The 72,089-nt window shown below is 34.4% G+C and overlaps 2 protein-coding genes, 1 long non-coding RNA gene and 1 pseudogene across 3 annotated transcripts; 1 reads left to right on the top strand and 3 right to left on the bottom strand.

The window, feature by feature from the left end:
• Positions 1-27,389: 27,389 nt before the first annotated feature.
• Positions 27,390-29,719, bottom strand: LOC142615149 (uncharacterized). Its single transcript, XM_075787855.1, has 2 exons — positions 29,412-29,719; positions 27,390-27,609 (listed from the first exon to the last, which is right to left on the bottom strand). The coding sequence occupies exons 1-2, from the start codon at positions 29,649-29,651 to the stop codon at positions 27,535-27,537; spliced, it is 315 nt and encodes a 104-aa protein (XP_075643970.1). The 5' UTR covers positions 29,652-29,719; the 3' UTR covers positions 27,390-27,534.
• Positions 29,720-39,694: 9,975 nt separating this feature from the next.
• Positions 39,695-41,215, bottom strand: LOC142616672 (UPF0481 protein At3g47200-like; annotated as a pseudogene).
• Positions 41,216-46,312: 5,097 nt separating this feature from the next.
• On the bottom strand, positions 46,313-48,683 carry LOC142614614 (uncharacterized). The gene is made up of 3 exons (XR_012840482.1): positions 48,570-48,683; positions 47,762-47,830; positions 46,313-46,416 (listed from the first exon to the last, which is right to left on the bottom strand). It is a non-coding gene; the product is annotated as an uncharacterized LOC142614614 (long non-coding RNA).
• Positions 48,684-57,984: 9,301 nt separating this feature from the next.
• LOC142616671 (pectinesterase/pectinesterase inhibitor PPE8B-like) lies at positions 57,985-59,404 on the top strand. The gene is made up of 2 exons (XM_075789470.1): positions 57,985-58,393; positions 58,704-59,404. The coding sequence occupies exons 1-2, from the start codon at positions 58,003-58,005 to the stop codon at positions 59,402-59,404; spliced, it is 1,092 nt and encodes a 363-aa protein (XP_075645585.1). The 5' UTR covers positions 57,985-58,002.
• The last annotated feature ends 12,685 nt before the right edge of the window (positions 59,405-72,089 follow it).

The following is a 72,089-nucleotide window of genomic DNA, read 5'->3' as shown; positions in this document are numbered from 1 at the left end:
GAAAACCTTCTACATTGTCTAGAGACTCATACCTAACCCCTAGCATGCTACATAAATTCCCCTCTTTATCAACAGTTCAAAGCACACTAGATCCTAAATTTAGAATCTAGAATATTAGAGAAAATTGAAAATTCTTCTCTCTCTCCCTTTGTCCCTATTTTCTAGAGTTAGTAGTAGGAAGGTGCTTTTGTTGTCTTTGACCTCCTAGTCTCAATGCACTAGAAGTGATAGTTTGGAATTCCTAGTCTCAAACTACCAACTTCTTATTCCTGATCTCAACTTAGAAGTGTTGGTGCATGTAGGTAAGGTTTTTAAACCTCTCTTTTCATTATGCTCTATTTCTTTTCAATTCAAGTATGTTTTATTTTTATTTCATCACATGTTCTTGTTTGTTTAGCATTTTAGATCTAGGTTGTTCTAAACTTAGATCAATGGTTAGTAAATTATGCCTTTTCTTACTTTTCAATATATAAATTGTAACTAAGAAACAAAACTGTGTAATTTTGTTTTAAATTGTATCTAGGACGAAAGACATATAATTTCATGGTTAGTATCAAGAGATGTACCGTTTCAATTTATCAACAAGATGTACTTTTCAATTTTTAGTTTTTTTTTTTTTGATTAAATAAGTGGGGACACCATTGTAAAACTCTTGATCTAGGAGGGATGATAACATCAATAGATCCTCCAATGTCTCTTAAGAGGCACCAACACTACTTCACCAATTCGCATGGGTTATGCCAAACCTTGATCTGAAAGGTTAGGCCGAGGGCGCAGTCTCTCACACATGGTCCTAGATGTCTCATCCATATTTATTCACACAGGAAATCATCCAATAAATCAATCAAACTCTGATACTTGTTAGGATTCAATCTACTCTTACATGAATTTAGAAAATCAATTAACAATTTTAATCAATCACTAAAAAATATTATCACTAATATTACCAAGTTAAGATATCAATCACATACATAAACACTAAATATTATGTGGAAATCCCTTCCTCCTTGAAAGGAAAAACTAAATGACAAATTCCAAACAAATCCATTGTTATAAAACAAATTACATTACCTTCTCAAGTTTAATTTTGAGTTGAGATCCACACCAAACACATTATCTACTCTCTAGGAAATAATACAAACTCCTAAGATATTCACTTATCTTGGGATACAACATATTTCCGTTGTTCTAGCACCCCAAAAAAACCTATCTCGAGAGAAAACCTTAAAATTTATTTTCGTTGTGTATGTTTGGCTAAAAAAAACTCCTTACTTTTCTTTGCTCTCACGCTAACCCAAGCCTCTTTCTTTTTTCTTGGTTCGCAACATTAATCCAAGCCTCACAAATTCCCCTTGATTTACACATTACACAAAACCTTTGTAGAAAAAACCCAAACCTTGTTGTTTCTCTTCATGTGCTACATTCCAAGTGAAATTAACTTTTTTCTCTCTTAGTTTCATGCTCATTTTTGAGATCCTCTCCTCTCTCCACACAGTGGAGGGCCCTTGAGCAAAGACATCAAATCCTTTAAAATGTCTTCAATTCCAATTCCACGGTAGACAAAAATACATTAAATCTTTGACAAGGAATATACTACATTCCATTCTATGGAATAGCTTCTTTTTACCACTACCAAAAAAAGAAAAAGAAAAAGTGAAATAATCCTTCTTCAACTAGAAAACTCAATTAGCTTTCCAAGTCACAATAGGAATTTGAGGCAATTTCACAACAAGTGCAATTCATAGAAGTTTAGGGAGTGTAATTGAATTTTAGCCTTGAATTTAATAGTTCTTGAAAGCGATAACACTATTTGTATTTCATTAGTTGAACTAGATGTTTGAATTTATTTGAGAAATTTAGTGTAATGGATTTAAGGAATTTTCCTTCGAAATACATGGGTTGAAGTTGAACATGGTTTTAATGGATTGTGATTTTGTGTGTCAAAAAATTGTGACACTAATTAATGGGAGGGTGAAAACAGGAGCCTTTATACCAAGCTCATATTTGTTAGAGACAGAGATCTCTAGCATAAATTTAATATTCGGTTTTTCCACGTCCCTCTCTCTAAAGATTGAACCAGTGGTCTCATAGGAGCTTCTAGGTTGTTTTATGTTGTCCAAAGTTAGCCTCCACATAGACTAGCCAATCAAACTTGTTTTTTGTTCCAACTTGAAAAACATATAATCAAATTAGTTTATCGATGGTGTTGCATATATACTTTTAGAGTAATACAAATTATACCTACAACTTAAGAGTCTCACCAACACTCTGTAAGCACACTGAGAGAATTTTGAATTCGTTCTATATATGTTGGGTATCACTAGCGGGATGTACATAATCACAAACCCATTAATTTCTAAGTTTAAGTGGGGAGGGGTAACAACCCAAGGCATTAGAACAACCGCATCAATTCGTGCAAATTTTCTGTCTATTTTGCAAGAAAAAACCTACTTTTTTTATTTTATACATCCACTTTTACAAAATACTCACATCAGTTTATCTATTCTACATATTTATGTTGGAAAATCATGGTTTGTATCTCATACAAAACATACACAATGGAAAATTAAACAAATCTACTTCATTCGTAATTGATAACATGCACCATGTAAGTTTCTGAAATTAAGAACAAGAGAGCGTACCTTGAAGCAGTAAATTTCAAAACAAAGATCAGAAGCACTTGGGAATACTTTCAATCTTCACTCCAATTCCACTAACGTCCAAGAAGTGTGGTCTTTCAATCAGTTTCCAAGAGAGAAGAATGGAGTGACTAACACTCTCACATACACGCACAATTATGTCTCTTAAAAAAATTCTGTATGTTTCTCCCTTTGTATCTAATTGATTATCTAATTGGGCTGGCATTTTGGGCCTTTCTAGTTGGGCTTAAGTGTGTGGCTTGGAGTGGGACCAAAAAAGGACCAATAAGATACTAGTTCCAATGGGCCTTGGGCTTTTCTGTTAACTTTTGACAAGTCCAAAATTATCATTAACTATATTTAATACCACTATATAAATATAGTTGCACTCTAGGCCTTATTTATAAATTATATCACAAGACTTTATTATACATGCAATCCTTTCATAAAATATTCGTAGTAATACAAAGTCATAAATATAGACTGCCACTTTGTAATTACTACATCTTAATTCTTTGAGCACTCGGTTTAATCCTTCAATGTTATTCATCATATATTTATAAAATCCAATTCTATAAGTATATACTTTAGTAATTCCTTATTAAAGTGGTTAAGCCTAACTCTCTGAATAACCAATCCCATTAAACTTATCTCAATGGAATATTTTGTATCTCCTTTAAGAGACTATAAATTCCATCTTGAGAATATATGTTTCATCAACACTAAAAGTGGCTGCCCAACATACTGAGCCTTTGATCGTGATATTAGATTTCACTCTTGATATATCAAAACAACCTACACTACATGATCAGGTTTATTATCCTCTCAGGATTAAAGGTTCATGCAAATAGAAGTCGTGAGATTTATTACTCATTTGATAGTCATTAAAAGAATAATAAATCTCACAGCGGTCCAGTTCAATATGTCTTAACTCTTAAAACATATCAACATACCGACTAGAAATCTCTATTTCCATGATCAAGACAAATCATCTTAGTTGATATATTATAGTCTTCGTAGATGAAATGTCCAATTTCATTACCGACTATGAACGAAAATTTTGAGTTTATAAAGAACTTGTGATTTATATCTTCTGTGACTTATCACATAAATCACACATTATTCATCTCATGGACTATATGATAATGTCTCAATATTCATGTTACAATTATTTTAGATAATAATAAAACAACTTTATTAATCACAACATAATGTTATACATAGCAGCATACAATAGGATTTAAAAGCACACATCCTAACAATTTATTAAATAAAATATTCATTCTTTTTACATTTTTTAGTATTTCCTTCTATCTCCTCTCTGGAACCCTCTCACAGACCCAACACAAACCCAAAATCACCCACACCCAACCACTGTCGTCTCCGTCGAGCTACAGACCCAACACAAACCAAAATCACCCACACCCAGCCACCAGCCACCATCAACAATCAAATAGAACAAAATCACCCACACCTAGCCAGCCACCGTCTTCTTCGTCGAGCTACAAACCCAACACAAACCCAAAATCACCCATACCTAGCCACTAGTCACCATCAATGATCAAATAGAACAAACCTGTTGGAATCACCGACGTTCACTGAGTCAAGGCGTTGGGTCGTCGGATCATGGTCTGTTGAGTAAGCTGATCGTTTTCATGTGCATGCTATGCCTCTGACGAGTTCAACAGCAAATTGAGATAATCGGAGAGGCTGATCAGATTGTTGGATCAAAGAGGCTAATCGGCTTTGCAGTGCAGAGTTGAGATGAGAGAAAGAGAGAGTTGTGATGAAATGAGAAAGAGAGAGTTGAGATGAGAGTCAGGGGTAGGAGAGAGGAAATAATAATAAAATATCAAATATACGAGCTACAGTAACCGTACATATATGCACGGTTACTGTAACAATTGTGTATAAATACACAATTTTACACCCATTGATATGGGTGTTTTTTTGGCCAAAATGTATAAAATGAAGAGATTTTTGTATTTTAGAAGATTATACACCCACTAATGTGGATGCTCTTACTCCATTAAGTTACACTTGGGAGTTACACCGAGGGTCATGCATGCCCACTTTGTGGCGCTCCTTTTCAGTTTCGAACTATATTAAATTTAATCTTATTGTAAGGAAATTTTCTACACCCATTACCAACACAAGAAAGAATGCAATTTTGTAATACAATCTGCCCTTAAATTGAAATAGAAGGGATGCAACTCTTTTATTACGGAACAAATTAAAACATTCAACTTTATTTCACATTTTATTTAGAAAAGAAAGGAAAGAATATTACAAACCGAGCATATTGACGATTTCAAAAACAACTACTACAATACAAAAATTCCAACAAATATGAAAATATCACAATGAAGAAATTCAAGTATTCTTGAAGACAAAAGACCTAAGGAAATTAAAGATAGTTATAACTAGGACCAAGACCCCAACAACGATTGTAGTGCCTCTCCAAACATCCCAGAAATACATTTCTCAAGGATGCCATATTTTGGTTCCAATGGCTGTCGTAGAGCTTATTCAGATCATCAGCGATATGACGGTAACATGATTTTGTTTCAATAATTTCAAGGCAAAGGTTGTTAACCATACGAGCAACCGCTTCACTGCTGCCCAACAAATTGACAATAATACTTTTGTCAACGAGCAACCCCATGTCTTCTTCACTGTTGATAATGACATTGCTCTAGGGCCATGAGATTTCAAAAAAGTTCTTCGGTTCCGTCCTCTACCACAAACTGTTGGACCACCAAACGAGTTTGCAAACATTTTATTTGAAGGACAAAAAGCTTTTGAAGCAATGCTTGAGACATGAGCTATTGATGGTTGGACAAATTTCCCTGGGTTTCTTGAGTTGTATGTCTAGTAAATGTCTTTTTTCCTCAAATGGATATGGTCCAAATTGCTTTTCATCGGGCTTTTGGAATATCAATCTTGCCAATCCCCAGGTAAGGCGCTTAGGTTAAGACCTGCAGACCAACTTTGATGGGTGTCCACCGACGAAAGACTACTGAATTATATATGAAAGCTCGGATTTGTGTGATAATACAAGAGCTTGTTTAGACTCCCAATTAAAAATTACGGCTACATTACTTTTACACTAACTTAAACTAACTGCGGAATAAGAGCAAATGAGCACAAACAACCAATAACACTACCCTAAGCCATATTCATTCATTTTCAACAATAAAATAAAAGCTTAAAGTGTAGGGAAGAGAGATGCAAACACAAGATAATACTGAGACATGTTATCAAAGAGGAAACCCAAGAACTTGACGAAAAACCTCTCCGCAACCCTCCAAGTCAAAATCGATCCACTAGAGAATAAAATTGGAGTACATGAATAATAAAAGACCCTCCAGGCCTAGTCTACCCCATGTATTTGAGCCCTCCAAACTCTTGCTACCAACTGGCTTCTCGAAACCTTGTCTTCTATCACTTTCTGGACCCGCAATTTAGCCTGATTGCATCCGCCAATGACTGGCTCCTTCCAATGCTTTCCAACAGTACCAAAATCTCACTTTACACTCAGAATGGGTGTGGTAGTGTTTGGGCTATCAATCTCTCAAGGATATGGAGATGGAGAGGTAGGAGTTGAGGAAAATCACAAGAAAATGTGTAGATGATTGTGGGTATAACAATCTCTAACTCTCAAGTGTATTTTCTAGGGTTTTTTCTCTCAAAAAAGTACTCCTTACAATTTGTGAGTAATAAGGGTATATATAGAGTGGGTAAAGAATTGGTAAAACCAAACACAACTTTTTGTCAAACAGAAAATTTCGCGAATACTTCGTGGGATGGCCTTACCTGCAAAACACTCGTGAAAACCTCCAAGTTGGTATGACTCTTCATCCTCTTCATTTTCCAATCATGTGTTCCATACATGGCTCTTTCGCGGGTAAGCTTCTTGCAAGGCACTCACGAAATCCACTTATTCATCCTTTTAAACTTGAGTCTTCACACTCTCTCATACTCATCCCTTACAATTAAAAACTCACATACATACAAGGAAATGTGATTAAAGAAATTATAATCAAATTTGGCACAGAATTAAAACCAACATAAAATAGTTGTAAATTACAACTTTACAATATATATTCACCTATTAAAACTATTTATTAGATATTAAATCAACGACATAGTCTACATGTGTGAATCATATTCATATAAAACAAAGCTCGGATTTCTATCATGTCTTTTTGGGAACCTTTTTTCCCTCTAAATTCTAATCTTTTTTTTTTTTTTTTTGGTGCATGTCCTCTAAATTCTAATCAATCTGCTCTTTTGGCTTTCTTAATTTCTCTCTTTGGCCTATTTATGCACCTCCTCTAATTCCCTTTTCTAATGTCTTAAATTTTTTTCTTAGATTTAAATTTACAATTATTTAAATCCCAAAAAGAGTAAACAACTTAATTTTTCCTAATACAAGGCTTATGAAAATAGAAAATAAATAAATAAATAAACAAACAAACAAACAAATGATAACTATCTATCACCAAATGACGTGAATTGTAGGAAAGTTTAGAAAGCATATGACGTGATATGTACATCTATAATAGTTATTATTTGGTATTCTTTGTGTGTTTGTTTGTTTATATATATATATATATTGTAAGGACACAATTCGAACCTCCGATCCACAATCAAAAGGGAATGGGCTTGAAAGGCCTTTTACAATAAATTTGTAGAGAGTGGGCTTGAAATCTAAATTTCAAGGGTGGTTTAAACAATAAAGAAAGAACGGGCCTCGGGCCCAATGGCACAAAAAAAGAGTTATAGATCGTCAGATTATCATATGAATGAAAGCTCCTCCTTGGACACAATTCGAGGATAGTTTGTAATATTGCTTCTCAAGGTTGATTACAATTATGGATCATCAGATTATCATATACTATTCTTTCTCCTTTCAAAGAAAAAACCTCCCCTTCTTCCGAAGGTCTTTTCTCTTATTTATACTTCCTCTTCCTTCCTTTCTCATCTTCCACCTCATGGTTATAATGCTGGTTTTAGATACTTGTCCCATCAAATTTTCCTAAAGTCCTCTAAGGTCAGGGACCAAGTTCCAAACCTCATGCTCAAGTCCCATTTCCCCATTAATGCAGTCAGTATATCAATTGAAGAGTCTTTAATGTGTGGGCAATGGTAGCAGCTTTACCTTAGATATTTCACCGCCCTTTCTATTGTCCTCCACATGTATCGTGTCTTCCCGTAGCCATAGGATTTTCTATAACATAGCCTGGGGATACTAAACCTCTCTTCCTATGACCTCGGCATTAATATCTAAGGACAAAGATTTCCTCGGACATAATTGTTCACACGTTGTCACATCTTTACCTAGCATCTTCTTTACAAGGTACATTTATGTACTCCTAGATCATTTGATGTCCTTGGATTGGGTTTTTAGCCCAAGAGACTTTTTGGGCCATCCTTTGTAAATTACTGGGCCCAATGTCCCTACAATAGCCCTTCGAGATTCTTTATTTCTTCAACTCGGGATGAAAAGAGGATCTCGACTTAAATCTCCTTTTATCCTGCGAATTTCTGGCAATATTGTTGACAGGGACAATGACTTTTGAACTACCCATCGCATGTTCCCAACGCTTCGTCATGTGAAGCGTCCCTGAATTAAATTCTAGCGTCTCTATATTCCCCACGTTCAGCGATGTGACACATATACAACGGTTGAGAATTGCTCTTGTGCTGAGGCAGGAATTCTCCCGCTTCATAATTCCTATTGATATATAAATACTAATTTCTTTCAAATCTTCTCACACACCACAACACTCCTATAACATACCTACCACATTTGCCATCTCCACGTGCTTTCTCTTTTTACTAAATACCCTGTCCGAGGTGATCGTGCCTTCTTCCCTTTTTTTAAAGTAAGTTCTCCCATACTCTCTCCATTTCTTATCAGCTCTTGTTTCTTTTGTTTTTCTTCCATTCCTTTTCTTTTTCTCTGTACTCCATTGTCCTCAGCTTAGTCTATTTAGTTTCTTTACACCCCCTTTTTTTCAAAAATGGGTAGATTTGCATCCTTGGTGGATTCAAACGAAAAAATAGAGCAGTTTAAGGCAAAATACTGAATTTCCTCGAGCGTATCTATTAGATACTGTAACGAAGAGGAATATTTTGTAAAAAGGAAAACGGGGGAGGTAGTAATCTCGATGATTGCATTCATCTAAGGAGGAATGAGAATCTCAATAGGGACTGTGACTAGGAATTATCTTAGGGCCTTTAGATTATCTCCCACCCAGTGCGCCCAAAATGTCTTTAGGATTCTAGGTTCCATAGATGCCTTAAATGAGAAGATGAACCTAGGGCTCACTCATCACAATTTGAACTGGGTTTATAACATCCACTACCTAACAAAAAAAAGATGAATATTACCTAAAATCTAGACATCCAGCAGTTAGGCTAATTCAGTGTCTGCCCGAATCTAATAAGGGTCTAAAAAATGACTTCCAGATCGTATCAAGAGATTGGCACGACGGCTTACCCTGTATGACAAGGGAGGGGACCCCAGGTGAAGTTTTGGATTTTATCTAAAACCCCTAAAAACTACCCCTTTTTATCTTTCTATTTATTCTTACCTAGTTTTTTTTTTCTTTTTCTTTTTTTTTCTTTTGGACAATTCTACAGATCCACACGCAGCAGATCGTCACCCTCTCCTTGTCGATTTTGGGCGATTGGACAGAATCTTACAAGCCGAAGTTTTTGTGCACACAGACGGCCAACTCCGAGTGGCTCATCTAATCCTCGGCTACGATCCCATTTCCAAAGCTTTTCAGGCATCGAAGTGTATGATCAAAGCCAAGGACCCCCACCTTCCCCGGATCAGTGTTGTCATTGAAGGTTTCCTGCTACCCGAGGGGGCTCCTATTCCTCAGGGTACTCTGGTTGCCCAACCCATACAACCCCCACAACCCGTTCCAGTTGGGATTCCCTTAGTCCCTATTTCAACACAAAACATACTTGGTGAAGCAACCTCTTCCCAACCTAGCATAAAGGAAGAAGAAGAGATTGTCAAAGTATCTGATTCCGAGGACGAGTTCGAGGTTTTTAATCAACCCCACTCTCCCAAAGACCAAATTTCTATCATCGACACATCCTCTCAAGTCTCACAAGATATTAGTCAACAGTCCAATCATATGGGTATTCAGCGTAAGGCCAAGCCGAGTTTAAAAGATGTACTCGAGGCTCAAGCGAGGTCTCAAAAGCCTCTTGAGGAACTTTGCCCTAAGGTCCAAGATAAAGGTGCTGAAAAAGGCCCTGAGTCTAGGCTCCCTCCTCCTCCTCCTCCTCCTTCCCAACCCCAGCATACCAATCCGGCTAACCTTAAAAGAAAAAGGGATCAGCAAAAAGGAAAGGAAGTGATGGAGGTAGGAAAGAGCTCTCTTCCTGAAGAGCCTGAGATTGAAAAGGTGGAAAGCAGGCTCGCATTGTGCAGACAAGGTCAGATAGATGGACCGAATCTCACGTGGTCGTACACGCTCCACTATGGCTCCCTGACATGACTATGGATGACCATGCCATTACTGTTGACGCATCCATTAGAAATTCTGATGAGGGGACTGCTACATGCGTAGCAAACACATTGGAGCAAGCTTTGCTGCTCTCCGAGGACATGGGTGAGCTCAGAAAGAAGAGAGACCACAATGTCTTTATGATTCTAAAGAAGGAACTTGCCATGGTAAGTATCTCTTCCAAATCTTGTCCATTTTTTATTCTTATTATTTCATAAAACTTATAACTTTGTCTTCTTTTTTTTTTGTATTGTTTTTTTTTCGTTCATAGGCTGTTCAATCTACCCATAGGGCTGAGGAGATCGCCATTAGCTCATACAAATCTTTAAGGGCCGAGGAATCAAGACGTGAAACAGCCCAAAGGATCTCGGACCTACAGAAGAAAAAGTTGCAGGAGGTCTCAGACAAACTGATTAAGGTAGAAAGTGAGAAGTCAGGTTTGGAGGCTACTTTCAAAACAACTGCCAAACAAATCGAGGACCAACGACTGCTGCTCTGGCAAACTGACGAGAATCTTGCTGCAGCACAAAAGCTCATTAAGGATCTTAAAAAAGATCTGAAGGAGTCTGAGAAGGTCAAAGAGGAGGCCATCAAGGGCAAAAAGAAAGCCCTTCAAGAAAAAGAAGAGGCTAAAAAGGCAAAAGAAGAGGCCGAGAATGCAAAAGACCGAGCTGAACAGGAAGGTTATGAGATCGGTGTGAAGGAGATCACGGAAACCTTCAAGGCTCAGGTTCCTGAGGTATGTAGACATTACTGCCTCCAAGTGTGGAACGAGGCACTTTCCCAATCTGTGGTTGATACTTCTTCTACTCTTTGAAAAGCAGAGAGTGTTTACTATCCTCTAGCCATTTGAGCCTCTAACATTCCTCAAGCTGATGGTGATGCTGCCCAACTACCATCTGAGGATAAGGAAGGTGAGCTGGCTGAAGACTTTAATCTTGCTGAAGATCAACTCTCTAAGCAAGCTGATCCAATAGAAGAAAATACACTAGAGGACATACAGCCTTCAAGTGACCTTAATGAGTCTTCTAAGGACGTGTTGGGTGATCAAGCAAATCTAATAACCTTGAAGGATGATCCAAAAGGCAAAGGAATTGCTGATGAGTCTTCGGTGTAGCCTCAGCTTCCTCAAGACCCTAAAGGCCCTTTGAAGATAAAGTTGAAGCAATGACTGTTCTCCTCTCATTTTTAGCTTTTCCTTTATTTCTACTTAGTGTAATTCTGATAATGTGCAAGTACTTTTGTAATTAAAAAGATGTTTGAATGAAAGCACAAGTTCTACTTTATTTGTTTTGATGCTTTTTGCCTTTGTTTTGCCTTGATTATGCCACTTTATCCTTGTTAAGTTACTAAAGTCAAAGCAACAACCTGAATTGAACTTTATATAATAGACATGTTCAATATGTCTGTAGATGCATTAAGTGATGCTCATGAATTTTTATCCATTTATCACTATCTCAGGGAGACCTTTACGATATAAGTGGTTGAATTTCATTTAAATGGGGCACGTTTAAGGGTAAAAAACCTTTAGTAAGCTTTGTTAAATGTTTAAATAAGGCATATGGTCCAATGATCTAGGCATATCAAGCTTCTGTTTGATACTTAATGAAAAGAAAACAGAATATTAATTTTTCCAAAGTTGATGATCCGAGGATCAAACATAACTAAGAATCTGTTTAACACGTAGTAAAAAGATTTGAAATGTTAATTTTCCCAAAGCAGATGATCCGAGGACCAGATATAACTAAGAATCTGTTTAACACTTAATAAAAAGAATTGAAATGTTAATTTTCCCAAAGTAGATGATCCGAGGACCAGACATAACTAAGAATCTGTTTAACACTTAATAAAAAGAACTGAAATGTTAATTTTCTTAAAGTAGATGATCCGAGGACCAAACATAACTAAGAATCTATTTAACACTTAGTAAAAAGATTTGAAATGTTAATTTCTCTTAAGCAAATGATCCGAGGACCAGACATAACTAAGAATCTGTTTAACACTTAATAAAAAGAATTGAAGTGTTAATTTTCCCAAAGGAGATGATCCGAGGACCAGACATAACTAAGAATCTGTTTAACACTTAATAAAAAGAATTGAAATGTTAATTTTCTCAAAGTAAAGGATCCGAGGACCAGACATAACTAAGGTTCTGTTTAACACTTGGTAAAAAGAATTGAAATGTTAATTTTCCCAAAGTAGATGATTTGAGGACCAGACATAACTAAGGTTCTATTTAACACTTGGTAAAAAATATCAATTTAGACGAGGTATGTGGTCCGAGGATCCAGGCATACCAAGTTTCAGTTTGATACTTAGTGAAAGAATTGAAATATTAATTTTTTCAAAGTAGATGATCCGAGGACCAGACATAACTAAGGTTCTGTTTAGCACTTGATAAAAAATATCAATTTAGACGAGGTATGTGGTTCGAGGATCCAGCCATACCAAGCTTCAGTTTGATACTTAGTGAAAGAAGATAATAAACGTAATATAGTGTTAACAAAAATGGTCGAAGTGCCTTACATTTAATAATAGTACCTTCGTAGGTTATTTACATTCCACGGACGTTGTACAACATGTTTGTCTAGATCTTCAAGATTATAAGCCCCTATGCTTGCGACCGAAGTAATACGATAAGGTCCTTCCCAGTTGGGCCATAGTTTTCCCCATGTTGGGTTCTTTGTTGTACCCAAAACTTTCCTTAGTACCAAGTCCCCAAGTACAAGAGGTCGTAGTTTTACATGGTAATTATACCCCTGCTTGATTTTGTGTTGATAACAAGCTAGTTGAACCATGGCATTCTCTCGTCGTTCTTCAACTAAGTCTAAACTTCTCCTCAATAGATTATCGTTGCTATCTGGAATGAAGGAGTTCTTCCTTAGTGTTGGGAACCCAGTTTCTAGAGGTATTACTACCTCGGCTCCATAAGTCATAAAAGGCTGTTTCTCCTGTGGACCTTCGGGTGTAGTGCGATATGTCTACAATACATATGGTAGTTCTTCTACCTATCTTCCCTAAGCATCACCCAACCTTTTCTTGAGTCCATTAACTATCACTTTATTGACAGCCTCGGCTTGCCCATTCCCCTAAGGGTAAGCTGGAGTGAAATATCTGTTCGTGATGCCTAGATCACAACAGTATTTCCTAAAGGCCTTACTATCAAATTGTAGACCATTATCTGAAATGAGAGTATGAGGGATGCCAAACCTGGTAACAATGTTCTTCCATACAAACTTTTTTGCTTTCATGTCTCTGATATTTGATAATGGCTCAACTTCAACCCATTTGGTGAAATAATCCGTTCCAACGAAGAGCCACCGCCTGTTTCCTGCTACTTTTGGGAAAGGTCCAACAATGTCCAAGTCCCATTGAGCAAAAGGCCAAGGGCTAGACAAAGGATTAAGAACACCTCCTGGTTGATGTATGTTCGAAGCGAATCTTTGACATTGGTCACACTTCTTCACATAATCCTGTGCTTCTCTCTGCATATTGGGCCACCAATAGCCCTGAGTAAGGACTCTATGAGCTAAAGACCTTCCTCCAGTGTGACTTCTGCAAATTCCTTCATGCAACTCTTCCAAAAATAACTCTGTTGCCCCTGGGTGCATACATAACAAATATGGTCCCGAAAAAGAGCGCTTGTATAATTTCTGATCCTCGGACAACTAGAACCGAGGTGCTTTCCTGCGAACCTAATATGCTTCGGATTTTTCTCTAGGCAAGATATCATCTTTGAGAAATGTCACAATTGGATCCATCCAACTAGGCCCTGTCCTAATTTGAAGAATTCGAGTGGCATTATTACTCATCCCAGTGGGTTTCCACAGATCTTCAACAAGGATGACCCGAGGTAGGCTTTACGCCGAGGACGTTGCGAGTGTGGCTAAGGAGTCAGCATGAGTATTCCCACACTTGGATACATGCAATAAAGAAAAATACTCAAATTTGGATTGCATACACCTGACCTGGGTTAGGTATCCTTGCATTCTTGAATCTCTTGCTTCTAGCTTCCCTTCTACTTGGCTTAGCACCAATAGTGAATTCGAGAACATTTGTACCATCTTCCCTTTCATCTTATAAACCATGTTCATTCCAAGGAGGATGGTTTCATACTCTACTTCGTTGTTGGTGGCCGAGAACCCCAATCTCAAAGATTTCTTAAAAGTAATTCCCTCCGGGGATACCAAAACTAGTCCTACCCCAGATCCTCTTTGATTTGCTGCTCTGTCAACATATACTTTCCATGACGGAGGCTCTTTATATGACATCATGCCTACTGATTTTTTACCCATGCCTGATCCTTCAATATGTTCTTCTAATGAGGGCTCAGCAAACTCCGCCACAAGATCCACAATGACTTGCCCCTTTATAGAGGTGCAAAGCATATATTTGATGTCGAAAGCCCCTAGGATAGTGCTCCATTTGGAAATTCTTCCAGTATAATCCGCACTTCGAAGTATAGACTTAAGAGGGACTTGTGTTAGGACAACAACTGTATGAGACTGGAAGTAATGAGGAAGCCTTCGCGTAGCATGCACCACCACCAAGATCTCTTTCTCCAGTGGCAAATAACTCACCTCGACTTCATACAGAGACTTTCTTACGTAATAAACTGGCCTCTGTACATTATTATCATCCCGTATAAGAACCAAACTAACTGCATGATTAGTTACTACAATATATGCAAACAGAACTTCATTAATTTTTGGTCGAGACATAACGTGTGGTTGCGAGAGATATTCTTTAAGCTGTTGAAAAGCCACCGCACACTCCTCGGTCCATTCAAAACCCTTCCATTTATTCAACAACTGAAATAAAGGCCTGCATTTGTCCGCGGACCGGGAAATAAATCGGTTGAGGGCAGCAGTCATTCCTGTTAGTCTCTGCACCTCTTTAGGATTTCGAGGTGGGTGTAAGTTGCTAATGGCCCTAACCTGAGCAGGATTCACCTCAATTCCCCGGTGAGCTACCATATAGCCCAAAAACTTGCCTGACCCTACACCAAAAGAACATTTAGAGGCATCGAGTCACAATTTATACTCTCTCAGCGTTTGAAAAGTGTTGCTTAGATCTTCCAAATGCGTAGAAACCATTTTACTCTTTACCACCATGTCATCCACATATACCTTGATAGTTTTTCCCAGCTGTGTCTCAAACATCCTTGTCATCATCCTTTGATAGGTAGCTCCTGCGTTCTTTAAACCAAAGGGCATTACCTTATAATGATAATTTTCTGTAGGAATGACAAATGCAGTCTTCTCCTGATCCTCCACAGCTAAAGGTATCTGGTGGTAACCTTGGAAAGCATCAAGAAAACTCATCCGAGGATGCCCAACAGTAGCATCCACCAACTGATCAATCCGAGGCATTAGGAAAGAATCCTTTGGATAGGCTTTGTTTAAATCTGTGAAGTCCACACAAACTCTCCATTTTCCATTCTTCTTCTTCACTACCACCGTATGGGCTAACCATTCAGGAAAAAAAAAAAAAAATTCTTTGATAGCACCCGCCTTTTTGAGTTTGAGCACTTCCTCCTTCACAGCCTCAAAATGCTCTTTGGAGGACCACCGAGGTGGTTGCCTCCTCGATACCATAGCTCGATTGACTTTTAAATGATGACAAATGAAACTCAAATCAATTCCAGGGGCTTCGTAAGCATTCCATGCAAATACATCCATATTTCTTCTCAAAAACAAGATCAGCTTTGTCTTCTCCTCCTGCGGCAATTGAACCCCCACCTGAAAGAACTTTTCAGCGTCATCGTCTATGAGAATCTTCTCTAATTCCTCACATGCGGGTTCATCTACCTTGGTTGTGGTCAAAGACTTTGATTGCTACGAATTTTCGTTTGCCAAGGCCGAGGACTCTGGTTCAGGTTGACGCAGAACGCAGCCATGACACACTTTCTAGCCACAGATTGACTTCCAAGCAGCTCGACCACCTGATCTCTAGAAGGAAACTTAACCTTGACATGCAAGGTTAAGGAAATAGCACCCAAAACATGCAACCAAGGTCTTGCCACAATAGCCGTATAGGGAGAATAAGCGTCCACCACAATGAAATCTACGTTTACCACTTTTGGGCCTGATTGTATAGGCAGCCTAATTTGCCCCTTTGGTATGACAGTCTTTCCCTCGAAACTTATCAAGGGTGAGTCATACGCCGTAAGATCTTCAAGTTTAAAATTAAACCCTTTAAACAGGTCAGGGTACATGATATCTGCGCCACTACCTTGATCGACCATCACCTTCTTCACATCGTAATTCCCTATTCTTAGGGTAACAACTAAGGCATCATCATGTGGCTGAATAGTCCCGATTTTGTCCTCTTCCGAGAAACCCAAAACTGGTAGGATATTTGCTTTAATCCTCTTCGGCTAATCTCTCGATTCCTCGGCCAAGGTCTGAGCCACAGACATCACCCTAAAAGGAGTTGAGCCAGTCCTTCCAGGTGCCGCAAAAATAACATTGATTGTTCCTAGAGGAGGCCTTGATGAAGAACCATCATGGTTTGCCGCCCCTAAGTGGTTTCCTTGCCCATTAGGCTGATACAGGAATTGTTTTAACTTTCCCTTCTTAACCAACTGCTCCAAATGATTCCATAGAGTTCGACAATCCTCGGTAGTATGACCCCTCTCCTGGTGATAATGGCAATGGAGATTTTGGTTGCGTCTTAAAGAGTCCCCTGCCATCTTATTGGGCCACTTAAAGTATGACTCATGCCTAATTTTCTCCAACAGCTGTTGTATTGGTTCCTTGAAAACGGTGTTGACCACCAATGGGGCTGTAGGACCAACTTGTTTGGAAAAATCTCTTGCAAGCCTGTTGTTGTTGTGTCTGTCCGACTTGAAATCCCTCCTCTCCTGTGGGATAACCTTCGCCTTACCATTTTCTTGCTACTGATCTTCTTCAACCCTTTTGTACTCATCGATGCGATCCATGAGCCAACGCACGCTTCTGATAGGCTTCTTCGTCAAGGATTTCCTCAAGTCATGCTCCGTAGGTAGGCCGACCTTGAAGGTTCTTATCGCCACGTCATCGAAGTCCCCATCAATCTCATTGAACATCTCCCAATACCTGTCTGAATACGTTCTCAGGGTTTCCCCATCTCTCATGGCCATGGATAATAATGAATCCAATGGCCGAGGAACTCTATTGCATGTGATGAAACGAGAGCCAAATGCTCTAGTAAGCTTTTTGAAAGAATTGATAGAGCCTGCCCTCAAGCCATCAAACCATCTCATGGCCACGAGCCCTAGGCTAGAGGGAAAGATCTTGCATATCAAGGTCTCATTCTTGGAATGTACCGCCATCCTTTGGCTGAAATGGCTCACATGCTCCACAGGATCCGTCCGGCCATTGTAAATAGTGAAGGCCGGTTGTGTGAAGCGCCGAGGTAACCCCCCTTCTTCCAACTTGCGTGTGAAGGGTGACTTGGAGATTTGGTGCAGCACCCTACCCATCACATCATTTCCCAAGCCCCTAAAGGAGTAGTTTTTTCCATGCCTCCCATGCAGGTTGTCTTCCTCGGAAGAGAAAGATTCATCTAGGGGAGTTCTAGACCTTTGCTTGTAATTTTCATCCTCAGAACCCTTCGAAGAGTGATCGGAGATAGAAGGAGTTCACTTTCGCCTCTCATGACGCAATTTCCTTTTTAGGTTGTCAATCTCTTTCTGCATGGCCTTGGTATTCTCCTCATGAGGAACTCTGCTTCCCCCTTGTGAATGACTCGTACTTCTGGTAGTGTGCATAGTATGCACACTACCTTCCCGGTTCTCTTCGTGCTCAGGATGCAAGGAGTGATCCTTGTGTTTAGAGCCCACAGACTCTGCATGGCGTTGTGGTCCTAAGCCCACCATGATGTTTTAAACCTCCTTAAAGACTAAATTCCCACAGACAGCGCCAATTGTAAGGACACGATTCGAACCTCGATCCACAATCAAAAGGAAATGGGCTTGAAAGGCCTTTTACAATAAATTTGTAGAGAGTGGGCTTGGAATCTAGATTTCAAGGGTGGTTTAAATAATAAAGAAAGAACGGGCCTCAGGCCCAATGGCACAAACAAGGAGTTATGGATCGTCAAATTATCATATGAATGAAAGCTCCTTCTCGGACACAATCTGAAGATAGTTTGTAATATTGCTTCTCAAGGTTGATTACAATTATGGATCGTCAGATTATCATATACTATTCTTTCTCCTTTCAAAGAAAAAGCCTCCCCTTCTTCCAAAGGTCTTTTCTCTTATTTATACTTCCTCTTCCTTCCTTTCTCATCTTTCACCTCATGGTTATAACGCTGGTTTTAGATACTTGTCCCATCAAATTTTCCTGAAGTCCTCTAGGGTCAGGGACCAAGTTTCAAATCTCATGCTCAGGTCCCATTTCTCCATTAATGCAGTCAGTATATCAATTGTAGAGTCTTTAATGTGTGGGCGGTGATAGCAGCTTTACCTTAGATATTCCACCACCCTTTCTATTATCCTCCACGTGTACCATGTCTTCCCGTAGCCATAGGATTTTTTATAACATAGCCTGGGGATACTAAACCTCTCATCCTATGACCTCGGCGTTAATATCCGAGGACAAAGATTTCCTCGGACATAATTGTTCACACGTTGTCACATCTTTACATAGCATCTTCTTTATGAGGTACATTTATGTATTCCTAGATCATTTGATGTCCTTGGATTGAGTTTTTAGCCCAAGAGACTTTTTGGGCCATCCTTTGTAAATTACTGGGCCCAATGTCCCTACATATATAATTATATATATATATATAATTATATATATAATAGAACTATTATTATTATTATTATCTTTTTTTTAGTTTAGTATAGTTGAGTTTGAACTACAAATCTCTTATTTAACAATAAGAGATTTTTTAATTGAGTTAACCAAAAACCACACATATAATAAGACTTGAATCAATAGACTTAATAATGATTTCTCCTTATGAAAAGCTAAGATAGCAATCGGTATTTGCTGAAACTTTTTGTTTTTGATAAATACAATAAATTTTAAATTTATGATGCATCTATTGAGTAATAAATAATATTTATTTTCAAGTCAAATCATCAATTTATTTTTGGTGTGTATTTCAAAATAAATATTTTATTTAATTGAAAAATGACTTACTAGTTGAGTTAATTGAAAATTGTTATCATTCTCCAAAAAAAAAAAAAAATGTTATGGATGTAATTAAACAAGGGATTAAAACCTATAGTTTTAAGTTGCATACCTTGCCAATTTGACTTAACTCATAAAATAATAGATTTACAAGATAACATTGAGAGATATATCACTTGCATCACTTAAATCTTGTTTAGGAATTCACAAAATCACAAGTAAATTATACTTATAGGGTGGAAATAGTAATGAATAAATCAATATTAAGACAAAATGAATAAAATAAGGAAAAATTTCATCCTTTGAATAATTTTGATATTTGTGACTAATGTAAACTTTTTTATTTTTATTTTTTTGATAGACAATAGACAAACTTCTATTTTGTCTTAATACAAAAAGTGTAAAGTTGAATTTATTTAACTATGTGTTGGTTTTATTTCGTACCAATTTGATTGTAATTCAGCATTTAAAAACCCTGTATTTAAGAGAGAATAATGTAAGAATTGTGTGTGAGAGAGTGTGAAGATTGGATCAAGAGTGTGCAACAAGAAGGTGACTTATGACTGGACTCGCGACTAACTCGCAAGTGGTGACTCACCAAAATAAAGCACACATGTGAAGCATGTAGGAAGATGAAGAGTCAAGATAGTTGGATCACTACAGGACAAAAAGTACAGTCTGACCTTGTCTGGTAACTAGCAACTGGAACTTATGACTCATCCCAATAGCGAGTGACTCGCTAGTGTACCTTGTTTTGCTGAAAGGTAACTTTTCACATTCCATCTCATATATTACTATAAATACCCTAATACTCACAAAATGTAGAGAGCTTTTAGAGAGAATTTTGAGAGAGAAACTCTAAAGAAAAACAAGATTGATTCATCCATAATCTTATACACTTGATTCTCCAAATTCCTCTACTCTCACCCTCTCCATTGTCATACCCATAAAAGGATCATAAACCAAATCCTTACCTCACCAAATTCAGAGTAGTGAGAAGGTTCTTGGTGTTTGGGAAGCAGTTCAAGAGAGAACCATTTCATATTGGTTGATGCAATGGACTAATTGCAGGATCTGGAAAGTGAGAGAAGATACAATTCAACGTAACCTTGTTGGAACAAGAAACATGGAGGGCTTAGGTGCATTGTGTAGATTATGCTTAGAAGATTTATTGCTATTCATATATCCTAACTGATTTTCTACTGGATCATTTACCGCTCAGAGGGCGGCGAAAAGGTTTTTCGCCAAGTTCTTCGGTTTCCTCTTCGATAACACTTGCCAGTGTTATCTTGTGTTTGCATCTCTCTTTCCTTTACTCTTAACTTATAATTCCTGCTAGTTGTGATTAATTAATGGCTTAGAGTAGTTTGCTAATGTGGGTATTGCTTGTATTTCATATTCCGCACATATTGTTTGAATATAAGCTTGTATTGGAAAATTTGTTTTTGGAGGTCTAAACATTTACAAGTATTTTATACACCAAGTGAGTTTTCAAAAAGATCACTTGGGATTTGATTCAATTTCAAATGGACCACTTGTACTTTCAATTTAAAGTTGTTGATCCCTCAATTTATGGTGACCACGTTAATTTAAAATTTTTAAAAAAATATATTAATTAAAAAAGAAAAAAAAACTTGTTTGGTAAATAAGAAAACGAAGGAAAAGTAAACAAATAAATTTTGAATTCTAATACAATAATTTTTTTATTATTGCTAAGAACCTAGGATTAGGAATGACAACGGGTCGGGCTCGGGCCAAGTTTTTTCATACTCGGATCTGCCCTGCGGGCCCAAACCCGATACCCGGACCCGGCCCGTTTATTAAACGGGTTTATTTATTCGAGCCCAGACCCACCCCGTCGGGCCCCGTTAACCCCAACTAGATTTGGGCCTAATCCATTGCCCAAATCATGGCCCAACTAAAAAAAAAGAATTGAAATGCAAAGAGATTGATTTTGGGCTTGCAAAAACTTTATAAAAAAAGAGATCTAAATATACCTAAAATCATTCTAATATTTGAAGAGTGAAGACTAATCAAATAGATTTAAATATTTTTATGTCATTTGTAGATCTTTGGAAATAAAGCTTAAGAACAAAGAGATATATACCATCAATTAAATATTCATTTTTTATTCTTTATTTACCATTTCTTTATTTTTATTTATTTTTTCTCCCTCATTCTTTCTATACAAGAACCACCACAAATATACTAACACCACCACCAGCCACCACCACTACACTACACACCTGACACCATCACCACTATCAACCCACAAAAACCCATAATCCACCATCAATCTTCAACTATCAACACCAAAAAAAAAAAAAAAAACAAATAAACAAACAGCAACCCACAGTTTCCACCACCGTGAGCTAAACCTAAACCCATGGCAAGTCAAACTCAGATCCACGGCGAACAAACCCAAACCCTCGGCCCACAGCGAGCAAACCCATATCAAACCAACGGCGAGCAAACAATGAGCAAACCCACGGTGAGCACACCCACGACAAACCCATGACGAGCCCACACCACCCAAATCGCAAGACCCGATCTACAGCCCCGTTGATCCACTGCCAAAAAATCGAGCAAATGACGAGTGAAAGAGAAGAAAAGAAGAAAGAAAAGAATAGCAGCTATTTTAGAGATGCTTGTGCTGACGGGGATTGGAGAAGAGGACCAGTGGTGAGATTCTGAGTTGAAGAGATGAGAGGCGACTGAAGAGATTGTGAGTGTGAGGTGAGGCTGTGAGCAGAAAATTTTAGGGTAATATATATATATATATATATATATATATATATATATATATATATGTAAGGGTATATTAGTAACTATATATATAAATGGGTAGGGCCAAGTTTTTGTAAAAACCCGAACCCAACCCGGACCCGCTCTGGGTTTAAATAAAAAAAAATTAAAAAAAAAAACCCAAACCCCGGCCCTATTTTTTATCGGGCCGGACCGGGTATCCGTGAGTCGGGCAAAAATTGTCATCCCTACCTAGGATGCTATAATTGAATCTTGGTAGAATCACAAGAGATTGCCAATCAAGAAAATTTATATCCCCTCAAAAGTTTCAAATAAAAGAACTTTAGACTAAAATGGGTTGTTGATCCTATGTCTCCTATTTGAACTTTGACAGTTTGGGTTAGTCTAGAATAACCTGTATTTTTTTCACACACACACACACAAAAAAAAAAAAAAAAAAAAAAAAACTCGATCTTACTTTATAAGCAAATATATTTAGAATCCAATAATCAGTTCTAATGGTTTATTACTTTGATAATTAATTTCACAAAAGAAGGGAAAATATACTTATACATGTTATACATGAAACTTAAAAAAAGAGAGATTAATATCACCTCTAAAAGTAAGTGTTCTTTTGAATTAGCTTCTTTGTTGAAAGCATGCAAAATTATAGTTGTACTTACAAAATAGCTTGAAAAGCATATTAAGTATATGCAAGAGCATTATCAGATCGAAATTTTTTTATATATTTGGAAATTTGAGTTTCAACCATTTTTACAAAATTAAAATATACTTGCAAAAATTTATAAAGATGTTTCATATGAGAAATCCAGCTATAACGAGAATAATCATCAATAAAGACAACAAAATATTGAGATCCACCAATACTAGAGACAGAGGAAGGTCCCCAGACATCAAAATAAATTAGGTCAAAGATATCAGTGGACATTGATTCACTAGTATTGAAAGGTAAAACTGGTTGTTTTCCTAACTGACATGAAACATAATCAAAATTTTCTATTGACACTAAACCTAACAAATCTCTAGAAGCCAAGTGTTGTACCCAAGAGAAAGATATGTGACCAAGTCAAGCATACCAAAGTGCAAGTGAAGGAATCTACGAAATTACAGTAGCTACAGCAACAACGGAAACAGAAAGAACAGGTGGAAGACGAAAATTGTCCACAGGAAACATACGCTCAACTTTGGGACCGGTCCCAAGCTTCTGTCCCATCCTCGAATCCTACATAATACATCTAGAATAATCAAAGGTAATCCGATAACCTAACTCAGCTAATTGCCCCACAGAAAATAAATTGTAAGAAATGTTAGGAACATTAAAAACCCTAGAAATCGAGATTGAAGGTCGAGATAGAACCTATATTATGACCAAACATTGTGGAACCATTAGCTATGCAAATATTAAGAGGGTGTGGTATAGGATCAAGTTTAGAAAATAAGAATGAGTGAGGTGTCACGTGGTCACAACAAGAAAATTCATAAGCCAAGAAGAATGAGACATACCAGATAAAACTGAGAGAGAAGAGGAATAAGATGCATTACCAACCATACAAATGGTATTAGCGATGATATTTTGAAGGTCAACTGTGGAAATGGTGATAGTAGATTTATAAGACTTGGACTGTGCGGAGATGGAAGCCATTGGTTGGATACTCTCAGTGTTAGCAATAGTAGCAGTAAAAATAAAAACAGCTGATTTCTTGCGATGATAGCAAATCTCAATAGTATAGCCAAGACGTTTGCAAAAATGTTTGCTAGATTGTCGGCAATGATTGTTGTAATAAGAAGAAGACCTATCCTTATTCTTCAATTAGGTGCAAAATATACAAAAATGAAATCTACACGAAAAACTGGGTAAGGAGTACCTAGACTACAAAAAGTCAAACCTGGCAAAAAGTCAACAGTCAACACTAGTTAAAGTCAACGGTTAAAGTCAACCGCAGCTGACGCAACAGATCAAGGGATGACGTAGGCGTGATAATGTCAGCAATTGATGTGGCGCTGACATAAGCATATGACATCGATGTGACGTAAGCAGGAGACTGTGCGCGTGTCGATGACGTCATTTAGGGCTGATGTGGCAAGTGACATGGCAGTATGACGTCACAGATGACATTAGTAGGCAGTAGAGGAGGCATGTGTAGCGCATGAGGCGCATAGATGACGCTGCAGAAAATTCTAGCGGTGCGTGACATGTTCGATGAGGTCGATTCTTTGTCGATGATGTAGATCGGAGAAAGACGATGTCGACAATGATGGTAGCCACTGGATTGGAGCAACTCTTGTGGTGTGTGAGGCGCGTGGAAGAATTTTTCCGAATTGTAATTGTTGTTTACCGAAAAAAAAGATTAATTTACGGTGTCACTCACATCTTATGAGTTGGGTAGAGGAAAACGCTTAGATAGAGTGCAACAAGTAAAAATCTTGCCATTGCTAAGATTGACTAACTTGTTATTTTGAAGTCAAAACTAATTATAAACAAATCAAGTGAAATAAGCTAAGGCCAGACGACAAGGGCATAGGTAAATTTTATGAATATGTTACTTTTTAATAGTTCAAGAAACCATAAAGCAAAGCTAGTCATATAAAATTTCCCTTCAACTTAATAGGTATTCTACTGTCATACAAAAATTCTGTGATTTTTTTCCATTTCATCCACCTTATTCTTATCCTACAATTCAATCTTCATCAATCTTTCCACATTAATGAATTATTGATCTAAGATATTGTCGCTATTTAGTATCTCTTGACCATCAAGTTTTATCGAAAGCCTTTAGATTCTAGAGTGCTTTGCCAAAATTATACTTTGGCATTAACTCCACTTCTAATTTTATCCAATAAAACTATATCATAAGCAAAAGACATACACCAAAGGACTTCCTATTGAATTGACTTAATGGGCTCATCCATCACTAGTACAAAGAGATATAAACTTAATACTGATTCTTGATACAAACATATGGTGATAGGAAATTGTGATTCATCCAGTTGTTTTAACACTAGTTACAACTTCGTCATTTATATCCTTAATCAACTTAATATACTTTAGATGAACTCCTTTCTTTTCCAAAACCTACCACATAACCCTTTTTAGGATCCTATAGATCGTTTGCTTCCTCTAAATCAATGAAAACCATATTAAAATTTTTACAAGCCTCTATGTATTTTTCCATTAAACATCTAAATAAGAAAACAGCTTCATGGGTAGATTATTTTGGCATAAAGCTAAATTGATTATCCAATATTGTTGTTTCATGTATTAACCTATACTGGATCACTTTTTTTCCAAAAGTTTTATAGTGACTCACAAGTTTGATTTCACAGTAATTTGTATAGTTCTGAATATCTCCCTTGTTCTTGTAAATTGGTATTAAAGTACTTTTTTTCCTCCACTCAGAAAGCATTTTGATACTTATCCGCTCAAAATCCACCAAAGCAGGACCAAGTGCCTCATGACTCATGAGAGATACCCTTGACACTTACGTTTAGCACCGCATGATAAATTCCAATGTGAATGAATGTGCACCATTGCCATAGTTAGAAGAAGATTTAGGACCCATGCAAGGGCATTAACATCAGCCTCATAACAATGTCTTAGTAAAAATTCTAGCTAAAATTCTCACGTTTGCTATTCTAATTAACATATTGTCTGTTTCTTTAAATTATAAATTATTTTATACGCGTTTCGCCTTATTACATTGATGGTACACTTGGCAAATGGCTCACTAGTTGGATGCTACCACTGTGTTTTCTCAAAGCAATGATGGATCAACATACTCCATAAAATTTTCTATCATAACTTTCCAAAAGAAGTCCACATGTATAAAATCACCCTCACAGGAGCCCTTAATCTCTGGCAAGATTAATCGTTTAGATTCCCCAATTGAATTCAACCATGTTAGAGTATTGATCAATGCAACAAAAAGATCAAATAGGTTCCAGCAAATCTGAAATCTCCAATAGGCAAGGTTCCTTTGAGTTGAGCAGTGCAAAGAGCTATTTGCAAATTCGGCAACCATTAACCAGGTCCACAATTCCAATATCTTGATTGAAGTTCATGGCTTTCAGTGATAAGTAGGCTGCCATCTGTAGTTGATCACCTTGAGAGAAAGCTAGTCTTTACAAGCCACCATAACTGCTCCATTGCTGTCTCTAATAACAATCCCAAAGCTCACTCTGTTGGCCAGTGCCCTGTTCATCTTAAAATGATGAGGTGTGCTGAGTTCCATTTCAATGGAATGGAGCTTGTGCCTGTTGATTAGTCTCTCCTCTCCATTGAGCATTTCTATTACATCCATATAGCCGTGAAAAATGGCTTCAGATTCAATGTGTCAAGTGTTTGCAACACTTCTATCCACTTCAATGAACAGCATATGCTGGCCCAACAAGAGCTTTTTCAACAACCCTGATTCTAATTAACATTTCTGAGCATTGGAACATTCCCAAAACGAATTAGTTCCTTTATAATGCTTCATAATAATTCTTCATAATACAAACGAGCACTAAAACAACCATTTTTATTTAATTTCTGAAACACCTTGTCCTCCATACCCATGCTGATCAAAGCTGAGAACACCACCTCAAAGAAATTAGTCCAATTTTGAACAGGGCTCAAATGGATTCCAATGCACCCCACCATTGATCACCTCAATATATTCAAATTTCAAACATCATGGCATCTTTATTTGCAACTAGCTAGAATAGCTTAAGAAATAAAGGAGCCAAATGACTAATACCACTCCAAGCACAATGCCAAAACCATCCCTACTTTATATCCAACAAAACTATACAATGAGTCCCACCCTGCATTGATGGCCTTCCCAATTTCCAACCCATGTGTTGTGCGGACAGAATTTGAAGGACAACTGTAACTTGCTATCCTCTTGCCGAGCAGGCAAAGATTTACCTCTGCAAAAAAGATGATTCATTCGAATCGACATGCTACTTTTTCAGTACTTACCTCCAAACACACTTCTACCCTCACTGTCACCTAAATTCTAATTTTTTTTATCCTGCGAAAACATTATTGGAGGGTGTAACCATATGGTTTTACTCTAAATTGTTATAGAATTTAAATCCAGATATTAACTCAATGTAATCAGTGGTAGCAAGCTTCTTATCATGGATTATCTAAGAAAAAGAAAAGGAAACTCAAGCATACAGGAAATTTCCCACCCATTTGTTCATCATGGACAGAGCACACAACATATTACTTCTGGTTTGAGAGAAGCAAGGACGCTTTTTAATAATAGAAAAATCTTCTGCTAGCTTCTCTTTGAAAAGAAACAGAGTGTGCTTTTACGCATGCATGATATCCATTCTCTGTAAAAGGATTTGTTTTCATTAAAAAATATAGACAATGATCTTCAAAGAAGATGGCCAGACAAAGGTACAATCATTCTTAGAAATAAAACTCAGCACCTAAAAATAACAATAATATTCCAATTTATGTATATGAGAAGTAACTTATTCATCTCGTGCCCTTGGACGAACTCCTAGTCCAGTTCTTATATTTGCACCCACTTCCAGGAGGTCTTCCACCTATATAAGACATGCAACATTGAATGCATTTTCAACAGTTCAAAATAAATAAATAAATAAACCAAACACTTACTTGAAACAAAGTTCTTCACTTTTAAGTATAGTGAGAGTTTAATTATTATGATAATGTGCTCAAGTTCAAACAGTACAAGCGACCTAAGTTTCATAATCCCTATATAATTAGTGATAATGAGGTGGAAAAGATGCACAATGATATATTGCTCAATTATCACAGCTGATAAATGGTTGAACTCATGGTAGCAATTTGTCTGCCAAAAGGATATCAGCTTAGCGTAGGATAATAAAATTAGAATTTTAGGTGACAGCATAGAGGGTTGGAAGTATGTTTGGAGATAAGAACTGAAAAAGTAGAACTTTAGGGTGACATAAAGAGGTAAAAGTACTTGACTCTAACTGCATGGAGGTTGGAAGAAGAAAAAGAGAGGAGGAAAAAGAAATAACAATTTAAAAGACATCTGCTGAAGGAAAGAGAACACATTCTTACACCCAAAATTTAACTCAAAGCAATGAAGCCAAGGTATAATTGAAACACAATCCCTTCCAAGTAATGACACACCAATGAAGTGTAGACAGTTTGTATATATGGCCGAGAGGGCATAACTCCAGTTAAGAGGTTGAAAAGTCGGAACCAATCAAAGGTAAAACAAAGCTCACACCATCACCCGTGTTGGAAAACTTTTCAAGCAATGATGCTTTCAGTACACCCCAGCAAAAATCACTCATACATGAAAAAAATCAAGTTTTGGGAAAGCACTCAACTCAACTTCAAATAACAGGTTCAATGACTAACTCTGTTACCATCATCACCAGATACTGGTTAACAATTAAATAGATCAAACAATAGGTAGACACTGAACAAAGAAATTCTATTTCCAGATAATATGTGGAAAGAATATCTGTTTTGTTCAATGCTTATCCTGCATGGGCAAATTACCTCCAGAACACACTGCCAGCCTTTTTTAACTAAAGCCTGTGATTAATAAACACTTTTTGCAACTAACAGAAGACCAAAATCACATCAAATGCTTTTCTTTTTCCTCTTTCAATTTATTTAATGATCAACATACTCAAATTAAACAGTGTCGACAAATGAACAGACAAGTTCATTTAATTTTGTTCTCAGGCTGTGTTTCTACGGACCCATCCTCTAGAGTTCTTAAGGGAACTCCACCATAAAATTTCTGAAATCCTATCACCATTTTGGTTCAATTTAAATTATTGATGATGTGTCAAACAAAATCCAACCCGCCTGTGATGGTAAAACATAGGTGCATTACGTTTCCCAATTAAATTAAAACACATTGCACTAGTTATGCTTCATTAGTCAATACAGCTTTGTGTTTGAATTTAATTGAAGAACCTAATGTAGCGTATATAAGTAACTGTACCTAAGTTTCGGCCTTTTAAGAAACCTATCATTGAATTACCTAAGGACTCCGAAGCATCCTAATCCGGGTTTCTATAATATGAATTTTGAAGATTGTTTAAGACCAATCTTACACAAGTAGTAAAGTAAATCTGCAGATAACATATTCAATCATGTCAGATGAACTACAAAAATAGACACACGGTTTAAGCAACGACCAAAACTCCTTAGTTCTTCGTAATAAAAATGGTTTATGTTGCAGTTTCCTATGATTCTTTTTTTTTCTCATAAATAGTACTTATTTACTTAAGTTGTTCGACACTATTTCGCAGCCTTGACTTGATATTGGAAAGACTAAAAAGCCCCTAAAATGCGAGAGAGAGAGAGAGAGAGAGAGAGAGAGAGAGAAGCGGACCTTGTGGATGCCGGAGACGTGGAGGACGGAAACGGCGGCGGTGGCGGTGGCGCCGACGAAGAGGGAGGCGACGGAGAAGGCCTTGAAAGGCATGAAGTGAGAGTCGCCGGCGTGGCCTCTTTTGAAGGAAGATATGGCCCACCCCAACTGGGCAGCACTAGCTAGGGCCCACCAGATGTGGCTATAGGTCCTAGTCCCACTCCCACCACCACCGGCACCGCCGCCTTCGTTCTCCACCATCTGCGATCCAACTTCAACTTTGCCCACTTTCTTTTCAGTCTATCTAAATTTTGCTGTACATTCTTTGATTTCCCTTTCTTTGTATGGGCTTAACTTGGGCTTTATACCTGTTGGGGGATGGGGTCTGTCTTTCGGCTTTCAACCGGGTGTTAATGGGCTTTACGTAGATAATGACACCATCTACATTGTAAAACAACCAGCCCATTAACTCACAAAAGTTCCTAAAACCCATCAACCCCATCGATTAAAAATTTCACTATCTAATTTTGCCTAAATTTCAATTCTGTTGTGTAATTTCAAATTCGTTTAATTCAGTCAGCTCTCTCTAAAACAACGTAGTCTTGTGTTTTTCTTTTTCCTCTTTTCTCTTTCTCTTCATTTCAGCCTCAATTTTAAGCAAAGAACTCCTGGGCCAAAACATTCTTTGCATCATTCAGTATTTGTAAAACTTCCTATTTCATTACTTATTTAACAAGGAATAATCTTTTCTTCCACTCTAAGGAATAATTTTTTTTTTCAAAAACCAAGGAAACCCAAAAAAAAAAAAAAACCAATTTACTTTTTCTTTCTTTAACCAAGAAAAAAAAATCAATTAACTTTTCAAGTCACAATAGGAATTTAAGGCATTTCACAAAAATCTCCACTCCAACTAAAATTCTATCACCATTTTTTTTTTCCTTTTGAGATAGCTCCAACTTCATCAAAGCAAACTTTTTCTTAAAAAAAAAAAAATCACTACTTATGTAGCTTAACCCCTACTCATGCACACTTGGATTGCAAACTTGTACTGAATATAATATTCTCTCAAATTCCATTAGGACCTATCGATCCTAGATATCTTATAATTCACACAAGAAATAATCCAATAAACCAACTAAGCTCTGATACCACTTATTGAAGCCTAATCTAGGCTTACTTGAATTAATATATTCAACTAACAATTTTAATCAATCAAAAACTTTATCACTACAGTTACCGTATCAAGATATCAATCACACACATAATCATAGATTTAGGAAAATCATTTATTCATTAAAGGAAAAACCATGAGACAAATTCTAAATAAATTCATTATTATAAAATAAATTACAATATCTTCTCAAGATTATGCATAACTTGAGATCTATGCAAAATACTATGCATCTTCTCTTTAGAAAATAATAGAACTCACCTAAGATTTTCACTCGCATTGGATACAACAAATTTTATGGTTGTAGCACCCCAAAAATATTTTCCCTAGAGAAAACCTAAAATTTGTCTTCCTTTCTTTTGGTTTTATGCTTCATTTTAAGATTGTCTCCTCTCTCCATAGGGGACGGCCCCTAGGCAAAAGTTATCAAATCATTTGCTACACATCTATTTATAAGACTTTAATTCCTAAACATGGTAGACAAGCAGAAATACATTATGTCTTTGACAAGGAAGAGGCTTACATTCTATTCCAATGAATATTAGCTGCCTTTCCTTCCACACAAAGGAAACCCAAAAAATAACCAAATTAATATTTCTTTTTTCAAGTAAAAAACCCAATTAGTTTTCCAAGTCACAATAAGAATTTGAGGCAATTTCCCAACAAGTGCAACCATATAATAGTTTAGGTAGTCTAATTTCATTTTACCCTTGAATTTAATAACTCCATTTAAAAAAATGTTGAATATAATTTAAATTTGGGTTAACTATAGAAATTCACCCTAAACCATTAGGGTACTTGTTTGCAACACAAACTATAAGAACTCACAATTAATTCCTTGGTTGAAACAAACCTAACTACTTGTACCCCACAGCTCATCTAGATGTTAACTTTGGCAGTCACATGCCTTGAATGTGATTATTAGAGAATGAGATGACAACCCTTTTACATTTAGATTACCAAATTTTCAACCTACTATTATTTATCCTTAATCGTAATCTAATAGTAATGTAGAGTGCACACCTAAACCCTTAGATTCAATCTAAAAAAAGATTCACACTAATCAGTAAGCTTAGGTTGAAGGCTAACAGAAATCAATGAGGCTAAAGCACAACTAGGTACAATGGGTATTTTGGAGATTTTAAGGGTATTTATTTTCATATTAGAGATTTGCGAGGTACTTGGTTATTTTAGGGGTATGGGAGGTGGATTTCAGTCTCCTTAATTTTTATTTTATTTTTTTTGTGCGAGGGTAATTGGTTCATTTTGGATGTTTTGTGCCCGGGGGTGATATTTTGATCATTTTGGAGGTTTTGAGAGTATTATGGTTATTTAGGAGACATTTGAGTGGGAATTTAATTTAGTCAATTTGGAAGTTTCAAGTTAAATTTGGTGATTTGGAGAGATGGTACTTTTGGCAATTTGGGAGATTTTGAGGGTATTTTGATTAAATTTAGATTTGGTAGGCATCTTGGTCAATTTGAAGAGTTTACACTTCAGAGGTAGTTTTGTCATTTTGGAGATTTTAGGGGTGTTCAAATTACTTTTGGAGGTATTGGGTCTTAAGGGTATTTTAGAAGTTTCGATGGTATTTTTGGAAGCATCTGGATATTTTGGTCATTTTAGAGAATTCAGATTTTTTTTTTTTTGGTCATTTCAAAGATTTTGGGATTTTTTTTGTCATCTAAGAGGTATTGGGGGGGGGGGGGGGTACTACAATGGTGTTGAAGGTTTAGATATTTTGATAATTTTTCTTATATGTTTTGGTGTAATATTGTGGTCGTTTATCGAATGATATTTTGATCATTTTTTGATGTATTGGGTGTATTACAGTCATTTCATTTAATAATATAATTACAAGCTATGGCATGAACGTTCTTGTCATTTAGATAAATTATTACATTAATTATACTATAGGATTATCACCATGAGCTAATCATTGTAATGTTAATTTCAGGATAATCTTATATTCCCGAAATGTTATGCAAAAATAAACAAACTAAATGGAGTAATATGCCACATTTGTTCGTAAAACACATGGAATAACAGCTTTGTATCTCATACAAATACACGCAGTGGAATATGAACGGATCTACTTCATTTATTATTGATAACATATACTATGTAAATTTTAGAATTTAAGAACAAGAGAGCATATCTTGGTGTGGTGAAATTCAAAACAAAAGATTAGAAGTACTTGAGAATACTTTTAATCTTCTCTTTAATTCCACTTTATGCATAAGCAATACGGTCTCTCAATCAATTTCCAATGGAGAATAAGAGAGTGGCTTTCACTCACACATATACACCATTTCACAATAATGTCTACTTCTAAAATTCTGTATGTTTTTTCCTTTGTATTTAATTGATTATCTAATTGGACTAGCCTTTTGGGCCTTCCCATTTGGACTTTAGTGCGTGGCTTGGAGTGGGACCAAAATGGAACAAATAAAACTCTAGCTCCAATGGGCCTTGAGCTTTTCTATCAACTCTTGACAAGTCCAAAGTTACCATTAATTATATTTAATACCACTATATAAATATAGGTGCACTCTAGGCCTTATTTATAAATTATATCCCAAGACTTTATTGTACATGCAACCCTTTCATAAAATATTCGTAGTAATACAAAGTCATGAATGTAGACTGCTACTTTGAAGATTACTATATCTTAATTCTTGAGTATCCAGTTTAATCCTTTATAATATTCATCATATATTTATGAAATCCAATTTCATAAATATATATTTTAGTAACTTCTTACTAAAATGGTTAGGCCTAATACTCTGAATAACCAAACTCATTAAATTTATCTCAAGGGAATATTTTGTATCTCCGTTAAGAGATTATGAATTCCATCTTGAGAATATATGTTCCATTAATACTAAATGTGGCTACCCAATATACTGAAATTTTGATCGTTCCTTTAGATCTCACTCCTGATATATTAAAGCAACCTACACCTTATGATCAGGTCCATTATTCTCTTAGGATTAAGAGTTCATGCAAATAGAAGTCATGAGATTTATTATTCATTTGAGAGTCATTAAGAGAACGACAAATCTTACAGCGGTCCAGTTCAATATGTCTTAACTCTTAAAACATATCAACTAGAAGTTTCCATTTCCATGATCAAGACAAATCATCTTAGTTAATATGTTATAGTCTTCACAGATGAAATGCCCAATTTCATCACCAACTACGAACTAAAATTCTAAGTTTACAAAGAACTTTGATTTATAACTTGCGTGACTTTTCACATTAATCACATACTATGCATCTCATGAACTATATGATAATGTTCAATATTCATGTTACTATTATTTTAGATAATAATAAAATAACTTTATTAATCACAACATAATGTTATACATAGCATACAATAGGATTTAAGAGCACTAATCCTAATAATTTTTTCTTAATCGTGTTGTAATGTTCACAACATTCCACGAACCAAACAACCCAGTGAATTGGCTATATATGAAATGGAAAGATTTTTGAAGCAGACAAGAATAATGATATTAGCGCACAAATTGTAGGATTCCATGTGATAACTGAGCATAGAGCTTTATTTACTGAAAAATGAAAATATAGTCTCTAGTCCATAATATTTTGAAATGACAATCACAATCTTACAACATGAATACATTTGGTAAACTAGAAGCCGAGCATATTATTACAAACTTTAGTTGCATTTGATCTAATGCAACCAGAAGCAAAGCACACCAAGTCTCCAACAAACACACTGAACCACAAATGTTCAACGAAGAGAGACAAAAGGCCTAAGGAAACTCCAAAAAGCAAAAAACAGGGCCAAAATTCCAGCAACAATTATACTGCCTCTCCAAAAATCATGGAAATATTGACTTTTAAGGGATGCCATGAGTTTGCTCCAAGAACCCATGTAGTGCTCATTAATTCGTTCACTGATATCATGGTAACAGGAATGATTACCTTCCACAATTTGATGGCAAAGTTTGTTGTCAGATTAACCACTGCCTTATCTCTGCCTAGCCAGATATCGAGTACCTTTTTCTCAACAAGCAGATTCACATTTTTTTTCAGTTTTAATAAGATGATCTAATAGTAGTATAGCACAATGTAATTACAGATATAAGTTTCATGTGGATAATGACACTGCTCAAAGGCCATGAAGTTTCTGACGACACGATTAGTTGTGTCCCCTATCGTAAAGGATGGGATTTTCAAGACAGCCTCCATGCATGGCAAGAAACTCGATAGCCATGACAAAGTTAAAAATGGTAAGCATTCCAATAACCGACTCTTCTGAAACTTAATGTCAAGTAAGCGTTTCTTTTTGTATTCTTTGAATTCCACTCCTACTTCAGCCAACTTTGTTGCACAAGATAGTTGACATTTAATTCTTTCTCCTCTTTTGAATGAGAAAATATCTTAGGAAATCAATTAAATGTTTGGGTTGCTTCACCCTAGTAACTTCCAATATTTCCTGGTAATCTTCAGAGGATCCATTTTTTATATAGGAATCTTTCCAAAAACATAGAAGGTAATCAAGGGCAAGCTTTTGAAAGGAATTATGCTCATTATGAGGATTAAGGAGGTTCCTATAGGAAAAATTATATAATTCCTCGAGGACAGAAAATTATTAGTTTACATTGTACTAGCAATTTAAACTTACATTGAAGACACACAAAATGAGTATAATGTTGTACACATTAGCAAAAAATGTACAATAAAAAGTCTCTGTTTAGAAAATTGTGAAATGTTGGGATGATTTTCGGATCCACATGTTCAATTTATTTTGACATTTGGGTATTTTGGTCAATTTGGGAGTATCTAGTTAACTTTGGTGATTTGGAGACTTTGATAGTTATTTTAGACATTCTCGAGGCTTTAAGAGTATTTTGATCATTTTAGAATTGGTCGATATCTTGGTTTATTAAAGGTTTAGTGAGGTACTTTGGTCATTTTGAAGAGTTTGGAGGTCTTTTGTCATTTTAGAGGTTTTAGGATATATTGGTCATTTTAGAGGTGTTGGAGATATTTCAGACATTTTGGAGATTTTAAGAGGTATTTGGTTATTTTCGATGTTTTAATGGGTATTTTTGTGATTTTGGAGTTTTTGAGTACACTCTGGTAATTTTCAAGTGTATATTTTGGTCAATTTTGGAAATTTTTAGTGCATTTTGGAGGTTTCAATGGTATTTTTAGTCATTTTAAGGCTTTAGAGAGTATTTTAATTTTCTAAAAACAAAACTCATTTTCTTGATTTGAAGGGTCATTTTAGAGGTTTTAAATGTATTTTAGTCATTTTGAAGATGTTAGGGTTTAGGCATCAGGTTCAACAAAGTTAAACAATTCTTTAGCCAAATAATTGATTAGATTTATTATGACATAGATTAATTGAATAACATCACAAGCATCACATAGAGACAAGCAATTCAATGACCTAAGAAAACCGATAAAACAAATTGTTTCAGTGTAAAAAAGCTTTGGGGGAGGGGGGGGGGGATTTAACCTTCAATTTCTAAGGAAACTAAATCCACTAGGATAGATTAGAAGTTTATACAAAGATTTAACTCTAAATATAATACTACCAGCAAGAACAACTGATATGAAGAAGGCCCATGCCACATGGCACGTCAAAATCTTGCAATTGCTGGGATTGACTTGCTTCATGTCTTGACTTGCTTTTAATCTTTGTGTAGCAAAAAGAGAGACATAACCCATTCATACACGACCTGAATATTTTTTTCTGGTAACATCACATGACCTAATTTACTTATGTTTGTTTGTTTAGACCCCTATATATCAGATTCATTTAACATAATTAATTAGCCAAGTAGTTACTTAGGTTAATTATCCAGATTTAAGTTAAACTCATGCAATCATATTACTTAGGATAACTTCCACTCCACAGACTCTTCTATTTGAATTTACTGAACACAAATACCCATATTTGTGATTTTAAGATTTCACTTAAAGGTTTAGATCACAGTCAATATTTGATCTTTATGTAGCAGCTTGCCTCCACTAGGATTTTATTGTAGATCTAGCTTTCAGTAGATGCTTGTTGAGTTAGAGGGCTACAAAAATCTCTCAAATTTCACAGATTTAACTCACAAGACTTCCAAGAACTTCTGAAACACATTTAGGGTTTTCCTTTTATATCTAGTAGTGTTGGATTGAAACCCAAAACGTTTTTACGGGCATTGGGTCTGATTGAAAATCTATAGAACACAACTTTTGATCGGTCAAACCTATCTTTCTATCGGTCGAGCTTCACAAAAACTTATTTCTTCTTTCGACAACTTGACAGTTCTTGAATTTTGACTTGAACAATCTTGAGCAATGTCTAACACTTAATCTAGACATGTTTTTGTTCTTGGTTTTCCAACATACATAAATTTAGAATCTAAACATTTATCCTAAATATTTAGAGCCTAACAACTTGTATCTATTCACAAAATGGTAGAAATAGGTGCTGACCTATGGAGCTTGATTATGTGTTCGATCTAGTTTGTGACTCTCTCTCTCTCTCTCTCTCTCTCTCTCTCTCTCTCTCTCTCTCTCTCTCTCTCTCTCTCTCTCTCTCTCAATGTTTCAGACTTAATGTTTAATAGATTTTCAATCTACCTATCCAATGTATCTCAGGTTGGTTTCGCACAAGTATATTTTAGCACATTTTTAGAAAAAAAAAAAAAAAAAGCTGAAAACTTGGTATCTATTTTCATGCGGTAAAAAAAGATGCCCCTAAACATTTATTTTTTTAAACATTGTTCTTTAGAAAAAACACAAAGTGAATATGGGCAAAGGAGTAAATTCATAAAATCTTTGTAATAAAAAATTGGAAATATTTAATATCTAGTTTGCTGAAATATATGAATTATAAATTTTCAATACAATTAATCTGGGTTAATAATAAAAATCCACTATAAACTATGAGGTTACTTTTACAATGCAACAGAGACTAAAAATTTGCAATCATCGCCCAAATTGTAACAAACCAAACAATTTGTACCCCACAATTCATCTGAACGTTAGCTTTAACAATTATTTGCTCTGCATTTGACTCTTAGAAAATGAGATGACAAAATTACCCTTTCACTTAGAATACTAAACTCTTGACCCCCAAAGACCCATAGTCCCATATCCACAATTTGAAAAACCATTAGACACAACAATCAACGAGCTTAGGTTGGAGGCTGACATAAAATAAGACTAATTAAAGCATGAGCTGCAATGGGTAATTTGGAGATTTTATGGGTATTTTTGTTATTTTATAAATATAAGAAATGTTTTTTATTTTATTTCAAAGGTTGGAGGGTATTTTGGTCATTTTTGTTGTTTTGGGGGGGGGGGTATATTTTGAAGGTTTTGAGTTTTGAGAGTATGTTAGTGATTTTGGACACATTTATGGTCTCTTATTCAATTTAGAGCATCTCCAATGGCTTCTTTAAAGCCAATTTTAGAGAGAAAACACCCCAAAAATCCACTCCAATAGCTTCTCCATCTCCTTTTTTTTTAAAATTTTTTTTTTTTAAGAATTGCTTATAGTGCTTCTCTACAAGTAGAGGACACTATAGCGTTTCGTGTTTACACTTCAAATGTTTTTAGCTATTATAATAATCAGTTATTGAATAAAAAAATGTTGGAAGATGTGTAGTTGTTAAAAAAAAAGAATAAATAATGAATAAAGAAATAATAATATTTAAATGAGATAGAGAAATGATGGAGAATCTGTTGGAAAATGTATTTGAAAAAGTAAATAGGTAAAAAGTAAATGTCACTGTTCACTTTCCAAACAATACAAAAATATAGAGAAGCCGCTAGACATGCTTTTAGGGCGTTTCAAGTTAATTTTGGAGAGTTGGATGGTATTTTTTGGTCATTTTAGAAGTTTTGTGAGCCTTTTTATCATTTTTAGATTCTATGGGTATCTTGGGCAGCTTGAAGGTTTATGAAGGTATTCTGGTAATTTTGGAAAGTTTATATGTCTTTCGTCATTTTGGAGATTTTCGGGTATTTTGGTCAATTTAGAGGTATTGTTGGTGTTACAGTAATTTTGGAGGTTTTGGGAAGTATTCTTGTCATTTTTAATGTTTTTAAAATTTTTGGAGGTTTTAAGTCTATTGTAGTCATATTGGAGACTTTAGGGGTATTTCATTCAATTTGGAGGATTTCTTGTGTATTTTGTTCATTTTGGAGGTTTTGATGGTGTTATTGGTAATTTTTAGGCTTTTAAAGGGTATTTTGGTTATTTTCTAAATTCGCAGGGCATTTTGGATGTTTCAGGGGTATTTTAGTCGGATGGAGAGTTAAGAGATATTTTTGCCAATTTAGATGTTTTGAAGTATTTTTCTTATTTTAAAGGTATTAAGGATGTTCAATAATTAAAGACATTTTAGGAGTATTTTATTGGTGGTTTTGATGTGTGTAATGACACTAAAATTGTGAGTTTGACTCACGATTTCAATATTGAAAACTATAGTTAAACTCATGATTTTAGTGTTACTTCACACTTGTGCGTATATACACGTGTAATAAATTTTACCCTTATATCATTATGTTCAATGATAATTTTGTAATTACAAGTAAAGACATGGGCATTATTTTTATTTTTTTTTTTTTCGAGAGCATTATTTTTTCATTTAAATAAATTACTACTACATTGTATAAGATTATTACCATCTCATGAGATAATCACGTCACAATAAAATTGTTATTGTAATGTGAATCTCTAGGTAATTTTATCTTGTCACGTACATATAAACGAACCAAACGCTGTCGTATACTAGTATGTCATCACATATCATTAATTTTATGGTACTGGTAGCAGCATTCCACGAATCAAACAGCCCAACAAAGCTTTGGAGCAAAACCGCAAGAAACGAATATTAGCTTTACATGTCATAGGAGTTCATTCCGATCACATATCATAGAGCTATATTTGCTGAAATACAGACTCTTCTCCAATCCATGCTGTTGAAACGACATCACAAACTTACATCACAAACTTACAACATGAATACTTTGGTAATTGGTATACTAGAAGCAAAGCATTATTACGAAGTTCAAATGCAACTAAAGCAACCCCAGAAGCAAAACACTTCAACTCCAAGTCTCCAACAAACACTGAACCAACCACAAATGTTTAACGGTGAATGATAGAAGGGGTAACGAAATTCCAGAAAGTGAAAAACATGACCAAAATTGCAACAACAGTTGTGGCGCCTCTCCAAAAATCACGGAAATATAGATTTGTAAAGGATGCCATGAGTTTGCTCCAACAGCTGCTATAGTGCCCGCGAATTTGTTCACTGAGTTCATAGTAACAGGAATGATTGCCTTGCACAATTTGGTGACAAAGTTTGTTGATCAAAGTTGCCACTGCCTCATTGTTTCCTAGCTAGTTAACGAGAATCTTTTTCTCAACAAGTAGATCCACATCTTCTGCGGTGTCAATAAGATGATCTAATAGCACAATATAATTACAGATGATAGCTTCCTGTGGATAATGACACTGCTCAAAGGTAGTGAGGTTTCTGATAACACATTCAGTTGCATCCCCTACTATAAAGGATTGGAGTTCCAAGACCGGTTGCATGTTCTGCAAGCATTTGAGGCATGGGAAGCAACTCAAGATCCATGACAAATTTAAACACGGGCATTTTTCTAATAACCAATTTTTCCGAAATCTAATGTCAAGCAAGCGTCTATTTTTGACTTCTCTGAATTCCACTTTTGCCTCAGCTAACTTTGTTGCACAAGGTAGACGTTTAATACTTTTTCCAAATTTCCATTTTGGCGGAAGAAGAAAATGTCTTGGGAAATCAGCTAAATGTCTGACTTGCTTCCCCTCCAATATCTTCTGGTAATCATCAAAAGAGCAATTTAAACCTGTATCTTCGCAAAAATGTTTGAAGTAATCAACAACAAACTTATGAAAGGACCTGTCCTCATTTTCTTGAACATTAAGAAGGTCTTGGTGGGCAAAATTATATAATTCCTTTAGAACAAAAAATGGAACCTGGTTCTCAAGCAATAACAAGTCCTGCAAAATATTATAGCTTAGCCAAGGTTTCTCCTTCTTTTGGACATGATCAGCTTCTTCTGGGTTTTCTGATTCTTGGTTGTCTTCTTCTCGGTTTCTCCGTGCTTTTTTGCAATTAAACAGACATAAATCCTGTATCCACCAAGTACATTCGAAGTAGGTAGTGCCATTTGAGGGTGAACTCCTTCGTGAGTTTTCCTTAGTCCTCAGCTAGTGCTCAATAATAAAAATAGTATCCAAAAGAATCATTTTTATGAATTCCTTACAGTTGATGTTGTGGAACTCCTCTGCATAACAATGACGGATACGTACTTCATTTTCTACAATGGATTTTGCAAGATCCTTCTGGTCCCTTTTAGTCCGATATAAGGCTTCCCTGAAATATCTCAATTTCAACTGTTCCATCTTCTTCAACTTTTATTCATGGTGATGAAAATGGCCTATTGAAATCAGCATTGGAGTGTATGCTTCTTCATATACTTTGTGGAGTGTTTCGGGAACCCTGTAGATACAACAATCGGGCTGCTCATAAGGGTTCAGGTCTACGGCTAATGGTACGTCTACAATAATATCGTCACAATCTTCAATCTCAACCTCGATGCAGGGTTTCATGAGTTTCATCTTCGTAGGGCAGCATAAACACAAAGTAGCTACCTTCCAACAACAATTAATATACTCAGATTTAAAACTAAATTAGTATAATTTGTATCTATTTAGTATCGATACATTATAATTATTTCTCAATACATTTCAACTCAATCACCTAGTAAAATAGAGCTTGATGTTATTTTGAATCCCAAGAATTATTTATAATCAATTGGGTTATAAATTTTCCTTCAATTCCTCTTTCATTGTACCTAATCAAAAAATTTTATTAAAAATTATCTTGTATTTTTTCATGAAGCCTAATTTTAATAATATTCATGGTTGGAAAAGTCAAAACTATAGTTAAGTACTTAAGTCTTAATTTTTAATTTCAGTTAGATTTATTACACTTATGTGCAACTTTAGGGAAAAAAAAATACTTTTCAAATTAAACTTCTAGGAAACTAAATTTATATGCTTTTCAAATCCTAAAATTCTAACATTCAAAATTTGAACTTCTTGAAAATGCTGAAGACATGGTATTTCTCTTGTTTAGATGCTAAACCATGCTTGAACAAAATAGGGTAGGCTTGATATGTTCCTAAACACTAAAATAATGCTTGTAATAATAACTATGTGAAACGGCATAATTTAATTATTATTATTATTTTTTGTAAATATTATCAGAAAAATAAATCAATTAGAGTAAAATTGAGATTTGATAACTAATGCGCTAAGCATTGATATTTTTTATTATTCTTAAATAAAAGAAGATTATAGACCCTTCATTCGTATAAGATTTTTTAAAATGAACTGTATAGGTGTTTTTATATAAGAATAATGAAATAATATTTTTTTAGTCCGCTTTCAAAATATATATATATATATATATGTATATATATTTAGTGCAATAATGAAATTTTTATTTCCAAGTTTATTACGATCTATATTCGTGTTTAGAATTTTTCTAATTTTTTATAGAAAAAGAAAACTTCTACGGATAACATTTGATAGAATATGCATATTGCTCCTTTTAACTGCTCCATTTTTAAGTAATATAAAATAGATTAAATTAAAAAAAGCTATGATAATTATCTTTAATAATAATATAAATATTTAAAATTTAGCTATTATTTGTTAAATAATTAAATTTACTATATCTCAATTACTTAAACTTTTGGTTTTGGGACAATCAGTAATTTAACATGGTATCAGAACGATCCTGAGTTCAATCATTATCTCTTCTATTCTACCTTCCATTTAAATTCCCTTGTATTTGGCCTCACCTACCTTAAAAGGTAGTTTTGGCCCACACATGAGGGTGAGGGGAGTATTAAAAGCATGTAATTAAATGATTAAATTTACCGAGTGTTAGAAGTATATTGTTAAATAATTAAATTTACCATATTCTAATAGCTTAAACTCTTAAAACAGTCGGTAATTTAACATTATCAAACAATCCCAAACTTCCAAAATAACCCAAATACCTTTTAAAATACGATAAAACAACCAAAATAACAAAAAAAGGACTACCAAAAAAAAAACCATTAAAATGATGGAATATACCTCCAACAGCCTCCAAAATGTCCAAGATATATCTTAAAATTTCTTCGTTTTAATTTTTCCTTTGTACATCTTTTTATTGTGCTAAATAGTAAATTTTTCAATAATTTATTTCGATTGTGATTATTTTTTAAGTTAATTGGCATAAGTTTTTCGATATTAGTAATTAAAGTTGTCATTTAATATCTATATAAAAATATTGGAAAATTTTTGCACACATATCAAGACTAGAAAATGACGAAAATGGGCAAAGATTTTAAGCAAATATAAGACAACGGCGAACAGAATTGATAGCTACTCAAACTATGTGCACTAAGAAATTCGCCCTCACATGATTTGAAAAAACAAAAAGGTTTATGCTCTGTCTATTTTGATGTAAAAATATTTTTTTATTTATAATATATTTTCAATTGAATATATATATCCTAAGAAAACTACTTTTTTTTTTGGGTGTGGAAGGATACTTAACATTTTTCGCTTTGTAACAAACAGATTTCCTGATAATCTGAAAGTAATTTTGGTTTGATTGGGATTTTATGTCACACCAATTGTCTGCAATGGTTTTCAGAAAATATTTTACACACATCAAACCCAAACCTTTTCCTTTTAATATCAAATTGAGGTGATATTTGGAGTTTCTATATAATTATTTTAAGTATTTTTCCTTGTATGCGTACCATATGCTTACCCTATAAAAAGTAACATTTTTCTTCTCATAAATCATTTTTATCGTGTAAATAAAATTCAATCCTAAATTTCTGGTGCAGTTAGCAGACAATAAAAGATTAAAAAAAAAAAAAATTTATTGAAGTGACTTTGAACTAACAGTAACTGATACTCTCACATCCACCTTCTGATGGGGAAAAAGCACACCGAATAAATATATTGCGTGCCCTAATACTTTTTAAAGGAAATTAGTTGCGATAAAAATAAAAATAAAATAAAAAAAAAAAAAAAAAAACCTCAAAAGGTATCACTACAACAAATTAGACTTTTTTCAAGGGTCAAAATCCCTAAAAAAAGTATTAAAAAACCTTGAAAGAAGTTATTTTAAGAGTCCAACCGACTCTTGATAACTTTTGAAACATATACCGTCGAAAAAGAAATTTTGAGAGCCTTCATGCCCCTCAAAACAAGTGCTCTAATCTTATTTTGAGGGTCAAGAGACCCTTAAATAACCTTGTACCAAGGTTTAAAAGATTTATACTTACAACCCTTGATAAATAAGGTTATTTAAGGGGTCTCTTGACCCTCAAAATAAGATTTTATTTTATTTTTAAAAAAAAACCACAATCATGCACTATATATATATATACACACACATTCATGTTGAAACTACCATATTGAAAAAGCATAAATCATAGTAAAAGATAATAGAACAATGGGAAGAAAAGTTAGACATGGTAGCAAGTGGTGGTGAATTGATGCCAACCATAAACCTGGCAATTGATTAAGAAAGCGTAAAATAAGAAATTAAATGGCTGCACAAGAACCCAAATACACAAAGTGAGAAGTATCAACAATCCTATATGATCAAACAATCATTAGGGGAGAGAAGCATCTATAAAATCCCCTAGGAAAATTTCAATATACCATAGCTTTAACAGACACACAGGTCTAGGCCTATCACTTATCAGTTTAGCAAAATCAAAAACAACACAAATCCCTCAATGATTTGAAAGTCCACTATGCAGCAACAATAGAGAACCACAAGAAATCATCACTGGGAACTGTGAACCTGAAAGGCAGATACAATATCATAAGTATGGCCTTGAAAATGACCCGTCTGCAAAAGGGGGAAAAAAAAATCAAAAGAAGATACTTATATCATGCAAATAGTAAACAGTTCAGAATATCTATATAGCTGCCATCCAAATACCATTAGGCACAAATAAGCTTCAGAATAATTAAAATATCTAATAGACATGTTATTCCAGTATCAAGTTACATTTCCACGCTAAAAACATCAACACAAAATATTTGTAGATTCAAGATAGATTTGGATAGGTTAGCTTTCGTGCAAACAAACCTGGTCAACCTTATTGGGGTTCAGTGCCCAATCTATCCTTCGATATGCCTTGCGAACTTCTTCACAGGAATTACAACAATCTAAATATGACTGCAGTGACAAAGAAGGAGGATGGGGGTTTGAATAATAAGTGATTTAACTATTTCTATGGATAGGAACAACTTTCAACCATAGTCACCAACTCTGCATAACGAAATCACAATGTACAACTTAAAGATTTATTTTTTTGAGGTGGGGGGAATAAGGCTGCCTAAAGAAATGATATATCATTGATATCAAGTTAGAATATGGCTTTGCTTCTTCTTTATTTATTTATTTTTTTTTTGTCCGGATGATTAAGACTTTTTAAGTAGTTCGACATTACACATAATCAAGCAAAGAAATATTGCACAAACTTGAGCCCAAACCATAATAAAAAAATAAAAAAAATCTTAATCAAATAACTATCAACACTCTACATTCAACTACATTTCTATTACAAAGTAATTAGCTGGCATTTATCCAGTAATCCTTAAGGTAATAGACTCATATCATACAAACAACTTCCAACAATATTTTGAATTAGCAAAAAGGGTCCAGACAAACAACTTTACCATTGCAGCACCATAGCTGGAGCCACAGTGTGTCTCATAATGCTCGAGCCTGCCACAATGTCTCTGTAGTGGTTTTTCAATCTGAATTGGCAGAAAGAACATAGATGGAAGCAGTTTCGTCATCGTCACATTCGCATGGCAAACGTGGACATTGAGATTTCTTATTCTATTAGTGTAAAGTTGCATTTTGTAATGGTGTAAAGTCATTAGGAAGTCATATTATTTGAGTCTTATTTACCACAAACCAGTCACTTAGAAGAGGGAATAGCCAACCTACTATGCTAACTACACAACATTAACCTTTTTTTTCCTATCATCCACAATTATTCTAGCCCAGTAGTGTGAATGCAAAAAAGAGTTAGCACATCTTCCCATTGATCTATATATTTCAAGAGATGTATATCAAAGAGGAAAATTTATGTAGAACTTACCATACTTCCCAATGATACCGGCCTTCTTGGTTCTCCTAGTTTGCATAACATCAAAATGATCAAGACAGAAGGTAAGGCACAAACCATGAAAAGCAAGAATTAAAAGGCAACCAAGAAATAGTCATTTTCATATCTATGATTAATATCAACCAACAATAAACGCATCCATTACTAGTAAACAGGAACAAAGAAACAACACTAGAATCAAAAGCTCAAGGGAAAAAAAATATCACAGTGCTATTACTCATATGATAAAAGAAAAACTCCAAAAAATTATGAAATAAGTCATCTCACTACATACAAAATCAATCAGAAATCACACAGACCAGATGGCAACACATGTTTTCACAAAAATAGGACAATAAAACAGCAGCCTAGGATATCAAACTACAAAGTAGACCCATAAAACATTATATTTTTCGTTCACATGGATTTAAATATAAATATTTTAGTGAGACCCCTAAATTGTGTCTCAAAAAATGAGACCGTATCTTACAGTCATTAAAGATGAGACATCTCTTGCAGTCAACACAATTCACCCATAGAATGTCACTTCCTGTGTCAACTTGCACATAATAGTCTTTTGGAGGGGACCCAAGCCAAAGTTTGGCAAAGTACAGCCTACAATAATCAAGTAAACCATATAAGCATCCAAAAGACAAAATGATGAATATGCCTTTTTTTTCCTGCTAGGTGATATTATATGTCTGCATTGTGCTGGTAAAATAGTGTGATAGAACACACAGAAATTATATTTTAAAATTTTAAAAAAGAGTCCAGTATTTTAATATTAGAAACCAAAGGTTTTCAGTCAGTTAGGCCTTAAGCAACTACACAGATCAACCATACCAAATTGTCTATTTCTATCTGCACCACCAATACAGCAGCAAACAAAAGATTTCTTTTATAATCATTCTTTCAAATTATTTAGGTAGGAGATAAAGGAAAAAATGAACTGAGTTATAGATGGTACTAAAAAGAAAAAGAATGTATTGACTATTACATTCAAACAATAAAAGCCAGTGCATAGACAAAGGACCAGATGCTACCAACTCTTAGTACTTTTTTCTTCTTTAAAAGTCAATTTGATGCGTTGAGTTATTACAAGAACAACATCACTTCTCAGCGCAACCTACTATCCGTACCATTTTTATCGTGTATCAATTATAACTTGTCAATCCTTTTAAAAAAAAAAAAAATTATCCCTAACTTTATTGAATATGACAAAGGAATTGAAAGAGGTTTACCTGTCCAAGTTTGGCGTTAGGAACTTTATTACTCAATTCTTTTCTAAACTAATACGGTTAGAATATCGACACATGGGCATAAGATACTAAAGAATATTAACTTGGCATGCATATCCCTGGGTAAAAAAAAATGAATGTATAAAATGATGATCAGAAGATTTGTTTAATATTTTAACATAAAAATATTTATCTTTCCATAGCTGGAGTATGCTCTGCATTGAAGTTCTGGTATTTCCTAGATACCATCATATATATGAAGATTCAGTCGCTCACAGATAAAAACATCTTGACCCTCATCAATATATTATGCCAACTCTAGCTTCATTTACTGAAACCTTTTATTATGCAGAATAAATCCCTCACAAGTATGCCCAAAAAATAAATGAACCACCAAAAAAAAAAAGTAAGAAATTTTTTTTCCTACAGAACGGGTATGCTTTGAGTTGATACTCCTAATTGTACTAAGTTTCATCATATAAATAAATACATGTTTGCACTCTCTAATGAAAACATCTTGTTCTTTATCAACAGATTATGCTAGATTTCAAATTCATTCCCTTGATATCTTCAGTATAAATCAACTCTTTAAGGTAACAGCCAAAGCATTAAAAAAGTGAAATAAAAAATTAGCTGACAAGTTCCAATCAAAAGACACATTCAACCAAATTCAGTTGTCAAAATAAGTTTAATAAAAATAAGAAGTTCAAAGTAATTTTCACCTTGGGGGTGGAGAAGTTCTTTTAGATTGTGAAGGTGGAGTGCGACCTCTCCTAGCTACTTCAGCAGGACTGTGAAGATGAAAACGCAAGAACAAAGTAACATTAAAATAACAAAAAACAAAAACATAGAAATGTGTATTGCTTACAATGAAAATAAACATAAGTTCATAAAAATCAATATGTTGGAAATATATACGGATATGCATGTTGAGTGTATGATCAAAACTATCTGCATTGCTTCAGAAAATTGGAGGAAAAACCCCTGTAAACTAGAGACCCACACTCTCCTTTCCCAGCAATCAACTGCTCACCTACTTTGTAGTTTTAGTTCTTGCCGCTAACCCCTAACATGCTTCCCACTTTTACTATACATTATGACAAACATTCAACTTATGCTGACTGCTTTCAAAATCTCAAGTATTCATATCATAACTTAAAAATCCAACTTTCAAATGTGTCTTCATACAATTCCTCAGCAAACAAATGGAGCAAATGTCCACTTTTAATGATAATCACGCAGCAGGTGGGTCTTAAACCAACGACCTCACTCTCCATCTACAATGGTAAAATACTAATTCTACAAACCATACAAATATAGGCCAGTTTTCAGTCTACGTGTGGACTGGGAATGAGGTGTTTTTTCTAATTCATCCAAATTATTTATAATTTAAATCCATGGGTCAACACACTCATGGGTTGCATACTAACACTTAAATCTAATTCATCCAAAGCAACTGAAAAATCCAATTACTCCAAAACCAAATAAACAAATACACATTTCATTCAACACACAGATAAAGGAACTTACAGCCTAGTGAGATCCAAGAGATTAGTCACAGCAGTAGGGAAATGTCCAACGATCAAAACCGCGTAAACTTCTCTGCAAAAATTGAATCCAATTTAGCTCAAAAACAAGCTCCTAATTACACAATCACATTCTACAAAATTCGAATAAAAAAAAATTCATCAAATTGTGAAAATTCCAAAAAGAGACAAAGAAAGAATCAATATTAACATAATTCTATAAACAAACACACACAAAGGTTCAGATCAGTTCTGTATGAAGTGTGGTAAAAGTTGGCATTAAAAAAATCACACAATCTGTTAAAGTTCACATAATTGCACTCTTTCTTCTTCTTCTTCTTTTTTCTTTAATTTTCTAGTAGGTTCGAGAAATATAGCTTAGGAATCACAATGAAAAGAGGAACACCTAGCATTTGATTTGACAGTTATGGAAATTTTTAGTGAGAAATGAAACCCTAGATCAATCGCATTACAAGTACTGAAATGTGAAACGAAATGGAGAAATGTGAAACGAAATCATGGGGAAATTGATGAAAAAGTGTGGGTAAACCAAAAAAACAAAAAAATCAAAGACAAAATTAGGGTTTGTGATTTGTACCTAATCAGAGCTGAGAAACGGTAATTGTCTAAATCGGAAGAGAGATGAAGAGTCACAAAATGGAGATGAACTCGTACCTAATCGGAGCTATGCAAGACGTACAAAATCGATGATCGTCGAGCTCTATGAGATCTCCATGATCGACGAGCTATGAGATCTCCATGCTCTGCGATTTCTAAGCTCTGAGAGTGATAAGAGAGCTGTGTTTTGTTAGTTAATTTGTTTTAAATTTATATAATATGAGTTCTATAATAGATGAGGTGGCACTTTTTGGACCGTAGATCTTTTTATTCAAACAGATCCAAACCCTTAATCGGAAAATTGGGACTCATATCATATCATATCTATAGTTTTAAATTTAGTTGTGGGCTTTTTGCAAGGGATGAAAATTTTGTTGTGGGCTTTTTTCAAGGGCTAAAAATTTTGTAATATTTTACCAAGGGTTGTTGGCTGATAAAACTGGTGAGTTTTTTTTTTTCCCATTTATTTCATGGGTGCTTTAACTTATTTTGAGGGACCAAATAACATTTGAAATAAAGTTTAGTAATAAAGCCCTCTGCATTTTTATTTATAGGTTGTATCGACAGATTTTAGTAAACCCTCGATAAAAAAGAGTTGAAATAACTACACTTTGTTGTAGTGTATATTTTTTTAATTAAAATCCTAAAGTACACGATACAGGACATGAACTCAATTAAATTACTAAATTATCAAATTTTGGCGAAATTTATCTTGAAGAACAAACGTGAAGCGAAAGGATGAAGCAAAAAACCTGCAAATGTTATTTGAAAGAAATGCTTGAATGCTTAACTCCAAGAAACAGCACAATCTGATAGAGATAATGTCTAACGAAGCAAGGACAATAATATTTGATTCTCTCTCTCTCAGCTAAAACTCACTCATTTAAGAAAATATCTTCTACTATAGCACACTTCATAGCAACCTTAAAATCTTCTTGCGCTCCTACATATTAAGTGTTTCTCTCTCTCTCTCAAACAAAATAAAATAGTTTTAAGGTCACAAATTATTTCATAATTTTTTTGTTATTATTCCGATGTGATAAACTATAAGTGGTTAATCTTCTCTTACACTCAAACTCCCTATTTTTTTTCTTGAGTCATACTCTACCATGTCACAATTATAATAAACAATTGTGAAAAATTTTATGATCTTCCAAACAAACAAGAACAGCACACGTCATAACGACTACGTCATTCTCATAAACTTACAAGATGGTACCATACAGGACTATTACCAATGTCGGTTTTCACTGAAGACAGGAATGATTTAATGTTGCCGACGAAAACAGTCAAAACGAAGAAGGCCAACGCCCCATGGCACGTCAAAATCTTGCAATTGCTAGGATTGACTTGCTAAGTGTCTTGACTTGCTTTTAGTCTTTGTGTGGCAAGAAGAGAGACACGATTCATTCACACACGACCTGAATTTTTTCTGGTAACATCACATGGCTTGATTTACTTGCATCTTATTCACAGAATGGTAGAAATAGGTTGTGAGCTTTGTGGAGCTTGGTAATTATGCAGTTCGATACAGAATGTGATATATATATATATATATATATATATATATATATATATATATATTCAGATTAGGGTTTTATGTGTTGAAAAATGCACTATACCGTTGCCTATGTAATATGTATCTTTCTCTTGATATAGGGAAAAAATCACTACAACTATGTGAACACTGGTATATACACTGCTGAATCAAGTAAATCTTTATATTGTGTGATTGTTTCTTTGCATAATTTTTACATAATTTTTGCATTTCACAAATTTCTTGGAATCAGGTTAAATTCCTAACAACAGGATTTGAGTCATGTGCTATAAGAGAAATACTTGTCCCATCACAGGAGATGCATGCACATGTGAATCACACTTTTTTCTTTTTTTTCTTTTTTTTCTGTTTTTAATAATTTGATATTGGATGTTTTCATTAGAAACACAAAAATTTTTCAAGAAAAAACTAAAAAGTAATAATAGTTATGTACTCTTTATTATACACTAGTCATACACACACTATTACATGGGCTGAAATTATGGGTCCGTTTGGATAGAGTTTATTGCTGAAAACTGAAGATTGAAAACTGAAAACTGAAAACACTGTACCAAAATAATTTTTAAAATGTGTGAATAGTCTCGTGGGACCCATTTTTAATAAAAAAAATTCTGTAAAGTGAAGTTTGTGGGTCCCGTGAACAGTACACAGGACCCACAAATGTGCTGAAAAGTCAGCAAAATGCGGCTACTGTTCATGCACAGTGCATGAACAGTAGCCTTTGTCCCCTGACCCGTACAGCAGCAGAAGAAGAAGAAGAAAAAAAAAAAAAAAAAAACGCAAAACGCAGTAGACGCGGACGCATAAGCTGTATCCAAACTCAGCTTATATATTCAAAACACAATTTCAACTGAAATTGCGTTTCGAAAATAAAGTTTAAAAAAATGAGTAAGTATAGAGTACGTCATAATCAGTGTCTAATAATATTTTTCATAAACTAAAAGGCTTTTGGCCTTGAACACAGGTGCACCAAGTTAGTAGTCAGGATTGTCGTCGTAGTTAGGTACTCAAATTTAAGGCAAAATTTAATGTGACTAGTCTCCCTTTAGTCGAAATGGTTGAGATCTTTATTCATGGCGGTTGTCAAAGGCTATTCGTCCCTGTTAAGACCCAAAAATTAGTAGTCCTTGGTAAAAGTTGGCACCAACTTTCTGCAAGGTTGCTAAAGTTTTCGGACAATTTTGGTACACCCATGGAAATTTAAAGCTAACAAGTTCATAATTATTATAGATAGCCTCGTCACACGCTCTCCACGCGTGCGACGAGACACTTTTTATTATTATTATTATTAATATTATAATTTCTTATTTTAATTTGAAATTTACACTTTTTTTTCCACAAAAATTATAAATTTAGAACAATTAATATGGTCAAAAAATAAAGTTAGCTCTAAAAAATGAACACAAAATAACATTGAAATATGTTTTTTTTTTTTTTTTTTTTTTTTTTTTTTTTTTTTTTTTTTATAATAGGAAACAGTGGGTGGGATTTTTTTAAAGAAGGTGGGGTAGTTTTATTTTTTACCGAACTTAGAATAGGTGTTTTTTTTTTTTGGATGGTAAGGATAGGTGTTTTTTTTAATAGAAAACCGTAGGGTGATTTTTTTTAGAAGGTGGGATGGTTTTTTTTTTTAGGAGAAAGTGGAGATTGTGGTGAGTTTTTATTTTTTTCACTTTTTTTTTTTGTTAGTAGTCCTATTGTGTAGATTATATATATATATATATATATATATATATATATATATATATATATATATATATATATATAATTTTTATTTTGAAAATCTAATTTATAAGTGGATAAAGAAAATTAAAAATTAACAGGAGAGTGGTCTTATTTTTTAGGCAATATTTTAGTGGGAGTTAAAGTTGCATTTTTACAGGATTGTCCTTTAGTTTTGTCTTTACTTAAATATAAGGTGCATGAGCATTTTTGAATTAAAAAATGAAAAATCCAAATACGGAAAGCTACTTAAATAGTAGTATAGATTATATATAAAATTTTGGCGGACCTATCGGTTTTAATGGCGGGATTATATATCCGCTAACGTGAATTGTAAATGTCTTTACGCTCTATACACGAAGAAAAGTGGGCAACTAACTTTATCTTTTCATTTTTTGAGATTCTATTCTATGCAATTAAAATTCCAAGTCAAATTAAATCCAGTCGCCTAATTCTATTATTTCGTTGGTTTTTTTCTTAAACGATTTCTTTTAGATTTATTATGGCCCAAAGACCAAACCTTTGTAAGCTTGTACTTGCAGATTAAGTAATCCAATATTACTCTGATAGAATATGGTTAGGCTAGGTTTTTCTATAAACATTATCTCATTGTACAGTTTATGATGTGAATATTAAGTCAGTTTACACTCTTTTAATATTGTGGTATAATAAAGTGGTCAACTTTGTATTAAAAGTCTTTTTCATTCTTGTTAGAGAAATGAAATATTTCAGCAACAATTAACACTTCTAAAATAAGTTATTTATATTTTCATAAACAGTTAAAATCCATATATTTTACAAGTTCAATACGTTAGTCATAATAGATTAGCCTAATATATTAACACAACAGGGTGTACTGAGTATAGATGGTGTAAAAGACAATTAACTATTCTTTCAATTCTCACATTTAACCATCATATGACTAATAATTAAAATGAGTAAATAAAACATATATGGAAAAGTGGCCTATGAGTCGGTGGAGAAACGAATGGTAATTAGAAAACAAGTCCAAAGGGCTTAAAACTTTATACATACCTGTACTACACTTCTATTATTTGTATGGCGCACACACTGTCTATATAAATTATAAAGACAGCTAATTATAGACAATATTTTACAGGCTTTACATCTGATGTTCTGACATTCCGGTTTTTAGTAAGTAGTCTTTTCTTTAGTTAGAAGTAAGTCACTACTAATACCATTAGCCCAAAACTATAGTCATATTTTTGATTTTGTTGAGTCAAGCAATTGGTAAATCAGCATAATTGGAATAACTTGTATGCTCTCTGCATATTCAACAACCAAGGTTTAAATACCCAACAAAAAAAATGCCTAAAAAATCAGATATATTTCCAAAGGGCAGCTATATTAGTTTGAAAACAACTTATTTAACTTTTTAATAAAAGTAAGCTAGAAAATTTAAGGTTTTAAAAAGTTATACATAAAAGTTAAAAAATAAAAAATTGGCTTATAAACTAGTAACAAGGACCTTGAGGAAACGAGGAGATTGAAGATTAACCACGCTGCAAGAAATGGAAATATAGTTGGTCATAAGCTAGCCAGACATGCACAATTTTTTTGATGAGATAGTTGTATGACTAGAGGATACACTGCCACTGCTAGATGTACTGAATTCCTATGAGGAATTAGGAATCAACATTCATCTTCAAAGAAAAAAATAGACATAAAATTAAAAAGACTATTATATTGTAATATAGTTATTTTTTTCCTGTCAAGTTGAAGGGACCTTTATATATTTATTTTACTGTAGATATTTGCTTTCATGATATTGAAGAGTTATTTTAGGTGGGAGGAAATAAGAAATAAACCACTGCAATGATTTCGTGAGCATAGAGAGGTCGGATGACCTAAGGGTCGTTGGTCAAAAGTATGCTAAAGAAGAAAAAGCTTGGGTCTCTCTAAGGTGGAATTAGGAATTTTTACTTAGGACTGAGTTGTGTTACTAATATATTAGGTAAGATAAATCTTGTATACATATTCACAAATATATGCATATATGCATTTGTATATATACACATACATCCATATATATTTACTATATTTACTAGATAGTATCATCTTTTAAATTTTAATAAATATGCAAAAGTTGTCTACTACGCTCTATTCCCGAAGAAGAGTGGGCAGCTATTACTTTCTCCTTTTATTTTATGGAATTAAAATTAAATCCAATTCCCTATTTCTACTATTTCGTTGGTTAAACTGTTTCTTTTAGATCTACTGGGGCCTAAAGTTGTTGTAAACCCAAACCTTTGTAAACTTGTACTTGCATGGAATACGGTTGGGCTAGGTTTTTTTTTTTTATTTTTTTTATTTTTTAAAAAAATTAACTAATGTACAGTTTATGATGTGAATATTAATTCAGTTTACTCTCTTTTGTCGTGGTATGATAAAGTGGCCAATTTCGTACTAAAAGTCTTTCGTTTTAGTCAAGGAAATTAAATATTTCAGCAAGAATCAATACCTTTGTACTAATATACATACATACATACATACATACATATATATATATATATATATATAAATAAGAGATAAGTTGTTATTCACATTTTCATAAACAGTTAAAATTCACATATTTTATAAGATCAATATATTAGTCATAAAAGATTAGCCCAGTATATTAACACAAATACTATATGCACAACCCTTCAATATTGATGGGTCAGCTTTAGTCTGCCTTGGTCTCGCTAGTGGTGGTGGTCTCATTCGAGACTGTCATGGCAGGTGGTTTAAGGGTTTTACTAGAGCTATTGGTTGGGTTCACAGCCTTGAAGCTGAGTTATGGGCAGTGAGAGATGGCCTAACGATTTGTATTCAGCTTCAACTACAAGCTGTGGAGATCGAACTTGATGCTAATTAATCTGTGGTCTGTCTATTGTCCAGCAGAGAAGACTCTTTTGCTAATTATGCACCTATTGTTAATGATTGCAAGAACCTCATGACTCAGCTCACTTATTTGAAAATTCAGCACTGTTTAAAGGAAGCCAATACTTGCACAGATGCACTGGCCAAAAAATTAATAAACCTATAGCAAGACCTTTTGTATTTTAGACTCTCTACCTGTGGAAATGTCATATCTTTTGCTTCATGACCTTTCTGATCTGTATTGTAATCGTATTACAATTCTTCAGCTCATGTGGCTGCTCTTTAGTTTTGTTTAATATATTTCCCTATTACCACCAAAAACAAATTAATAATAATAAATAAACATCTTCAACATAAGTAACAAAGAGCACATGCAACATAGTTCAGAAAATATTCCCCTAATAATGTTTTATTTTTGCCATAAAACAATTGTGTTCACCTTAGGGGTTAAAGTCCTTAGAAACTCAAGGTCTATTTTTTGGCCTAATTAAGCTAAGACGTGTTAAAAATTACCAATAATTAATGTGCTATCACCTCTAGGACGTCATACTTCTAATAGTCAAATATATATAGAGCACGTATAGGAACAAAAGAGAAGGAAAAATGTTTTTTTTTTTTTTTTAGAGAGATCCAACCTATAGAACTCTTATACAACTATTAATAATAGCTAATAAATAAACATTATCAACGTAAGTAATAAAGAGCACACGCAACATAGTTCAGAAAATATTCTCCTAATAATGTTTTATTTTTGCTAGAAGACAATTGTGTTCACCTTAGGGGTTAAAGTCCCTAGAGACTCAAGGTCTATTCTTTTGGCCTAATTAAGCTAAGATATGTTAAAAATTACCAATAATTAATGTGCTATCACCTCTAAGACGTTATACTTCTAATAGTCAAATATATATAGAGCACGTATAGGAACAAAAGAGAAGGAAAAATGTTTTTATTTATTTATGAGAGAGATCCAACCTATAGAACTCTTATACAACCATTAATAATAGCTAATAAATAAACATTATAAACATATGTAATAAAGAGCACACGCAATCACTTGTTAGATTCTCTTCTCCATTATCAACATTATATACATCCTAACCTTTCATCTATAAATTAAGGGGCTAATTTTTCTTCTGCCTTCGTTCTCTCCAATCACTTGTTAGATTCTCTTCTCCATTTTCCCTCCTAATGGCATCTATTCTTAAGTTGTCCCTCATATTACTCATATTCCTTCATTCATTCAATCCATGCAAAAGCTCTAATGATAAAACTTTTAATTTGAATGTTGATTTTCCTTCAATCATAGATTCATTCAAATTAGCCATCAAAGAAACCTCCACCATATCAAATTTCTTTCAACACTCCAACATTAATTGTGATTGTACTAAGTTATTGGATTCTGCTCAAGAAGTTCTGGATTGGTCTTTGAACAAATTTCATGATCCACATGGTAAGTATGTATGTTAGTTACTATTTGTTTGTATAATTATTTCTTCTTAATATTTCGGTGTTTATATATGTTGTTAGATTATAATCCACAATGTCATAACATACAGTCCTTTGTATATATTATAATTTTTATGGCTGCTATTTAGACAGTGCCTCAAAAATTGTTTTATAGTCTCCGCTACCATCTTTTACAGAGTGCATACAAGGAGCACGCACGTCGTTTACCATGGTCCCTCCCATGTCTCGTGCATAGACTCAAAAAAACACAAGCCTTAAAAAAATTAATATCAGTGCCTGGATTTTGACTTTGTAAAATGTGTGTGGTTGTCTTTGAAAGTTCAATGGCTTAATAAACTGATTCTCTAAAGATGAAATGAAATAAAATAAAATAGGAATGGCCTAATAAACTAGGATATTTGGGTAGGAAAACTTTTTGGAATTTGCCCATATTGACTCTTTGGTCTTAATGGCCTTTAGCTAATCATGTCTTCTCTTTATGTGTTAGACGAAATAGTCTCTAATATTGTCTGAAGCTAGGAAATCATGTCCTAGTATCTAATATTGCTATACTACGAGACAAAAGAGGCTGTTATATATAAAATCTTAAAATTGACCCATTATTTATGGGTTAAAGTTTTACCTTAAAACAAAATTAGGGTTTCGTTTGTTATGTTATATAGGTCCAGTCCATAGGCCAAGAGGACAAAAAAATGCCTATGAATAACTCTCCACGTATACTTATGTATAATCTCTCGAAGTATACAATTGATTTAACCTTTTTTTTTTTAAATTTACATAGGTATAATCTCTTAAGTTTTCTTCTAAATAAAATGATCTCTTAGGTTTTTGTGTTTATTTATTTATTTGTGTTACTTTGTGGCTCAAATTGATTAAAAAATAAAAATAAATAAAAAAAGACCAAAACTAATTTTTTTTAATAGATGAAAAAATTTCATTGTTCAATAACATTTGGAATTGCTATATTTTTTTTAATTTTGATTGACATGACTTTTTGTTTTTTGGTTTTTAACAAAAGAATTAGATATATGCTAACATGCAAAATTCCATCACAGTTGCAAATTTTGGCACCAACAATCTAAAGTTTGATCTCCAGACTTGGTTGAGTGCTGCCATCACAAATCTTGCCACATGCAATGACCAACTTGTTGGCACTAACATGAGCACCATCTTGAAAAAAAGCATATCAATGAGCTTAGAGAAAGTAATCGCATTGGTTAGCAATCGGTTGGCTTCTGTGCAACAATCACTTAATGATACAATTAGTGATAGTTTTCAATCCTGGTTTACTTCACATGACTGGAAACTCATGCAAGCAAGTGAGATTTTGGTCAACAATACAGTGTCATCTGATGGATCTAGTGACTACAAGACCATCATGGATGCAGTTAAAGCTGCGCCATCTATAAGCTCAAAACGTTTTGTGATCTATATCAAGAAAGGTATCTATAGGGAATATGTGTCTATCCCAGCTGACAAATGGAATATAATGATGGTTGGTGATGGTATCGATCAGACTATCATCTCAGGCGATCGAAGCAACGCCACTGGTTGGATTACATATAAGTCAGCCACATTCGGTAATTAACAAATATCAACTTATCCTTTTATTATATATTTTCTTAATGCAAGATTAATCCTAAATAAATATCTATGGAACAATTACCTGCTTGTTTTGAAATTATAAAAAATATATTTTGTGCCACATCTGCATGGATTTTGTACATCAAATTGATTTCTATATAAGGAAAACTAATTTGGATAAGCACCATTATTAATTAGTATTAAAAACCAAGTTATGCAAGGACTTAGATTATATGCTAAATATTTATACAGTATTACAAACATTATTTATTCTAATATTGTCATATTGTATATTCCCTTGTGCAGCTGTTCTTGGTAGAAACTTCATAGCAGTGAACATGACATTTGAGAATACAGCAGGACCAAAAGGAGGCCAAGCTGTGACACTTCTATCCCAATCCGACTTGTCAGTCTTTTATCGTTGTGGCATTAGGGGATACCAGGATACCTTATATGCACACTCTAACCGTCAGTTCTACCGTGAGTGCAAAATAAGTGGCACTGTTGATTTTATTTTTGGAGATGCCATAGCCGTCTTTCAAAACTGTGATATCCTACCAAGACAAGCATTGCCCGGACAATCTAATACAATCACCGCTCAAGGCCGTCAAAGTCCCAAAAAAATCACAGGCTTCTCATTTCATTTATGCAATATATCTGGAGATGTGAGCCTAATTTCCTCACAAAATCCAACCCCCACATTCCTTGGCAGACCATGGAAGCCTTATTCTAGAACAGTTTTTATGCAATCTTACATGAGTGACATCATAGTGCCGGAAGGGTGGCTACGATGGAATGAGAGTTTTGAATCGACCTTATTTTATGGAGAGTACAACAATCATGGGCTAGGCGCAATTACGAAGAAGCGGGTGAAGTGGATAGGTGTTCATGTTTTGGATTTCTCTCAAGCCAAGCATTACACAGTCTCTCAGTTTCTCAAAGGAGACTCATGGTTGCCCTCTACTGGTGTCCCATACGATGGAGGATTGGCAAGCAAAAGATTTTAATTACCCCAATATGCACAAGATAGTTGTAGTATTTTAACAATCTTTTATTATTACTTTGTTTTCTCTCTTTACTATCTTTCCAGTGTTTTTTATCTAATAAAATGAAATGCTACTACCAGAGTGCTATTTATGTTTGGTTTCCTTTTTTCCGTTGTTATAATTGTAGAACCGTTCTCCAACAACCATAAAAAAAAATTTAAAAAAAAAGGGTCTCTTTTATGTCCTAGTCTGTTCGTGTGCGCACGAAGAGGGAGGGGGATTGTTGAGATGTGACTTTTCCATTAGTAGTTATGTTGGCTGGATGAGTTATGTGTGTAACGTATAGAGATGAACATGTTAATTCATCCTAATCCGAACAAACAGTTAGGATTTTTTTTTTTTGAGAATCAAACAATTAGGATATGGATGATATGAATAGCAACAGGTTTTCATTTAATAACCCATACATGCTTTTGACTTGACGAGATCGGGTCAAACCCATACCGGACCCAATTTTCTCAGCAAGTCTTTATTATAAAAAGGTCAATATGGAAAAATATCCACAGGTTTGGTCAATTACGAAAGCACCCTCAGGGGTTTTAATTCTTCCTGTCTTTTTTTTTTTTTTTTTTTTTTTTGGGAGGGGGGAACACACACATTCACAAAGAAGAGGGAAATGAATTTTAACACAAAAGTACACCACAAACTCCATTCAAAACTCTTTTTTAAATCTTGCTGAAATTTCCATGTCCACCAAATTAACCCCTAAGACTAACTTTCAACCGCTTTTATTAAAAAAATATATATTTGACCACATTAAAAAGACTCATCAATTCCTCTTCTCCACGCAATCCCTATTTCTACCACCCTCCTTGTCACAACCCAAATCTATAAAACATAAATTCAAATACATGACTAATTATCAATCTACCATATTTCAATAAAAGTAAATTACTTCCGAGATATATAAAACTCCAAATAACCTAAACCCTTAAATAAACCTCTTACAACTCATAAATGTCCACAATTAGAAATAGATTCCCAGTATCATAAAATCTGAAGCAAAATAGAGATAACTAAACTCCTATAATTAATGTCAACAATTATTGAGGTCGCCTAAGTTCTTCAAAGTTCTATTCTCGTACTTTGCCAAGCGCTCCAAATGAATTGCTCTCAATAAGACCTTAATATGAAATTTGTAAGTTGAAGGGTCAGCCACACACTCCAATACGAAATTATACTTAACATACAATATAATAGAGTAAAGCCAAGCATGAGTATTTTGAATTCTCAAATCAACTCAATAGTATCAAATATAGTTTCCAAGCACGTAATCAGTCACTTAATTCTTATGTAATAAATATCTCATGAACATTCAAAAACACATACAAATAATTGTTCAAAATATAGTGCCACATAAACACATATCAAATATTTTTACATATAACCCTATGAACGGGGACCAACATCTAACCCCTGTTGACAAGGATCATTACATAGTATCACTTACAACCATGTGAGCAAGCTTACACATATGCATGATCAATTTGAAAAAAAATTAATAATTCACATATCCCAAAAGCAAAGTTTATGCAAAATAAAAACAATTTACTTAGTAATAATAATCATATCAAAATACATTGACATATGGCAAATCATAATATCAGATTGAGAATAAAAAAATAGATGCTCGACTCTTTTAGGGAACATGTGAGAATTGGAGAGTTTATAAAATATTTTACAATTATTGATTATGTTTGAAAACCCAATTTGATAAAAAAAACATTTTAAATACTATTTGGAAAAGGGAATAAATATTCAAAATCACTAAGTTTTAAACAAATTTAAATTGTTGGGTTAAGATAGCCTCCCGATTAATTAATTCAATTACCCCAGTTTGATTAATTAGGTTAAATTGCATGCAAATCATGAAAGCACCAATAAATCACCAATTAAACTAAATGCAGTGGAAATTAAATTGACATGATGATTTGTTGACAAATGGAAAAAATATCTCGCAAGGAAAAAACTTTGCTGGGTGATTTTAAGGTTACCACTCCCAAGAATTCACTAATCAACAATCAAGTGATAACAAGTATAAAGAATCTTACTACTACCCTGGTCTATCCCGAAATATCAAACTACAGTTGAACCCTTGTTCCAATATCCAATTGCACTTGATCTTGTAGTAGTCTTCTTTCCCTTGATGCACAAATCTCCAATTTATGACTACCCTTTGCACGGATCCCAATACATGACTAACTCCAACAACTTGAATGGGACAGGCTGTCACGTCCCAAACCTAATACCCGAATTTGTGACCATGACCGGCATGCTAATATCAAGCTTAAACCTGATATTAACAAGAACCAACTTAACTTTTTACAAAACTTTTACAAAAACTTCCCTCTTTCTTTTCATTCTTGTTTCTTTACTTAAATAATATAACTTTTCACTTGACATTCAAAGCATCTACACTGTACTTAAAGATTAACATAATCCACCAGTTACTCAAATTTGAAATTTCACGTAATACATCTCTTAATACTTTAAGGTACACACTTTCATTAGATCCTAACATACATAATACTACAAAGCTAAACATCAAATTGCTAATTTGGAATTTGTACTTTTAAAACTAAAATCAGCTCCTTCCAAAACTCGACTAAGGTTCCCTCTGCTCCAAAATAAAACCTGTTGACCAAAAGAGTGGAAGGGGTGAGTAACACAGCTCAGTAAGGGTAAGATACATAATAATTTAATAAAGATGCATATAAATCAAATCATTTCATTTTATAAATGTTTAGATAGGAGAACAATCTTTTCATGCATAGTATTTTATACTATTCATAATAATAACTTATACACTCTTCATAGGAAAATAATTGTTCTCATTTTTCTTATTAGAACAATATTACCAAAACCTTTCGGATTGAACTTCTTCATTTCTTACAAAGTCACCAAATATAATATTGATTATTTAAAATCATATACGTACATACATACTTATATATATATATATATATATATATATATATATATATATATATATATATATATATATATATTCTCATTACAAAATAATCATTTTAATTTAAATTAGATAATTGGTAACTTTATCTTAAACTAGAAACATCTTAAAGAAAAACAAAACTTTTCTTCATAAATTTCTTCCCGTAAAATATTATAACCTTCATAATCATAAAACTTAACGTTTCATAAAGAACAGATTTCTGATAACTTTTTAACATAAACTTGTACTTTTATAAGAAGCTTTATCTTTATAGAACACTAAAACATTTTCATCAGATTATTTATCTTTAAAGCACAACAGAACTTCAGAAATTCTTATTTTTAAAGAACAACTTTTCTTTTCATTAGAAATTTCTTCTTTTCATGAGAGCTTTTATCTTTTTAAAATGCATTTAACCAAAATCATTCTCTCGTGATCAATAACATAATATAGTTGTTCATAACATATTGGTTAGTCCATATCTGATAACTCTGTACAAAGAATGCCTCATCACATTTGGGTGCCCTCATGTGTATGATATTATCCTCTTTGGGAGGTCTGATGGCACATCTCCTCAAGGTTTTGTTCCTCCCCACCGTCCGTACACATTGGGGAGAAGGCCTTGTTCAGATTAGAGTTACAGGCAGCCTCATTTCCTCTACTTTAAATGGCCAAACAAATAACATTTTTTATGGAAAGCCATTAATTAACCCCTACTGGCTGAGTTCAGATCACCAGAAGACATAACCCGAAAACATTTCATACTTATGCATCATACTGAAATTCATAATTTGCATAACATTTCACAATAATAGCATTTCCATTATTTTCTTTAAACATCATGTTCCTGGAATTAGTAATGGCATCAATATGCTTAAATCATATACATAAGGTTTCGAAAGCTCACAAACATATCATTTTCTAAAACATGATTATATGCCATATTTCTAATCAAAAACCTTTTAATGCATAATATACTTTAAAATAACCTCATGACTTACCAAATGCTCATATAACTTATTCCTTACATGAAAGCAGAAGAACCAAGAACCTAAAGTCGAAGGAGCTTAGACTTGGGTACTGGTAACACTTGCACGAAAATCAAAGCTTATTACTATATTACTCTTTATCATAAACTTACACATTCATCTCAAAGTCTATCTCTTATAATCAATGAAATCCTAATTCCATCTCAACGAGGTTCCCACAAACACAAAATACATTCATCAAACCATATGATGTACTAAATCATAGAGAAACCAAAATTCTCACATTCATAGCATATCTCTAGAAGAGCCAACTTCATTTCAAAAGGTGATTTGAGATTAGGGCAATAATGCATGCATAAACATAAACTCTTTTAAGCATGGTCATATAACCATATACACTCACATGGCAACTTACAATGCATTGAACAAGACAACTTCATAAAAACAACAGTAGGATGGTTTAGTGCCCCTCCTTTGAGTACTAAACCTTGAACCAAGTTATAAAAAATTAATCTATGATCTAGACATACCAAAAGATAAGCATATTAAATTATAGCTCCAAACATTCCCCCTAACTTTAGAATTAAATCCTCATAGTTAGTTATATCATTTACTGTTCACTGTTCATTTCAGCAGCATATGTCTCATTTGTAAAATACAAATGGGCTATTTAAACACATCCAATCTTCATGAAATTTTACAGAGAAACTCATATGGATATCTGGTAACTACGATATCCATTACGGAGTCAAATCATGAAACCATGATTTACTAAAAATCATATAAGACAACATACTCAAATCTGTCTTGACAGAATTTCATGCAACTTAGAAATTAAACCATTATTTTTATATTGATTCAAATTATGTGAGACCACTTCCATTACAACCATATGTGTCTTAGAATTCGTAATAAATACTCCTAGAATCCTAATTCTCTGTATACAATTTAATACATAATTTATCATGCATAAACACAGAATATGTCACAGTGACAGCTTTGCAACATTTTCTTGTAAATTCACAAACAATTATCAAACGATGGTATTTTCATATAAGAATTTTTATACACTCATTAGACATGTTAGAAAACACTTACATATAGTCATTTAACTATTTAGAGCAAAATTAAATACAAGAAAAATCCCAGCAGTAACATCAAAAGTACTCATCCTAACTTTTTCTTACTTCCTTAATCATATACAATCATTAATTAGTAAAAACCCTAATCTACCTTCAACAAATCTCCAACACAATTTCAAAGCTTCTTAAAATAGCAGATATATATAGACTTACAAGTTTACTAATTTTACAAACCACAAATACCAACTTCTAACAATCATATTAGAGAAACATAGAAGTGAACTAAAGAAAACAATCACACCATCAAATACCCATAATCAGATGAGGTTTAATTTACTTACCCGCAAACTTTGAAGCTAAAACTTTAGTGTTAGGCTCTTAATTTCGTTTTAGAGAGAGGTATCTATGATTTTTGGTGAAAAAAAATGAGGGTTGTTGTGAGATGGTGCTGCCGTGTAAGAACAAGGGAAGAAGAAAGAAATAAGAACAAAGAAAAAGAATAGAGAAAGAAGAATAAGTGATAAACTTTCTAGTCCAGCCAAGAAAAGATAAGGGAGAAGGATTTGTGGAGCATGTGCCTTAACTAGGAAAGAAAATGTTGACTCACCTTTTCAACTTTTAGCTTTTATACTTTTTACCCTCACAAAGTTCTATATTCTAGAAAGGCCCAAATAACAAAACAACTATGCACATATATCCTTACCATAAACATTTAATTAAACACCAACAACTATATATATATATATATATAATAACTTACCCACTTAATATAGTTTTGTACGTACTTATACTTAGTGTATATATATAATACAGATAACCATTCAGTTATTTATAATCTTTACAATTCTTATCCAATGGCATTGTAAAATAATATATTTATTAAATACTCTTCTATTAATTATTGAAATGAAATGGCTAAAAATAATAATTAACCATTCAAACACATAGTTTAACTATAAAGTTGGGTCGAGGTGTTACACAGGTTGTAAAGTTCTTCATTTCATCAGCAATGAAGATCAAGAAGCACTAGATTACAAAACTCTATGGCGTACAAACGCAGTAGCTTCTCACACAGAAAATAAAGCTCTTGGTCTCTGTTTTCATGTGTGACGGCTTTTAAAATAAGTCTTATATATGTCTAAGGTTGTGAGAAAAGAAATCCTAAACAAATGCATCAACATGGGTCGAAATTCAAATATGAAAATACTGAATTTGTAAAGCTCGATAGATCGAGCTGGTGTCAAGCTTAACTAGTAAATCTCGATAGATGCCATCTGTCGAGCTATTTGTTGAGCTTCAGTAAAATGGCTATTCTTCACATGTTTTTTGGATCAATCTTCATGTCTTTAATACAACTACTTGTTGTGTATCAAACCCAACTTAGATATATCTAATTTACGAGTAAAGTGCGTTTTGATAAAGGATTAGCCAATTACATATAAAATATGACCCTAACATAGAGGAAAACAACCTTTTTGGAAAAACATAGATTAAAATTCATTTATTTTCCAAAAATGAAATTTTGTTTAAAAACAATTACTCAAAAGTGAAATTCTCTTGTTTAATACTTTAAAAGTGGTTTTGATAAGATTTAGAAAAGCTAAGCTTTAAAACATTGACTTTTAAGAACTTAACACATAAATTTGTGCCTATAATGCATAATATATATCATATCATATCATATCATATACTATATATAATAGCAGAAGTTTTTTCCTGCAATTAAGGTGGTTGCGACATGTAGGAAAAATGTCCATTCAACTTTTAGCGACGTTCACAATTAGAAACTAAAAGCCAATAAATTATATTGTTTCACAACGTTATAACACCGTTTAACAACCTTTCGGTATAAAAAGGAAACAAACCAGTTAAAATACAATTCAAGGCTTGCAATACTCCCCAAAAAAAACTTGCGATACAGAGAGAGGAGATAGAGTTCATAGGCATCAACGTCAGTTCCCTCACCTGACTTAGACCACCAGAACTGCAAGCACTTAGAGAAAGAGCTTGTAAGCCACACCAAGCCCGGCTAGCACCATCAATTTTCCCACCACCAATTGTTCCCCCACCATACCCAAACTGTAAAGTTGTGATTTACAACTGTTTATGTGTTGGCTTTAATTCCGTGCCAAATTTGATTGTAATTTTATTCAATCTTTTATACCTTGTATTTTATGTGGGATTTTATTGTAAGGTTGTGTGTGAGAGAGAAAGTGTGAAGACTCAAAGCTTTTGAAGGCAAAAGAATTCTCGCGGGTATCTCGCGACTAAGCATCCCACGAAGAGATGCATGTGACCTGCACATGACTTAAATGCAAAGAGTCATGACAGATGGTGACAATTGGTTTTCACGAGTGTCTCGCGAGTAAGGTCTTCCCGCGAGACACTCGCGAAACAGTCTGTTTTGCTATTTTGTCCTATCTGCTCCACTACATTCTCAACCACATTATGTATACCATCATTACCCACATATTGAGTAGAGAGCTTTTCAGAAGAGAAAACCCTAGCCTCCACCCTTGAGAGTGTGAGATTGTCATACCCACAATTCTACACACAATTCTTTGTGGTTTTCCTCTACTCTTACCTCTCCATTTCTAAATCCATGAGAGGTTGATAGCTCAAAGACTTACCACACCCTTTCAGAGTGTCAAGTGAGGATTTGGTGCTACTGGGAAGCATTGGAAGAAGCCAAGCTTTAGCAGATGCAATTGGGCGTATTACGGGATCCGGAGAGCTAGACAAGACACTGTTCCAAGTAGCCTTGTTAGAGTAGGAGCTTGGAGGGCTTAGGTACATCGGGTAGATTAGGCTTGGAGGGTCTCTTGCTAACCCATGTATCCCAACTGATTGTCTAGTGGATCGATTATCGCTTGGAGGGTGGCAGAGAGGTTTTTCGCCGAGTTCTTCGGTTTCCTCTTCAATAACACATCGGCGTGTTATCTTGTGTTTGCATCTCTCTTCCCTACTCTTTTACATTCCATTATACTGTTGTGTTACTATGTTTATGGATTAGATTAGCTTGTTTGTTTATCCGCTCACATTTACACTATTCCACACTTAGTATTAAGTTAGTGTAAAATTAATCGAGCCGTAACTTTAATTTGGGGTCCTAAATAGTTCTTGTGTTTTAACACAAATTCGAGCTTTCAATTGGTATCAGAGCGGGTGTACTTGCTGTGGTTTTATTACCTAAGTGCAATCCAAGACCCTTTTGTGATGGATCGATCACAATCTCTAAATGCTCCACCATACTTTGATGGAAGCAACTATGCGTTTTGGAAAGTTTGTATGAGGGCATTTCTTTGTTCTATAGATGAGTCTGTATGGGATTCCATTGAGTATGGGTATGTTAGACCCACAACAGCTAAGTCCGAATGGGACAAGGCAACTCTTGCGTTGGCAAACGCCAATAGCAAAGCAATTAATGCTATATTTTGTGGTGTGCCTACTGATGAATTCCACAGGATATCACATGTGAAGACAGCTAAGGACGCTTGGACGATTCTTGAGACTACCTATAAAGGTACCAAGAAGGTCAAGGACACAAAACTTCAAATGCTTCCCACTCGATTTCAAGAGCTTAAGATGAGTGACAATGAGTCATTCGACTCATTCTATGGGCAGCTCAAAGAAATCGTGATTGCCAAGCTTAATCTCGGTGAAAAGATTGAGGATGCTAAGGTGATGAGAAAGATCTTGAGGTCCTTACCTAAGAGTTATCATGTGAAGGTTATTGCTATAGAAGAAATCAAAGATTTGGATGAGATTAAGATTCAAGAGCTAATTGGATCTCTCCATACATATGAACTTGGATTGGCTTCTCACAAGCCAAGCAAATCTCTTGCACTTAAAACCATCAATGAGAGGATGGACGAATCTTCTAAAGAAGATGATGTGGAGAAAGAAGTAGCATTTCTTGCAAAGAATTTTTGAAAATTTCTGAAGATGAAGAATAGTGGGAAGCCCTTTAGCAAAGGAAAGTTCTCATCATCCAAAGGTGGTAGAAAAGAGTTCAAGAAGAAAGATGGGATGGACTCTCATACCTCCGAAGAAGTTGTGTGCTTTGAATGCAACGGCCATGGGCACATCAAGAAAGAATGTTCCAACTACTTGAGAGGGAAGGGCAAGGTGTTCGCCACTACTCTTAGCGATTTCGAAAGTTCAAATTCAGACTCGGAAGAAGAGTGTGACAGCGACGGGAACTATAGGGCTTTCATGGCAATTACCTCCATTGAATCTAAAGATGATTTGAGCAATTTGGTAAATGAACTTGGTGAGCACTTCGAGGGTGAGGAAGTTGAAGAATCGTAGGATGAAGATATATGCCAAACTGAAGGAGAGAGCAATCTTCAAGAAGCATATGATTCTTTGCTAGAAGATTGTGGAAAATATGCCAAGGTTGCAAATCATGCTGTGAGAAAGATGAAGAAAATTGAAGAAGAGCATAAGTGTACTCTTGTACAACTCAAGGAGGCAAAATGTGAAGTTGAAGGACTCAAGGGAGAACTAGTAAAAGCTTTCTCTAAGATCAAGTTTCTAGAGCTTGAAATAATTCAAGCCAATGTCAAGATTGAGCGTATCTCCACCAAGAAACTTGACAGTGTGTTGTCATCACAAAAATCTTCACATGACAAGACCGATTTGGGCTATACCGGAGAAGGAAGCTCCAGCAGTGAACCAAAGAAGGAAGTAAGGTTCGTAACAGCCAAGAGTGTAGAAAAGCTTAAAGAAGTGATGACTGAAACTGAGAACCCAACTGCTGAAAAAAGAACCAGTGGTGTTAGAACAAAAGTTAAAGGGAAGTCATTATCCAAAAATCAGAGGGGGCCTCAAGTGAAGCATGTGTGTCATCATTGTGGCGTTCAAGGGCATACAAGACCCAACTGTTTCAAGCTGCATGCACTCAAGAAAGCTGACTCAATGCGCGGCCAAGAAAGTTCAAAGAAGAAACCAAAGGGAACTCAACCCTAGGGATAAAATGAAGGACATCTCATTGGAGACGTCATGGAAATACTGAAAAACATCTCTCTATGCCTTGCTAGCATCACTCTGAGGTTGGAAAGCTATGTTGGTTGTACACCTCCATCTAAGGCTTTCACCCAAAACACTTGAAGAGTGTGGGTGAAGAAGGGTACCCATGCATGATTTATCTCCTATGTCCATGCTTTAATTTTTTCAAAGTGTAGGTCATAGGTTCATGCATCATGTCATGCAATATCTTCTTCTATCACTGCTTCCGTTTCGTAGCATATTTCTTTTGCTAGCTGTTTTTGTTTGTGTTTTTGTTGATCTTACTTTCCGTGTTTTGTTTTGAGTGTGTTGAAAAATTCAAAAATCATAAAAATTTGAAAAATCTTCAAAAAGTTTGATCGCTTGTGTTGTGTATGTCACATGTGAGTTTGGCCCAGTACTTTCGTACTAATGGCATAGTGCATTTACGAGCTTAGCTTATTTTGTATGCACATCTATCTTTGTGGGACAAATCTTGAAATCTATGTGTGATTGTTGTAAATTGATCTTCAAGCTTGTCATGAATGATTAGTCAATAGTCTTGTTGGTCTTGATACATGCATAGACTTATGCCTATATCTTTTCCCACGTTTTTATGTTTTTGCTTAAAGAGCTCATCAAATGTCAAATCTCGAAAAGAGATATTGAGCTGCAAAAGCCGTCGCGCATACTAGTATTTAACTAGGAAAAAGGGAAAGCGACTTGTATTGAAATGCATGGTGCCTCAAAAAGCCAAAGGCTCTTTCACAAAGTTGAAATATCAAATGTTCAGGCATCGATCTCAAAAATGAGATGTACTTTGTTCAAAAATTGATCATATGTGATGTTTTGTAATGGAGCCAAATGAAAAGCTTCAAAGCCATATAATTATTCTTGTGGGAGATCATATACGTCCATTTCTATAATTGAGATAGTCTACTTGACTTAGTACTAGTTGTGTATGACTTGATTGAATTGATCATTAAAGTTTCACTCTAGACTAAGGACTTTTCCACATTCGATACTCACACACAACACACAAGACTTTGTTCAATGGATGCTTATTTCATTTGTGTGATTGTACATGATCAAATGTGATGCGTATACTTAAGTGCTTGTCGATCAACACCAAAAAGATTTTTGAGTATTTTTAGATGTTTTTAAAAGTGTTTTTATACTTTTGTGCTTTAAGTTTTTTTGTTTCAAAATGCATTTTTGTGTTTTCTTCAAAATACTGGTTCAGAGGCATTTTTGCGAGTATCTCGCGACTTAGAGCTACCCGCGAAAAATGGTTAAGGGAAATTTAAAAACTCACATTTCCATCTAGAGAGTCTTGCTACTGTCTCGCGACTATTTCGCAACTAAACACTTCTCGCGAAATGGTTTTAGGGAAAATATGGAATTTTTTCAAGTTTACACTGAAACGTTCGTGAGCATCTCGCAACTGTGTCGCTACTAAAAGCTTCTCGCAAAAGCTTCTATGTGTCTCGCGACTAACTTCGTGACTCTCTAATCCACGAAAAACGCGTGTTTTCAGTTTTTATATAACAGATGTGACATGTTTTTCAAACATTCTCATTTCCCTCACTTTGCCTCTCGAACCCCTCTCAACCCAAAACTCTTTCTCACTCAAACCTCATCTCTTTCAAGCAAAAATCACTGCAAAATCACTTCAAGGTATGTTATCTAAACATTGTTTTTCATTTCTCTCTTTGATTTCTGCAGTTTTTATCTTAGGGTTTTAACAAAATTGGGGATTTTCGAAAATGGGTTTGGATTCTAATTTTTTTGTACAAATTTCGTCAAATTTCTTCGAACTTTTTGTACAAATCTCTCAATCCCATGTCATGCATCACCAAGGCACACACTATGCACTACCTACTGCACACACATGCATCAACACATGCGCACACATGCACAGTCATTTTTTTTCTGCATTGCGTTCATGTTTACATGTTTTATTTCTTATAACATGTTTTTTTTAGTTTATTATACTCTGTTTTAAGTTGTGTTTATTTTTGTTTTTGACTAACTTGAATCTAATCAAGTTTTTTTGTTTGTTTTATGCTTGTCTTTTCCTTTTATGCTCTTTGTCTGGTTTTGCAGATGTCTCCCACCAAGCATGCTGCTAAGAAACCATCCTCCAAACGTGCTCGCACAGATTTAGACAACTTCAAGTCTATTGAAGCAGACATGAAGTACAATGATTTCTACAAAGGAGTAACTATCATAATGGAATAAGCTATGCAGTTAAAAACTCTTGCAGACACTTTCATACACGAAGTGTTCAAGGATAGGACATGGACAAAACTGCTGTTCAAGATGAAGGTGGTAACACAGATGATGAGATTGATTGCTTCACTTCTGCCCCAAAAACTTCAGCACAGCCATCCTCCTCGGCACCTTCACGAGGATTCGATCATCTTGATCACCTTCTAGCAACGGTGGATCAAATATATGGCATGCTTGAATCTCATGTGCAACACACCGTGGAGCAATTTGCTTACCTCCAAGGTCAAATCACTGCCCTATCATCACAGATCGAGGATATGTCAATGGCTCATGGATTTGACTCCGAATCTGATTAGTTCTAGTTCCTTTGGCCATTCCGGTCAAAAAGGGGGAGAAAATTT

Source organism: Castanea sativa, chromosome 11, assembly GCF_040712315.1.
Source record: "Castanea sativa cultivar Marrone di Chiusa Pesio chromosome 11, ASM4071231v1".
Taxonomy (NCBI): domain Eukaryota; kingdom Viridiplantae; phylum Streptophyta; class Magnoliopsida; order Fagales; family Fagaceae; genus Castanea; species Castanea sativa.
The sequence above is the reverse complement of the archived record's forward strand: the minus strand, read 5'-3'. Positions and strand labels throughout refer to the sequence as shown.

Bases quoted from the DNA above. Each gene is read 5' to 3' on its own strand.
- LOC142615149 (XM_075787855.1), bottom strand. From the start codon at position 29,651: ATGGTGGAGAACGAAGGCGGCGGTGCCGGTGGTGGTGGGAGTGGGACT. The intron at 27,610-29,411 runs GTCCGCTTCTCT...TGTCTTATATAG, and splicing joins ACGTCTCCGGCATCCACAAG to GTGGAAGACCTCCTGGAAGT.
- LOC142616671 (XM_075789470.1), top strand. From the start codon at position 58,003: ATGAGCTTAGAGAAAGTAATCGCATTGGTTAGCAATCGGTTGGCTTCT. The intron at 58,394-58,703 runs GTAATTAACAAA...TCCCTTGTGCAG, and splicing joins ATATAAGTCAGCCACATTCG to CTGTTCTTGGTAGAAACTTC.